We start from the raw sequence: 72,089 nt of genomic DNA, 5'->3' as shown, positions 1-72,089 counted from the left end.
AGTAGGGGCTGGAACACGGTGTCCTTAAAATGATAAGCCTTCCAGGCTCGCCCCTCAAACTGTAGGTGAACGGGACGCCCAGTCACTTGCTTTTGCCCCCTTTTTTTATGGGGAGCTTTGTTTTGTCAGAAACCAAATTTTTGTTCTCCTCTTAGTCTTACTAGAATTTTGTCTAGTTAATTACTAACTGTGAGACTGTGTTCAGTGAATGATATGCCTACCGGGCCTGCCCCTCAAACTGTAGATGAACGACACCCCCAGTCAGATTTTGTTTAAGTAGGGCTTTGTTCTGTAAGAAACTTTTTTTTCTCTCTCTTTAAGTTTAATTAGAACTAAATGGGGTTAAGTAGTTGCTGGAACACGGTGTCGTAAAAATGATGAGCCTACCGGGCCCGCCCTTTTAAATGTAAGTGAACGGGACGCCCAGTCACTTGCTTTCGCCCCCTTTTTTTATGTAGAGCTTTGTTTTGTCAGAAACCGATTTTTTTATACTCTTAGTCTTACTAGATTGTTGTCTAGTTAAATACTGGCTGAGAGACGGTTTTCTGTGAATGATGAGCCTACCGTGCCCGCTCCTTAAAATGTAGGTGAATGGTACCCCCAGTCCGATTTTGTTTATGTAGGGCTTTGTTCTGTAAGAAACTTTATTTAATTTGTTCCTCTTAGTCGAACTAGATTTTTGTCTAGTTAATTAATGGCTGACAGACGGTGTTCTGTGAATGATGAGCCTACCGGGCCCGCACCTTAAAATGTAGGTAAACGGTACCCCATGTCAGATTTTGTTTATGTATGGCTTTGTTCTGTAAGAAACTTTATTAATTAAGTCTCCTCTTAGTCCCATTAGAATTGAGTCTAGTTAATTACTAGCTTAGAGACGGTGTTCTGTTAATGATGAACATACCGGGCCCGACCCTGATACTGTAGGTAAACGGGACGTCCAGTCATCGCTCTTTTCCCCTTTTTTGGTATGTAGAGCTTTGTTTTGACAGAAACCGATTTTTTTTTCTTCTCCTTTTAGTCTTAATAGAATTTCGTCTAGTTAATTATTGGCTGACAGACAGTGTTCTGTGAATGATAAGCCTACCGGGCCCGCACCTTAAAATGTAGGTAAACGGTACCCCATGTCAGATTTTGTTTATGTAGGGCTTTGTTCTGTAAGAAACTTTATTTATTAAGTCTCCTCTTAGTCCCATTAGAATTGAGTCCAGTAAATTACTGGCCGGGAGACGGTGTCCTCAATATGATGAGCCTATTAGGCCCGCCCCTTAAACTGTAGGTAAACGGGACGCCCAGTTACTTGCCCTTTTCCCCTTTTTTGTAAGTAGAGCTTTGTTTTGACAGAAACCGATTTTTTTCTCCTTTTAGTCTTAATAGAATTTCGTCTAGTTAATTATTGGCTGACAGACGGTGTTCTGTGAATGATGAGCCTATGGGGCCCGCCCTAAAACTATAGGTGAACGATACCCCCAGTCAGATTTTGTTTATGTAGGGCTTTGTTCTGTAAGAAACTTTAGTTATTTTTTCTCCTCTTAATCTAACTAGAATTTAGTGTAGTAAATTACTGGCTGGGAGATGGTGTCCTAAAAATGATGAGCCTACCAGGCCCGCCCCTTAAAATGTAAGTGAACGGGACGCCCAGTCACTTGCTTTCGCCCCTTTTTATGTAGAGCTTTGTTTTGTCAGAAACCGTTTTTTTTTTCCTCTCTATGTCTATATAAAATTAAATTAAGTTAATTATTGGCTGACAGACGGTGTTCTGTGAATGATGAACCCTACCGGGCCCGCCCCTTAAACTGTAGGTGAACGACACCCCCAATCAGATTTTGTTTATGTAGGGCTTTGTTCTGTAAGAAACTTTATTAAATTTTTTCCTCTTAGTCCAACTAGAATTTTGTCTCATTATGTACTGGCTGAGAGACGGTGTTCTGTGAATGATGAGCCTACCGGGCCCGCACCTTAAACTGTAGGTAAACGGGACGCCCAGTTACTTGCCCTTTTCCCCTTTTTTGTAAGTAGAGCTTTGTTTTGACGGAAACCGTTTTTTTTTCTTCTCCTTTTAGTCTTACTAGAATTTCGTCTAGTTAATTATTGGCTGACAGACGGTGTTCTGTGAATTTATGAGCCTATCGGGCCCGCCCCTTAAACTATAGGTGAACGATACCCCAGTCAGATTTTGTTTTTGTAGGGCTTTGTTCTGTAAGAAACTTTATTTAATTGTTTCCTCTTAGTCGAACTAGAATTTTTTCTAGTTAATTACTGGCTGACAGACGGTGTTCTGTGATTGATGAGCCTACCGGGCCCGCACCTTAAAATGTAGGTGAACGGTACCCCATGTCAGATTTTGTTTATGTAGGGCTTTGTTCTGTAAGAAACTTTATTTATTAAGTCTCCTCTTTATATAGTCCCATTTGAATTGAGTCTAGTAAATTACTGGCCGGGAGACGCTGTCCTAAAAATGATGAGCCTATTAGGGCCGCCCCTTATACTGTAGGTAAACGGGACACCCAGTCACTTGCCCTTTTCCCCTTTTTTGTAAGTAGAGCTTTGTTTTGACAGAAAACGAATTTTTGTTCTCCTTTTAGTCTTACTAGAATTTCGTCTAGTTAATTATTGGCTGACAGACGGTGTTTTGTGAATTTATGAGCCTATCGGGCCCGCCCCTTAAACTATAGGTGAACGATACCCCCAGTCAGATTTTGTTTATGTATGGCTTTGTTCTGTAAGAAACTTTTTTTTCTCTCTATGTCTATTTCGAATTAAATGAAGTTAATTAGTGGCTGGAACACAGTGTAGTAAAAGTGATGAGCCTTCCGGGCTCGCCCCTTAAACTGTAGGTGAACGGTAACTCCAGTCACGATTTTGTTTTTGTATGGCTTTGTTCTGTAAGAAACTTTATTTAATTTTTTCCTCTTAGTCCAACTAGAATTTTGTCTAGTTAATTACTGGCTGACAGACGGTGTTCTGTGAATGATGAGCCTACCGGGCTGCTAATTTTTTTTTCCCAACAGGTTTGCCAATGCTAATATTTCCGGTCATCTGATTGGCTGATATGTTACGTCATTAGCAATGACGTAATCGTTAGGGTGAGTGATAGCGTTATATAAATCATGCAGAATCACTTTTCATCAAACCATCGTTGGCTCAATCGGTAAGGTGAGCGTAATACAATCTTAGAGTCATGGGTTCAAGTCACAGTTTATTTCGTATTTTTGCCTTTATAAATAGTGAGGCAAAGCAATAAAAAATCAAAGTCTAATTGCTTGTGACCTCTTTCCAAGCTGCTAATGACGTATCAGCCATTGAGAAGAACGGAAATATAAGAAATTGCAAACCTGTTTGGGAATAAAAATTTCGCTACCGGGCCCGCACCTTAAAATGAAGGTGAACCGTACCCCCAGTCAGATTTTGTTCATGAAGGGCTTTGTTCTGTAAGAAACTTTATTTATTATGTCTCCTCTTAGTTCCATTAGAATTTAGTCTAGTTAATTACTAGCTTAGAGACGGTGTTCTGTGAATGATGAACATACCGGGCCAGACCCTGATACTGTAGGTAAACGGGACGTCCAGTCATCGCTCTTTTCCCCTTTTTTAGTATGTAGAGCTTTGTTTTGACAGAAACCGATTTTTTTTTTTCTCCTTTAAGTCTTAATAGAATTTCGTCTAGTTAATTATTGGCTGAGAGACTGTGCTCAGTGAATGATGAGCCTACCGGGCCCACCCCTTAAACTGTAGGTGAACGGCAACCCCGGTCAGATTTTGTTTATGTATGGCTTTGTTCTGTAAGAAACTTTTTTTTATTTCTCTCTATGTCTATTTAGAATTAAATGAAGTTAATTAGTGACTGGAACACGGTGTAGTAAAAATGATGAGCCTTTCGGGCTCGCCCCTTAAACTGTAGGTGAACGGTAACTCCAGTCACGATTTTGTTTTTGTAGGGCTTTGTTCTGTAAGAAACTTTATTTTTTTTTTCTCCTTTTAGTCTCAATAGAATTTCGTCTAGTTAATTATTGGCTGACAGACGGTGTTCTGTGAATGATGAGCCTATTAGGCCCGCCCCTTAAACTGTAGGTAAACGGGACGCCCAGTCACTTGCCCTTTTCCCCTTTTTTGTAAGTAGAGCTTTGTTTTGACAAAAACCGATTTTTTTTTCTCCTTTTAGTCTTTATAGAATTTCGTCTAGTTAATTATTGGCTGACAGACGGTGTATGTGAATGATGAGCCTATAGGGCCCGCCCTTAAACTATAGGTGAACGAAACCCTTAGTCAGATTTTGTTTATGTAGGGCTTTGTTCCTTAAGAAACTTTAGTTATTTTTTCTCCTCTTAATCTAACTAGAATTTAGTGTAGTAAATTACTGGCTGGGAGATGGTGTCCTAAAAATGATGAGCCTACCAGGCCCGCCCCTTAAAATGTAAGTGAACGGGACGCCCAGTCACTTGCTTTCGCCCCTTTTTATGTAGAGCTTTGTTTTGTCAGAAACCGATTTTTTTTCTCTCTATGTCTATTTAGAATTAAATGAAGTTAATTATTGGCTGACAGACGGTGTTCTGTGAATGATGAGCCTACCGGGTCTGCCCCTTAAACTGTAGGTGAACGACACCCCCAGTCAGATTTTGTTTATCTAGGGCTTTGTTCTGTAAGAAACTTTATTTATTTTTTCCTCTTAGTCCAACTAGAATTTTGTCTCATTAATTACTGGCTGAGAGACGGTGTTCTGTGAATGATGAGCCTACCGGGCCCGCACCTTAAAATGTAGGTGACCGGGACGCCCAGTCACTTGCCCTTTTCCCCTTTTTTGTATGTAGAGCTTTGTTTTGTCAGAAACCAAATTTTTGTTCTCCTCTTAGTCTAACTAGAATTAAATGAAGTTAAGTAGGGGCTGGAACACGGTGTCCTTAAAATGATAAGCTTTCCAGGCTCGCCCCTTAAACTGTAGGTGAACTGGACGCCCAGTCACTTCCTTGAGCCCCCTTTTTTATGTGGAGCTTTGTTTTGTCAGAAGCCAAATTTTTGTTCTCCTCTTAGTCTTACTAGAATTTTGTCTTGTTAATTACTAAATGTAAGACCTTGTTCAGTGAAAGATGTGCCTACCGGGCCTGCCCCTTAAACTGTCGGTGAACGGTACCCCAAGTCAGATTTTGTTTATGTAGGGCTTTGTTCTGTAAGAAACTTTATTTAATGTTGTCCTCTTAGTCCAACTAGAATTTTGTCTAGTTAATTACTGGCTGACAGACGGTGTTCTGTTAATGATGAGCCTACCGGGCCCGCACCTTAAAATGTAGGTGAACGGTACCCCAAGTCAGATTTTGTTTATGTAGGGCTTTGTTCTGTAAGAAACTTTATTTAATTTTTTCCTCTTAGTCCAACTAGAATTTTGTCTCATTAATTACTGGCTGAGAGACGGTGTTCTGTGAATGATGAGCCTACCGGGCCCGCACCTTAAAATGTAGGTGAACGGGACGCCCAGTTACTTGCCCTTTTCCCCCTTTTTTGTATGTAGAGCTTTGTTTTGTCAGAAACCAAAGTTTTTCCTCTTTAAGTCTAATTAGAATTAAATGAAGTTAAGTAGGGGCTGGAACATGGTGTCCTTAAAATGATAAGCTTTCCAGGCTCGCCCCTTAAACTGTAGGTGAACTGGACGCCCAGTCACTTTCTTGAGCCCCCCTTTTTTATGTGGAGCTTTGTTTTGTCAGAAACCAAATTTTTGTTCTCCTCTTAGTCTTACTAGAATTTTGTCTTGTTAATTACTAAATGTAAGACCTTGTTCAGTGAAAGATGTGCCTACCGGGCCTCCCCCTTAAACTGTCGGTGAACGGTACCCCAAGTCAGATTTTGTTTATGTAGGGCTTTGTTCTGTAAGAAACTTTATTTAATGTTGTCCTCTTAGTCCAACTAGAATTTTGTCTAGTTAATTACTGGCTGACAGACGGTGTTCTGTTAATGATGAGCCTACCGGGCCCGCACCTTAAAATGTAGGTGAACGGTACCCCAAGTCAGATTTTGTTTATGTAGGGCTTTGTTCTGTAAGAAACTTTATTTAATTTTTTCCTCTTAGTCCAACTAGAATTTTGTCTCATTAATTACTGGCTGAGAGACGGTGTTCTGTGAATGATGAGCCTACCGGGCCCGGACCTTAAAATGTAGGTGAACGGGACGCCCAGTTACTTGCCCTTTTCCCCCTTTTTTGTATGTAGAGCTTTGTTTTGTCAGAAACCAAAGTTTTTCCTCTTTAAGTCTAATTAGAATTAAATGAAGTTAAGTAGGGGCTGGAACATGGTGTCCTTAAAATGATAAGCTTTCCAGGCTCGCCCCTTAAACTGTAGGTGAACTGGACGCCCAGTCACTTTCTTGAGCCCCCCTTTTTTATGTGGAGCTTTGTTTTGTCAGAAACCAAATTTTTGTTCTCCTCTTAGTCTTACTACAATTTTGTCTTGTTAATTACCAAATGTGAGACCTTGTTCAGTGAAAAATGTGCCTACCGGGCCTGCCCCTTAAACTGTAGATGAACGACAACCCCACTCAGATTTTCTTTAAGTAGGGCTTTGTTCTGTAAGAAACTTTATTTATTATGTCTCCTCTTAGTCACATTAGAATTTTGTTAAGTTAATTACTGGATGAGAGACGGTGTCCTAAAAATGATGAGCCTATTAGGGCCGCCCCTTATACTGTAGGTAAACGGGACACCCAGTCACTTGCCCTTTTCCCCTTTTTTGTAAGTAGAGCTTTGTTTTGACAGAAAACGAATTTTTGTTCTCCTTTTAGTCTTACTAGAATTTCGTCTAGTTAATTATTGGCTGACAGACGGTGTTCTGTGAATTTATGAGCCTATCGGGCCCGCCCCTTAAACTATAGGTGAACGATACCCCCAGTCAGATTTTGTTTATGTATGGCTTTGTTCTGTAAGAAACTTTTTTTTTCTCTCTATGTCTATTTCGAATTAAATGAAGTTAATTAGTGGCTGGAACACAGTGTAGTAAAAATGATGAGCCTTCCGGGCTCGCCCCTTAAACTGTAGGTGAACGGTAACTCCAGTCACGATTTTGTTTTTGTATGGCTTTGTTCTGTAAGAAACTTTATTTATTTTTTTCCTCTTAGTCCAACTAGACTTTTGTCTAGTTAATTACTGGCTGACAGACGGTTTTCTGTGAATGATGAGCCTACCGGGCCCGCACCTTAAAATGAAGGTGAACCGTACCCCCAGTCAGATTTTGTTCATGAAGGGCTTTGTTCTGTAAGAAACTTTATTTATTATGTCTCCTCTTAGTTCCATTAGAATTTAGTCTAGTTAATTACTAGCTTAGAGACGGTGTTCTGTGAATGATGAACATACCGGGCCAGACCCTGATACTGTAGGTAAACGGGACGTCCAGTCATCGCTCTTTTCCCCCTTTTTAGTATGTAGAGCTTTGTTTTGACAGAAACCGATTTTTTTTTCTCCTTTAAGTCTTAATAGAATTTCGTCTAGTTAATTATTGGCTGAGAGACTGTGCTCAGTGAATGATGAGCCTACCGGGCCCACCCCTTAAACTGTAGGTGAACGGCAACCCCGGTCAGATTTTGTTTATGTATGGCTTTGTTCTGTAAGAAACTTTTTTTTATTTCTCTCTATGTCTATTTAGAATTAAATGAAGTTAATAAGTGACTGGAACACGGTGTAGTAAAAATGATGAGCCTTTCGGGCTCGCCCCTTAAACTGTAGGTGAACGGTAACTCCAGTCACGATTTTGTTTTTGTAGGGCTTTGTTCTGTAAGAAACTTTTTTTTTTCCTCCTTTTAGTCTTAATAGAATTTCGTCTAGTTAATTATTGGCTGACAGACGGTGTTCTGTGAATGATGAGCCTATTAGGCCCGCCCCTTAAACTTTAGGTAAACGGGACGCCCAGTCACTTGCCCTTTTCCCCTTTTTTGTAAGTAGAGCTTTGTTTTGACAGAAACCAATTTTTTTTTCTCCTTTTAGTCTTAATAGAATTTCGTCTAGTTAATTATTGGCTGACAGACAGTGTTCTGTGAATGATGAGCCTATGGGGCCCGCCCTTAAACTATAGGTGAACGAAACCCTTAGTCAGATTTTGTTTATGTAGGGCTTTGTTCCTTAAGAAACTTTAGTTATATTTTCTCCTCTTAATCTAACTAGAATTTAGTGTAGTAAATTACTGGCTGGGAGATGGTGTCCTAAAAATGATGAGCCTACCAGGCCCGCCCCTTAAAATGTAAGTGAACGGGACGCCCAGTCACTTGCTTTCGCCCCTTTTTATGTAGAGCTTTGTTTTGTCAGAAACCGAATTTTTTTCTCTCTATGTCTATTTAGAATTAAATGAAGTTAATTATTGGCTGACAGACGGTGTTCTGTGAATGATGAGCCTACCGGGTCTGCACTTAAACTGTAGGTGAACGACACCCCCAGTCAGATTTTGTTTATCTAGGGCTTTGTTCTGTAAGAAACTTTATTTAATTTTTCCTCTTAGTCCAACTAGAATTTTGTCTCATTAATTACTGGCTGAGAGACGGTGTTCTGTGAATGATGAGCCTACCGGGCCCGCACCTTAAAATCTAGGTGACCGGGACGCCCAGTCACTTGCCCTTTTCCCCTTTTTTGTATGTAGAGCTTTGTTTTGTCAGAAACCAAATTTTTGTTCTCCTCTTAGTCTAACTAGAATTTTGTCTAGTTAATTACTAACTGAGAGACTGTGCTCAGTGAAAAATGAGCCTACCGGGCCCACCCCTTAAACTGTAGGTGAACGGCAACCCCGGTCAGATTTTGTTTATGTATGGCTTTGTTCTGTAAGAAACTTTTTTTTTCTCTCTATGTCTATTTAGAATTAAATGAAGTTAATTAGTAGCTGGAACACGGTGTAGTAAAAATGATGAGCCTTCCGGGCTAGCCCCTTAAACTGTAGGTGAACGGTAACTCCAGTCGCGATTTTGTTTATGTAGGGCTTTGTTCTGTAAGAAACTTTATTTAATTTTTTCCTCTTAGTCCAACTAGAGTTTTGTTTAGTTAATTACTGGCTGACAGACGGTGTTCTGTAAATGATGAGCCTACCGGGTCCGCACCTTAAAATGTAGGTGAACGGTACCCCAAGTCAGATTTTGTTTATGTAGGGCTTTGTTCTGTAAGAAACTTTATTTATTATGTCTCCTCTTAGTCCCATTAGAATTTAGTCTAGTTAATTACTAGCTTAGAGACGGTGTTCTGTGAATGATGAACAAACCGGGCCCGACCCTGAAACTGTAGGTAAACGGGACGCCCAGTCATTGCTCTTTTCCCCATTTTGGTATGTAGAGCTTTGTTTTTATCAGAAACTTTTTTTTTCTCCTCTTAGTCTAACTAGACTTTAGTGTAGTAATTTACGGGCTGGGAAACGGTGTCCTAAATATGATGAGCCTACCAGGCCCGCCCCTTAAACTGTAGGTAAACGGGACGCCCAGTCACTTGCCCTTTTCCCCTTTTTTGTAAGTAGAGCTTTGTTTTGACAGAAACCGATTTTTTTTTCCTCCTTTTAGTCTTAATAGAATTTCGTCTAGTTAATTATTGGCTGACAGACGGTGTTCTGTGAATGATGAGCCTATGGGGCCCGCCCCTTAAACTATAGGTGAACGATACCCCCAGTCAGATTTTGTTTATGTAGGGCTTTGTTCTGTAAGAAACTTTATTTAACTTTTTTCTCTTAGTCCAACTAGAATTTTGTCTCATTAATTACTGGCTGAGAGAGGGTGTTCTGTGAATAATGAGCCTACCGGGCCCGCACCTTAAAATGTAGGTGACCGGGACGCCCAGTCACTTGCCCTTTTCCCCTTTTTTGTATGTAGAGCTTTGTTTTGTCAGAAACCAAATTTTTGTTCTCCTCTTAGTCTAACTAGAATTTTGTCTAGTTTATTACTAACTGAGAGACTGTGCTCAGTGAATAATGAGCCTACCGGGCCCAACCCTTAAACTGTAGGTGAACGGCAACCCCGGTCAGATTTTGTTTATGTATGGCTTTGTTCTGTAAGAACCTTTTTTTTTTCTCTCCATGTCTATTTAGAATTAAATGAAGTTAATTAGTAGCTGGAACACGGTGTAGTAAAAATGATGAGCCTTCCGGGCTAGCCCCTTAAACTGTAGGTGAACGGTAACTCCAGTCGCGATTTTGTTTATGTAGGGCTTTGTTCTGTAAGAAACTTTATTTAATTTTTTCCTCTTAGTCCAACTAGAATTTTGTCTAGTTAATTACTGGCTGACAGACGGTGTTCTGTAAATGATGAGCCTACCGGGCCCGCACCTTAAAATGTAGGTGAACGGTACCCCAAGTCAGATTTTGTTTATGTAGGGCTTTGTTCTGTAAGAAACTTTATTTATTATGTCTCCTCTTAGTCCCATTAGAATTTAGTCTAGTTAAATACTAGCTTAGAGACGGTGTTCTGTGAATGATAAACAAACCGGGCCCGACCCTGAAACTGCAGGTAAACGGGACGCCCAGTCATCGCTCTTTTCCCCTTTTTTGGTATGTAGAGCTTTGTTTTTATCAGAAACTTTTTTTTTCTCCTCTTAGTCTTACTAGACTTTAGTGTAGTAAATTACGGGCTGGAAAACGGTGTCCTAAATATGATGAGCCTACCAGGCCCGCCCCTTAAACTGTAGGTAAACGGGACGCCCAGTCACTTGCCCCTTTCCCCTTTTTTGTAAGTAGAGCTTTGTTTTGACAGAAACCGATTTTTTTTCTTCCTCCTTTTAGTCTTAATAGAATTTCGTCTAGTTAATTATTGGCTGACAGACGGTGTTCTGTAAATGATAAGCCTATGGGGCCCGCCCTTAAATTATAGGTGAACGATACCCCCAGTCAGATTTTGTTTATGTAGGGCTTTGTTCTGTAAGAAACTTTAGTTCTTTTTTCTCCTCTTAGTCTAACTAGAATTTAGTGTAGTAAATTACTGGCTGGGAGATGGTGTCCTAAAAATGATGAGCCTACCAGGCCCGCCCCTTAAAATGTAAGTGAACGGGACGCCCAGTCACTTGCTTTCGCCCCTTTTTATGTAGAGCTTTGTTTTGTCAGAAACCGATTTTTTTTTCTCTCTATGTCTATTTAGAATTAAATGAAGTTAATTATTGGCTGACAGACGGTGTTCTGTGAATGATGAACCTACCGGGCCCGCCCCTTAAACTGTAGGTGAACGACACCCCTAGTCAGATTTTGTTTATGTAGGGCTTTGTTCTGTAAGAAACTTTATTTAACTTTTTTCTCTTAGTCCAACTAGAATTTTGTCTCATTAATTACTGGCTGAGAGAGGGTGTTCTGTGAATAATGAGCCTACCGGGCCCGCACCTTAAAATGTAGGTGACCGGGACGCCCAGTCACTTGCCCTTTTCCCCTTTTTTGTATGTAGAGCTTTGTTTTGTCAGAAACCAAATTTTTGTTCTCCTCTTAGTCTAACTAGAATTTTGTCTAGTTTATTACTAACTGAGAGACTGTGCTCAGTGAATAATGAGCCTACCGGGCCCAACCCTTAAACTGTAGGTGAACGGCAACCCCGGTCAGATTTTGTTTATGTATGGCTTTGTTCTGTAAGAACCTTTTTTTTTTCTCTCCATGTCTATTTAGAATTAAATGAAGTTAATTAGTAGCTGGAACACGGTGTAGTAAAAATGATGAGCCTTCCGGGCTAGCCCCTTAAACTGTAGGTGAACGGTAACTCCAGTCGCGATTTTGTTTATGTAGGGCTTTGTTCTGTAAGAAACTTTATATAATTTTTCCCTCTTAGTCCAACTAGAATTTTGTCTAGTTAATTACTGGCTGACAGACGGTGTTCTGTAAATGATGAGCCTACCGGGCCCGCACCTTAAAATGTAGGTGAACGGTACCCCAAGTCAGATTTTGTTTATGTAGGGCTTTGTTCTGTAAGAAACTTTATTTATTATGTCTCCTCTTAGTCCCATTAGAATTTAGTCTAGTTAAATACTAGCTTAGAGACGGTGTTCTGTGAATGATAAACAAACCGGGCCCGACCCTGAAACTGCAGGTAAACGGGACGCCCAGTCATCGCTCTTTTCCCCTTTTTTGGTATGTAGAGCTTTGTTTTTATCAGAAACTTTTTTTTTCTCCTCTTAGTCTTACTAGACTTTAGTGTAGTAAATTACGGGCTGGAAAACGGTGTCCTAAATATGATGAGCCTACCAGGCCCGCCCCTTAAACTGTAGGTAAACGGGACGCCCAGTCACTTGCCCCTTTCCCCTTTTTTGTAAGTAGAGCTTTGTTTTGACAGAAACCGATTTTTTTTCTTCCTCCTTTTAGTCTTAATAGAATTTCGTCTAGTTTATTATTGGCTGACAGACGGTGTTCTGTAAATGATAAGCCTATGGGGCCCGCCCTTAAATTATAGGTGAACGATACCCCCAGTCAGATTTTGTTTATGTAGGGCTTTGTTCTGTAAGAAACTTTAGTTCTTTTTTCTCCTCTTAGTCTAACTAGAATTTAGTGTAGTAAATTACTGGCTGGGAGATGGTGTCCTAAAAATGATGAGCCTACCAGGCCCGCCCCTTAAAATGTAAGTGAACGGGACGCCCAGTCACTTGCTTTCGCCCCTTTTTATGTAGAGCTTTGTTTTGTCAGAAACCGATTTTTTTTTCTCTCTATGTCTATTTAGAATTAAATGAAGTTAATTATTGGCTGACAGACGGTGTTCTGTGAATGATGAACCTACCGGGCCCGCCCCTTAAACTGTAGGTGAACGACACCCCTAGTCAGATTTTGTTTATGTAGGGCTTTGTTCTGTAAGAAACTTTATTTAACTTTTTTCTCTTAGTCCAACTAGAATTTTGTCTCATTAATTACTGGCTGAGAGAGGGTGTTCTGTGAATAATGAGCCTACCGGGCCCGCACCTTAAAATGTAGGTGACAGGGACGCCCAGTCACTTGCCCTTTTCCCCTTTTTTGTATGTAGAGCTTTGTTTTGTCAGAAACCAAATTTTTGTTCTCCTCTTAGTCTAACTAGAATTTTGTCTAGTTTATTACTAACTGAGAGACTGTGCTCAGTGAATAATGAGCCTACCGGGCCCACCCCTTAAACTGTAGGTGAACGGCAACCCCGGTCAGATTTTGTTTATGTATGGCTTTGTTCTGTAAGAAACTTTTTTTTTTCTCTCCATGTCTATTTAGAATTAAATGAAGTTAATTAGTAGCTGGAACACGGTGTAGTAAAAATGATGAGCCTTCCGGGCTAGCCCCTTAAACTGTAGATGAACGGTTACTCCAGTCGCGATTTTGTTTATGTAGGGCTTTGTTCTGTAAGAAACTTTATTTAATGTTGTCCTCTTAGTCCAACTAGAATTTTGTCTAGTTAATTACTGGCTGACAGACGGTGTTCTGTAAATGATGAGCCTACCAGGCCCGCCCCTTAAAATGTAAGTGAACGGGACGCCCAGTCACTTGCTTTCGCCCCTTTTTATGTAGAGCTTTGTTTTGTCAGAAACCGATTTTTTTTTCTCTCTATGTCTATTTAGAATTAAATGAAGTTAATTATTGGCTGACAGACGGTGTTCTGTGAATGATGAACCTACCGGGCCCGCCCCTTAAACTGTAGGTGAACGACACCCCTAGTCAGATTTTGTTTATGTAGGGCTTTGTTCTGTAAGAAACTTTATTTAACTTTTTTCTCTTAGTCCAACTAGAATTTTGTCTCATTAATTACTGGCTGAGAGAGGGTGTTCTGTGAATAATGAGCCTACCGGGCCCGCACCTTAAAATGTAGGTGACCGGGACGCCCAGTCACTTGCCCTTTTCCCCTTTTTTGTATGTAGAGCTTTGTTTTGTCAGAAACCAAATTTTTGTTCTCCTCTTAGTCTAACTAGAATTTTGTCTAGTTTATTACTAACTGAGAGACTGTGCTCAGTGAATAATGAGCCTACCGGGCCCAACCCTTAAACTGTAGGTGAACGGCAACCCCGGTCAGATTTTGTTTATGTATGGCTTTGTTCTGTAAGAAACTTTTTTTTTTCTCTCCATGTCTATTTAGAATTAAATGAAGTTAATTAGTAGCTGGAACACGGTGTAGTAAAAATGATGAGCCTTCCGGGCTAGCCCCTTAAACTGTAGATGAACGGTTACTCCAGTCGCGATTTTGTTTATGTAGGGCTTTGTTCTGTAAGAAACTTTATTTAATGTTGTCCTCTTAGTCCAACTAGAATTTTGTCTAGTTAATTACTGGCTGACAGACGGTGTTCTGTAAATGATGAGCCTACCGGGCCCGCACCTTAAAATGTAGGTGAACGGTACCCCAAGTCAGATTTTGTTTATGTAGGGCTTTGTTCTGTAAGAAACTTTATTTATTATGTCTCCTCTTAGTCCCATTAGAATTTAGTCTAGTTAATTACTAGCTTAGAGACGGTGTTCTGTGAATGATGAACAAACCGGGCCCGACCCTGAAACTGCAGGTAAACGGGACGCCCAGTCATCGCTCTTTTCCCCTTTTTTGGTATGTAGAGCTTTGTTTTTATCAGAAACTTTTTTTTTCTCCTCTTAGTCTTACTAGACTTTAGTGTAGTAAATTACGGGCTGGAAAACGGTGTCCTAAATATGATGAGCCTACCAGGCCCGCCCCTTAAACTGTAGGTAAACGGGACGCCCAGTCACTTGCCCTTTTCCCCTTTTTTGTAAGTAGAGCTTTGTTTTAACAGAAACCGATTTTTTTTCTTCCTCCTTTTAGTCTTAATAGAATTTCGTCTAGTTAATTATTGGCTGACAGACGGTGTTCTGTAAATGATAAGCCTATGGGGCCCGCCCTTAAACTATAGGTGAACGATACCCCCAGTCAGATTTTGTTTATGTAGGGCTTTGTTCTGTAAGAAACTTTAGTTCTTTTTTCTCCTCTTAGTCTAACTAGAATTTAGTGTAGTAAATTACTGGCTGGGAGATGGTGTCCTAAAAATGATGAGCCTACCAGGCCCGCCCCTTAAAATGTAAGTGAACGGGACGCCCAGTCACTTGCTTTCGCCCCTTTTTATGTAGAGCTTTGTTTTGTCAGAAACCGAATTTTTTTCTCTCTATGTCTATTTAGAATTAAATGAAGTTAATTATTGGCTGACAGACGGTGTTCTGTGAATGATGAGCCTACCGGGTCTGCTCCTTAAACTGTAGGTGAACGACACCCCCAGTCAGATTTTGTTTATGTAGGGCTTTGTTCTGTAAGAAACTTTATTTAATTTTTTCCTCTTAGTCCAACTAGAATTTTGTCTCATTAATTACTGGCTGAGAGACGGTGTTCTGTGAATGATGAGCCTACCGGGCCCGCACCTTAAAATGTAGGTGAACGGTACCCCAAGTCAGATTTTGTTTATGTAGGGCTTTGTTCTGTAAGAAACTTTATTTATTATGTCTCCTCTTAGTCCCATTAGAATTTAGTCTAGTTAATTACTAGCTTAGAGACGGTGTTCTGTGAATGATGAACAAACCGGGCCCGACCCTGAAACTGTAGGTAAACGGGACGCCCAGTCATTGCTCTTTTCCCCTTTTTTGGTATGTAGAGCTTTGTTTTTATAAGAAACTTTTTTTTTCTCCTCTTAGTCTAACTAGACTTTAGTGTAGTAATTTACGGGCTGGGAAACGGTGTCCTAAATATGATGAGCCTACCAGGCCCGCCCCTTAAACTGTAGGTAAACGGGACGCCCAGTCACTTGCCCTTTTCCCCTTTTTTGTAAGTAGAGCTTTGTTTTGACAGAAACCGATTTTTTTTCTCCTCCTTTTAGTCTTAATAGAATTTCGTCTAGTTAATTATTGGCTGACAGACGGTGTTCTGTGAATGATGAGCCTATGGGGCCCGCCCTCAAACTATAGGTGAACGATACCCCCAGTCAGATTTTGTTTATGTAGGGCTTTGCTCTGTAAGAAACTTTAGTTCTTTTTTCTCCTCTTAGTCTAACTAGAATTTAGTGTAGTAAATTACTGGCTGGGAGATGGTGTCCTAAAAATGATGAGCCTACCAGGCCCGCCCCTTAAAATGTAAGTGAACGGGACGCCCAGTCACTTGCTTTCGCCCCTTTTTATGTAGAGCTTTGTTTTGTCAGAAACCGAATTTTTTTCTCTCTATGTCTATTTAGAATTAAATGAAGTTAATTATTGGCTGACAGACGGTGTTCTGTGATTGATGAACCTACCGGGCCCGCCCCTTAAACTGTAGGTGAACGACACCCCTAGTCAGATTTTGTTTATGTAGAGCTTTGTTCTGTAAGAAACTTTATTTAATTTTTTCCTCTTAGTCCAACTAGAATTTTGTCTCATTAATTACTGACTGAGAGACGGTGTTCTGCGAATGATGAGCCTACCGGGCCCGCACCTTAAAATGTAGGTGACCGGGACGCCCAGTCACTTGCCCTTTTACCCTTTTTTGTATGTAGAGCTTTGTTTTGTCAGAAACCAAATTTTTGTTCTCCTCTTAGTCTAACTAGAATTTTGTCTAGTTTATTACTAACTGAGAGACTGTGCTCAGTGAATAATGAGCCTACCGGGCCCAACCCTTAAACTGTAGGTGAACGGCAACCCCGGTCAGATTTTGTTTATGTATGGCTTTGTTCTGTAAGAAACTTTTTTTTTTCTCTCCATGTCTATTTAGAATTAAATGAAGTTAATTAGTAGCTGGAACACGGTGTAGTAAAAATGATGAGCCTTCCGGGCTAGCCCCTTAAACTGTAGATGAACGGTTACTCCAGTCGCGATTTTGTTTATGTAGGGCTTTGTTCTGTAAGAAACTTTATTTAATGTTGTCCTCTTAGTCCAACTAGAATTTTGTCTAGTTAATTACTGGCTGACAGACGGTGTTCTGTAAATGATGAGCCTACCGGGCCCGCACCTTAAAATGTAGGTGAACGGTACCCCAAGTCAGATTTTGTTTATGTAGGGCTTTGTTCTGTAAGAAACTTTATTTATTATGTCTCCTCTTAGTCCCATTAGAATTTAGTCTAGTTAATTACTAGCTTAGAGACGGTGTTCTGTGAATGATGAACAAACCGGGCCCGACCCTGAAACTGCAGGTAAACGGGACGCCCAGTCATCGCTCTTTTCCCCTTTTTTGGTATGTAGAGCTTTGTTTTTATCAGAAACTTTTTTTTTCTCCTCTTAGTCTTACTAGACTTTAGTGTAGTAAATTACGGGCTGGAAAACGGTGTCCTAAATATGATGAGCCTACCAGGCCCGCCCCTTAAACTGTAGGTAAACGGGACGCCCAGTCACTTGCCCTTTTCCCCTTTTTTGTAAGTAGAGCTTTGTTTTAACAGAAACCGATTTTTTTTCTTCCTCCTTTTAGTCTTAATAGAATTTCGTCTAGTTAATTATTGGCTGACAGACGGTGTTCTGTAAATGATAAGCCTATGGGGCCCGCCCTTAAACTATAGGTGAACGATACCCCCAGTCAGATTTTGTTTATGTAGGGCTTTGTTCTGTAAGAAACTTTAGTTCTTTTTTCTCCTCTTAGTCTAACTAGAATTTAGTGTAGTAAATTACTGGCTGGGAGATGGTGTCCTAAAAATGATGAGCCTACCAGGCCCGCCCCTTAAAATGTAAGTGAACGGGACGCCCAGTCACTTGCTTTCGCCCCTTTTTATGTAGAGCTTTGTTTTGTCAGAAACCGAATTTTTTTCTCTCTATGTCTATTTAGAATTAAATGAAGTTAATTATTGGCTGACAGACGGTGTTCTGTGAATGATGAGCCTACCGGGTCTGCCCCTTAAACTGTAGGTGAACGACACCCCCAGTCAGATTTTGTTTATGTAGGGCTTTGTTCTGTAAGAAACTTTATTTAATTTTTTCCTCTTAGTCCAACTAGAATTTTGTCTCATTAATTACTGGCTGAGAGACGGTGTTCTGTGAATGATGAGCCTACCGGGCCCGCACCTTAAAATGTAGGTGAACGGTACCCCAAGTCAGATTTTGTTTATGTAGGGCTTTGTTCTGTAAGAAACTTTATTTATTATGTCTCCTCTTAGTCCCATTAGAATTTAGTCTAGTTAATTACTAGCTTAGAGACGGTGTTCTGTGAATGATGAACAAACCGGGCCCGACCCTGAAACTGTAGGTAAACGGGACGCCCAGTCATTGCTCTTTTCCCCTTTTTTGGTATGTAGAGCTTTGTTTTTATAAGAAACTTTTTTTTTCTCCTCTTAGTCTAACTAGACTTTAGTGTAGTAATTTACGGGCTGGGAAACGGTGTCCTAAATATGATGAGCCTATCAGGCCCGCCCCTTAAACTGTAGGTAAACGGGACGCCCAGTCACTTGCCCTTTTCCCCTTTTTTGTAAGTAGAGCTTTGTTTTGACAGAAACCGATTTTTTTTCTCCTCCTTTTAGTCTTAATAGAATTTCGTCTAGTTAATTATTGGCTGACAGACGGTGTTCTGTGAATGATGAGCCTATGGGGCCCGCCCTCAAACTATAGGTGAACGATACCCCCAGTCAGATTTTGTTTATGTAGGGCTTTGCTCTGTAAGAAACTTTAGTTCTTTTTTCTCCTCTTAGTCTAACTAGAATTTAGTGTAGTAAATTACTGGCTGGGAGATGGTGTCCTAAAAATGATGAGCCTACCAGGCCCGCCCCTTAAAATGTAAGTGAACGGGACGCCCAGTCACTTGCTTTCGCCCCTTTTTATGTAGAGCTTTGTTTTGTCAGAAACCGAATTTTTTTCTCTCTATGTCTATTTAGAATTAAATGAAGTTAATTATTGGCTGACAGACGGTGTTCTGTGATTGATGAACCTACCGGGCCCGCCCCTTAAACTGTAGGTGAACGACACCCCTAGTCAGATTTTGTTTATGTAGAGCTTTGTTCTGTAAGAAACTTTATTTAATTTTTTCCTCTTAGTCCAACTAGAATTTTGTCTCATTAATTACTGACTGAGAGACGGTGTTCTGTGAATGATGAGCCTACCGGGCCCGCACCTTAAAATGTAGGTGACCGGGACGCCCAGTCACTTGCCCTTTTCCCCTTTTTTGTATGTAGAGCTTTGTTTTGTCAGAAACCAAATTTTTGTTCTCCTCTTAGTCTAACTAGAATTTTGTCTAGTTAATTACTAACTGAGAGACTGTGCTCAGTGAATAATGAGCCTACCGGGCCCACCCCTTAAACTGTAGGTGAACGGCAACCCCGGTCAGATTTTGTTTATGTATGGCTTTGTTCTGTAAGAAACTTTTTTTTTTCTCTCCATGTCTATTTAGAATTAAATGAAGTTAATTAGAAGCTTGAACACGGTGTAGTAAAAATGATGAGCCTTCCGGGCTAGCCCCTTAAACTGTAGGTGAACGGTAACTCCAGTCGCGATTTTGTTTATGTAGGGCTTTGTTCTGTAAGAAACTTTATTTAATTTTTTCCTCTTAGTCCAACTAGAATTTTGTCTAGTTAATTACTGGCTGACAGACGGTGTTCTGTAAATGATGAGCCTACCGGGCCCGCACCTTAAAATGAAGGTGAACGGTACCCCCAGTCAGATTTTGTTTATGAAGGGCTTTGTTCTGTAAGAAACTTTATTTATTATGTCCCCTCTTAATTCCATTAGAATTTAGTCTAGTTAATTACTGGCTTAGAGACGGTGTTCTGTGAATGATGAACATACCGGGCCTGACCCTGAATCTGTAGGTAAACGGGACGTCCAGTCATCGCTCTTTTCCCCTTTTTTGGTATGTAGAGCTTTGTTTTTATCAGAAACTTTTTTTTCTCCTCTTAGTCTAACTAGACTTTAGTGTAGTAAATTACTGGCTGGGAAACGGTGTCCTAAAAATGTTGAGCCTACCAGGCCCGCCCCTTAAACTGTAGGTAAACGGGACGCCCAGTCACTTGCCCTTTTTCCCTTTTTAGTATGTAGAGCTTTATTTTGTCAGAAACCAAATTTTTGTTCTCCTTTTAGTCTTACTAGAATTTTGTCTTGTTAATTATTAACTGAGAGACTGTGCTCAGTGAATGATGAGCCTACCGGGCCCACCCCTTAAACTGTAGGTGAACGGCAACCCTTTTCAGATTTTGTTTATGTATGGCTTTGTTCTGTAAGAAACTTTATTTTATTTCTCTCTATGTGTATTTAGAATTAAATGAAGTTAATTAGTGGCTGGAACACGGTGTAGTAAAAATGATGAGTCTTCCGGGCTCGCCCCTTAAACTGTAGGTGAACGGTAACTCCAGTCACGATTTTGTTTATGTAGGGCTTTGTTCTGTAAGAAACTTTATTTAATTTTTTCCTCTTAGTCGAACTAGAATTTTGTCTCATTAATTACTGGCTGACAGACGGTGTTCTGTAAATGATGAGCCTACTCTTACAAAAAAATGGTCAATGGTATACCAATGGTATACCATTCGGAAGTACCACTGAAAATACCACACGGATACCATTCGGATACCATTGAGATTACGCTCGCAACGTACCATTAGGCACCATTCATCTACCAGTCAAATACCATTCAACCTAATAATAATTTTTTGACGCTCATTTGCATAATCACCAATGGTAGTTGAATGGTACTATTTACACCATTGAAATTTGAATATGAAATATGCAAATTTTGTACCATTAATCTACCATTCACCATTGGCATACCATTCACCAACGGCCTTTCATCGACTTAACATTCACCACCCACCATTGGCCTACCATTCACTATCCACCATTTGCCTACCATTCACAATCCACCATTGGCCTACCATTCACTATCCACCATTTGCCTACCATTCACCATCCACCATTGGCCTACCATTCACTATCCACCATTGGCCTACCATTCACCACCCACCATTGGCCTACCATTCACCATCCACCATTGGCCTACCATTCACCATCCACCATTGGCCTACCATTCACCATTCACCATTGGCCTACCATTCAACATCCACCATTTGCCTACCATTCACCACCCACCATTGGCCTACCATTCACCATCCACCATTGGCTTACCATTCAACATCCACCATTGGCCTACCATTCATCATTGGCCTACCATGCCAATGGTGAATGGTAGTTTAATGTTACAAAATTTGCATATTTCATATTCAAATTTCAATAGTGTAAATAGTACCATTTATCTACCATTGGTGATTATGCAAATGAGCGTCCAAAAAAATGTTGTTAGGTTGAATGGTATTTCAGTTAGAGATGGTCAATACGCATTAGCATTGACTCTCTATAGCTTAAAAGTATAGTTAGAATTAAAAGAAGATAATTACTGGCTGGGACACAGTGTCCTAAAAATGATGAGCCTACCGGGCTCATCATTTTAAACTGTAGGTAAACAAGACGCCCAGTCACTTGCCCTTTCCCCCTTTTTTTGTAGGTAGAGCTTTGTTTTGTAAGAAACTGATTTTTTTTCCTCCTCTTTGTCTAACTAGAAGTTTGTCTAGTTAATTACTAGCTGAGAGAAGGTGAACGGCACCCCCAGTCAGATTTTGTTTATGTGGGGCTTTGTTCGTAAAAAACTTTATGTATTTTTTTCTCCTCTTAGTCTAATTAGAATTAAATGAAGTTAAGTACTAGCTGGGACACGGTGTCCTAAAAATGATGAGCATACCGGGCCCGCTCCTTAAACTATAGCTGAACGGGACTCCCAGTCAGTTGCTTATTTTTTGTAGAGCTTTATTCTATAAGAAACTTTTTTTTCTCCTCTTAGTCCCACTAGAATTTTGTCTAGTTAATTACTGGATGAGAGAGGTTTTTCTGTGAATGATGAGCATACCGGGACTGCCCCTTAAACTGTAGGTAAACGGTACCCCCAGTCAGGTTTTTTTTTATTTAGGGCTTTGTTCTGTCAGAAACTGAATTTTGTTCTCCTCTTAGTCTTACTAGAATTTTGTCTAGTTAATTACTAGCTGAAAGAAGGTGTTTTGTTCATGATGAACCTACCGGGCCCGACCCTTAAACTGTAGGTTAAAGGGACGCCCATTCACTTGCTTTTTCCTCCCCTTTTTAATGAAGAGCTTTTTTCCTCCTCTTACTTCAACTAGAAATTTGTCTAGTTAATTACTGGCTGAGAGACGTTGTTCTGTGAATGATGAGCCTACCGGGCCCTCCCCTTAAACTGTAGATGAACGGTACCCCCAGTCACATTTTGTTTATTAAGGGTTTTGTTCTGTCAGAAACTGAATTTGTTTCTCCTTTTAGTCCAACTAGAATTTTTTCTGGTTAATTACTGGCTGAGAGACGGTGTTCTGTGAATGATGAACCTCCCGGGCCCGACCCTTAAACTGTAGGTGAACTCCTTTTTTATGAAGAGCTTTTTTTCTCCTGTTAGTCCAGCTAGAATTTTGTCTAGTTAATTATTGGCTGACAGACGGTGTTCTGTGAATGATGAGCCTACCGGGCCCGCCCCTTAAACTGTACGTGAACGGCACCCCCTGTCAGATTTTGTTCATGTAGGGCTTTGTTCTGTAAGAAACTTTTTTAATTTGTTCCTCTTAGTCGAACTAGAATTTTGTCTAGTTAATTACTAGTTGAGAGACGGTGTTCTGTGAATAATGAAACTACCGGGTCCGCCCCTTAAACTGTAGGTGAAGGGGACGCCCAATCACTTGCTTTTTCATCCCCTTGTTTACGTAGCGCTTTGTGTTGTCAGAAACCAATTTGTTGTTATTCTCCTCTGAGTCTTACTAGAATTTTGTTTAGTAAATTACTAGCTGGGAGACGGTGTCCTGTGAATGATGAGCTTACCGGGCCCGCCCCTTAAACTGTAGATGGACGGCACCCCCAGTCAGATTTTGTTTATGTAGGGCTTTGTTCTGTCAGAAACTGAATTTGTTTCTCCTCTTAGTCCAACTAGAATTTTGTCTAGTTAATTATTGGCTGACAGACGGTGTTCTGTGAATGATGAGCCTACCGGGCCCGCCCCTTAAACTGTACGTGAACGGCACCCCCTGTCAGATTTTGTTCATGTAGGGCTTTGTTCTGGTGCTTTGTAGGGCTTTGTTTTTTGTTTACCTTTCTTTGTCTAACTAGAATTTTGTCTAGTTAATTACTGGCCGAGAGAAGGTGTTTTGTGAATGATGAACTTACCAGGCCCGCACCTGTAGGTGAACTGGACGCCCAGTCAGTTTTGTTTAAAGATAGGGCTTTGTTCTGTTAGAAAGAGCACTTTCTTGTGGTCAAATTTTTGAAGAAACATTTAGCGGCGACTGAGCCAGCCGTTGAATAAGCGGGTGAAGGGGGGGGGGGGAGAGAGAGGAGGGCGCGGGGGTAATTTAATTTTTAAGGTCCACACATATAATTGACTGCCTAGTTAGCCTCTTCCATTCTGTTTGTATAGGCATGCATTTCATGTTTGCGTGCGTCCATTTTCTTTCTCCCTGTCTGTTTTACTCAAGTTCCGTACTTTACGATGGCTTGGTATTAGTTTATCTAACGTTTTGAAGTAATTAATTCTTTAATTCTATATTGGGGCGGGAATGGAAGAGGCGAGAGAGTGGTGGAGGGGGGGGGGGCGAGAGAATGGCAAGAGAGGGAGTGTTGGGGAGAGGGGATGGGGAAGGAGGGGAAAGAGGGACGGAGGTATTTCCGGGCGGCTATTGTACGGATGAGAAAGGTGAGCCCGTAATATTTTTAGGTTTTAGGGTAATATTTTCACAGCAGTAAACTCGGGACTAAAACAGGAAAAGGGTGCAAATGTTGTTACACATGACTTGCTTATCTCATTGGTTCATTGAAATTTGCACCATCCATGCCGTGCCTAACCTTTTGTTTGAGTCTGATCAGTTAAGGAGACAAGCATGATTCTGGAGTGCCGCTGGTGACTTCAAAAGCAGGTTCCCCTCTCTACCACTGGATCATGAAATGGCAGAGACACCCCTAGAGCCGGAGAACAAGCAGAGAACGATGTCAAATCCCGCTGCTGATGGTCATGTTTGTGAGCGTATGATCTATTGAAATAAAGATTTGTGAGGCAAGTGCTTGCTTAGTATGTGCACTGTTTACAGTGCTGATATTCGACAGGCATACGCTTCACAGGTCCTTGTTTCAGTGGTAGTCAATGTAGTCACTGTGGTGGTCTTAGATCTAACATGGACCTATTACGGATGGACATTCAACGTGATTCTTTCTTTGATCCAATGAGAGTCACCGCCTTCCGATTATGTGCATCTTAATGAGAACATTCAGCTGTTTTAAAGTACAAGTCCACTCAATCAAAAAAAGGTTTGAGCAAAATTGGATAACTAATAAGAAAGTTATGAATTTTTGAAAAAGAATGTAAAACTATGGAACAATGAAAATCACTAGACAAATTGCCAATTTGGTTATCAGTTTGTGACGCCATGTTCTCACTATTTATCAATTGCTTTATATAGTTTAATCCCATTAGTTTCCCTTTTTATTCCCCAAAACTTGATTTCCACATGCCTTTGCCCAGATTATATGATTTGTATCATATTGCGTGCATGACATTTCACAAAATCTTTTATGAACTTTGAAGAAGTGATACTATTTTCTGAATATTGTATATTCATAATTATTGATTTTTAAACAAATAATTTATCAAAATTTACATTTTTCATGATTTAACTGAAGAAAAGAAAAAACACTCTATATTAGTGCTTCCACACAAAAACATATTACTATCAATCTAACTTGGATGCTGGTGTGAAGAAATAAGATTCTTAGAGGAAAAATAGGAAATTTATATTATCAATATAAAGAAAATAATTAGTGGATAGTGAGGACATGATATTCTAAAAAAATTGGAAGGCCATGATCTTTATAAGCCCTGTGCGTTGTAACTTTAGAATGTTATGAGGAAATTTAATATAACCTCTATCTAGTGATTTCAACATGTTTTTCAAAATAAAATACAGTACACGGAACAATAATTTCCGATAATAAACCAGAACTGCACATCGATTTCCCATAATTTAAGCGATTTATTATCTTTTGCGCATGTAGTTTAACATGTGTAAAATCACTATCTTGATTCTGTCCCGGCTTATCGGCGGTGACCCTCATGAGATCAAAGTGAAGAAAATTGTACGGAATGTTATTGAGACGACATTGACGAAGACAATCACAATGAATTCGTTAACTGAACGACGAATGTCCATCCGTAATAGGTTCATGGATCTAATAACCTAGGTGGAGGATTGCTGGCCTGATCACATGGGAATGATTAGGATTGTTGGTTATTGTTGGAGGGGCCCAAGCCTTCTCTTTCCCAAATACTATAGCGTCACCATTAGGAACAAAAGTCTGTTGCACCGACAGGGGAGGTGTGGTAGATCAATGAGAGTAATCAAAAATTGAGCGCATCTCCTCAATAAAACCAAACTAAACCATTAAACAAAAATGGATACCCCTCCCCCCCCCCCCCTATCAGCTGCATAATACGTTCAAATGTAGAGGACAGGTTGTGGCTTCATGAATACTTGCATTTTATTCAGACAAAGATTCAACCTGTTAATTTCAGTGGATTTCCAATTTTTCATTTTGTGAAAATGAGAATATAATTATAGGCTATGTACTTTAGGATTGTTTCAATTGGTCATTTCATAAGGTATTCATTTTTATTATGATTATATTAGCCAAATTGAATATTATTTATTTCAGGATCATAAAGAAATAGTTCATGAAAGTTTGGACATGAATTATCAGCATTCTGTATGGACAAAAAAAAAATTATTTGGATTTATATTCTTAACATGCGTTACATACCCCCTTTTTTCATCAAAAAAAATAATTAAAAAGTACCTAATTAATAGGACTACGAAATTTATAAACATAAATTATCATAAATAATTTTTAGGACATCTTTTTTTCTCTCTTAAAACCTCTGATATTTTTTATACAAGATGTTAAAATTCTTTATCGATTAATAATGGACCTAATAATTGATAGGACTACGAAACTTATAAACACAAATTATCATAAATAATTTTTAGTACATCTTTTTTTCTCTCTTAAAACCTTTGATATATTTTTTAAGACAAGATGCTAGAATTCTTCATCGATTAATAATGGACGCAACATTCGGCAGTTCAACTTCGCGCTGCGCAGCAAAGGTCCTACGCGAATGCATTTAGCTCTGTCTAATATTAGATACAGAACTGTGAATCGTTTTGCACTTTACGTCGCATAAAAGAACTGCCGCGGTTTATCATGTTTACCGCGTTGCATCTGAACAAGGTTTGTATAGTGCATGGCGTTTTTGGCTCCTTCTGGCTAGAGAGAGGGGGAAGAGTCCTTGGTAGAATACTCCTGAAACTCATAATTCCCAGTCTAGTGAGAGTTTACAGGGAATGACACATATAGTCTTGTTTTCACACTTTGGTATCAAGTAGTTACCCCTCCTCCTCAATCTCTATTAAAGATTAAAGGTCAAACATCTCTAAACATGGTTTCGCAAGGGTCCTCATTGGCATGGATAAGTTCATGCCTTTTACTTGCACCACGCAGAAAGAAGGACCCGATCGAACGATTTAGAATTAAGGAAATCTGGGAAGCAAAACAAAAAAACTGCATTATATTGTTATCAAGTCACCCCGTTGCAATAGCTTATTTGAAGCTGAATAAAGGTTGCATGTAGATAAGAAAAACCTATCAGTCATTGGACTTCCATTATTCATGTTTATAATTACACACCTGTCGGGAATTTATAGAAGTCAGTGGGTTACTAAACGATGTTATTATATGCACAACTTTGCGCCAGTGCATATAACAACCCAGGATTACTTTGTAAGACTTCGAATGACTAAGGGTTCTCCCGGCAAAGGTACCTTATCTTTGCTGGAGATGGAAAGCATTGCCTTTCATATTCATACATTTTAGTTTAGATTCGTTTTTTTTTAGAACTCTCCTTTGACTGATAGGTAAAATATATATGATACATTTGGGACTTTGCAGCATCTTCAATGGTCACCATGATGACCGACAGTGGCGGATCCCGGGTTCAGTATGTCGAGGAGGCAATTTCTCCTTGCATGCAAGTGCGCAAAATGACATTCAGAGGTGTCGTGGTAAAGTAGTTCGTTCACTTGACTCAGAGTTGAGGGTTCGAATCTCAGCCATTCACTATTAAACGTCTTTTTACAAAACACCAAGCCGCATTTGCCAGTCTTCACTCAGTGGGTACCTAGCAATTGCTAGAATATTAATAATTGCAGTGCCCTCAGGAGGGAGGCATTTAAGCTTATGAGGCTTCCCTTGGTCAAAAATATTATTATGTAGATGCCTGAGCACATGACAGTTGGCTTAAAAACAATGGACCAGCTATAGGATAAAGAAGGACAAGACTACTCTGGATCCGCAACTGAAAATGTAATGATAATGGAGGCTCGTTTTCTTTGCAGGGGTGGTATCATTGGTGGCGCAATATTAGTGTGCACAAATGACTGTAGGAGGCAACCCGATGACGATCTATTAACATCAGGTTTCTCTGCCTCCCTCACTTTCTTTATCTGAGCTTCGCTGGTCCCCCCCCCCCCTGGCTCAACCCTCTTGGCTGTCACCCCCTTATTTACACTACATATCGCTCTCATACACCCATAGGTTAGTAGGCTAAAAATCTTTCTCTTCTTGTTCCCTACCTCCAGGGGCGTCTCCTGCCATTTCATGTGAAGATGGTACAGAAGGGAATCTGTGTTTGGAGCCATCAACTGTTCTTCTGGATCCTGCTTGTCACCTGAACTGTGATGACCCAAACATCAGGTTTCGACACTGGATGGATGAGAAGCAGATTTCATTGGATCAAGGTGGTAAGAAAGTCACGTGTAAAAGCATTTGCCATTCATTTTATGGGTTTTTAAAGGGTTGGGCCAAAACATGTAGAATACATCCTTTCTGTCATTAAGATGACAATTTTCGGCATGGCTGTACTTTATCAAATTTCCCAAATGGTATTCTACATACGTTATTTAGGATTTGGGGCTTTGTGGACTGATGTAAGATGGGGAGGGGGGGGGGAGGTATTCATACTTTGAAGGGGTGGCTTTTTGCGGGGGTAAACTTAATATGTCAATTAGATTTTTTTTGCCTCTTTCCTTGCGATGACATCCTACATAGAGCCGACTGAGTGAGGGACTAGCTAGGAACCGACAACCAAATCATTTTTGCCTCTTTCCTTGCGATGACATCCTACATAGAGCCGACTGAGTGAGGGACTAGCTAGGAACCGACAACCAAATCATTTTGGCCTCTTTCCTTGCGATGACATCCTACATAGAGCCGACTGAGTGAGGAACTAGCTAGGAACCGACAACCAAACCAGTTTGGCCTCTTTCCTTGTGATGACATCCTACATAGAGCCGACTGAGTGAGGGACTAGCTAGGAACCGACAACCAAATCATTTTGGCCTCTTTCCTTGCAATGACATCCTACATAGAGCCGACTTAGTGAGGGACTAGCTAGGAACCGACAACCAAACCAGTTTGGCCTCTTTCCTTGTGATGACATCAAACATTGAGCCGAATGAATGAGGGACTATAAACCGACAACCAAACCAGTTTGGCCTCTTTCCTTGTGATGGCATCCTACATAGCGCCGACTGAGTGAGGGACTTTAAACCGACAACCAAACCAGTTTGGTCTCTTTCCTTGTGATGGCATCCTACATAACGCCGACTGAGTGAGGGACTATAAACCGACAACCACCCCGGTTTCGACTCTTTCCTTGCGATGACATCCTAAATAGAGCCGACTGAGTGAGGGACTTGCTAGGAACCGACAACCAAACCAGTTTGGCCTCTTTCCTAATGATGGCATCCTACATAGAGACGACAGAATGAGGGACTATAAACCGACAACCACCCCGGTTTCGACCCTTTCCTGGCGATGACATCCTAAATAGAGCCGACTGAGTGAGGGACTAGCTAGGAACCGACAACCAAACCAGTTTGGCCTCTTTCCTTGTGATGGCATCCTAAATAGAGCCGACTGAGTGAGCGACTTGCTAGGAACCGACAACCAAACCAGTTTGGCCTCTTTCCTTGTGATGGCATCCTAAATAGAGCCGACTGAGTGAGGGACTAGCTAGGAACCGACAACCAAACCAGTTTGGCCTCTTTCCTTGTGATGGCATCCTACATAGAGCCGACTGAGTGAGCGACTTGCTAGGAACCGACAACCACCCCGGTTTCGACTCTTCCTTGCGATGACATCCTACATTGAGCCGACTGAATGAGGGACTAGGCACCGTCAACCAAACCAAATTATTTTCTGTCTCGTGGTTGTGGAAAATATCGCGACATTTTCAGGTGGAGGGAAAGGGTGAGGGAAAGGAGAAAGTGTGAGAGGAGAGTTTGGAGGGAAAGGTGATCGGGGGAGAAAGAGAGAGGAGATGGGGAGGGAAGGAATCTGGGGACAGAGAGGGAGAAGAGAGCAGGGGGGGTCGGGGTGGGGGACTGAGACGGAGAAAAGAGGGGAAGATAGGGGATTGGGGGATGGGGGACGGAGAGGGAGAAGACAGTTTTTTTCTCTCTTCATGTCTGGGTGGGGGTGGGTACTGTGTAATTTTTTTTATATTATTATTTTTTTTTAGTTTAGTTTAGAGCCACATACTTTAGGGAACCAAATGTTGGGCAAAAAAAGGCAAATGCGTTTTTACATGACTCTTTTACTATGTTGGTTCATTGAAATCTGCATCATCCATACAGTGCCTAACCTTTTGTTTGAGTCTGATCAGTTTTAGGTGACAAGCAGGATACAGGAGAGCTGTCGATGACTTCAAATGCAGATTACCTTCTGTATCATCGGCTCATGAATGGCATTGAGACAACCCAAGAGGAGCGGAAGAAGAAGAGGGAGATGTGGCGCACTGTTAACCTGGAAGATGTGTGAGTTTTGAGGCCCAGCGCATACTACATGATCTCACCACGACCTGGTCTCGGGAGAAAAGGCAAAGGGTTTGGTCTTAATTCTTGTTCATGCTAATCTTCCTCATTAAGCTTCCACCTTTATCATCAGAAGTTGGAACCTTGATGAAGAAGATTTGACATTGTTAGATATTGCACACCGGGACCCTTTGCATATTCTTCCAAAATCAGGCCGTTGTTGGATCATGTATTGTGGGCTGGGGTAGTGTGAATGCAAGGTTAGAGGTACAGACGATGAGGGAGAGTCATCGGAGGAGGATACCCGATTACGGACTCCAAACATTTCCTCGATCGTATTTATATGCTTGCAAAGTCTCAGATATGTATCTCTTGGCAGCAACATAACTATCACGGGGTGACATAGTGGCAGTTTCTTCCCTAGAATTAAACAAGGGGCAACCCTCTCTCCGTAGATTTTCTGTTTGACCGTACTTTAATAGGGATTCAAGGTAATGCACAGTGTCATTGATATTAAACTTGGGGTCGAGTGGTGAATTATTTAGTGATCTCCTTATTATCTTATCTGAAGTGAGCAGCTTGAGCTCAAAGTTAGAGAGCTCAGCTAAGCAAATGCACCATCTCATACAACAGTTAAGTGGTGCCTCATTGAAACCCTGCTGGCACACAATCTACAACATGCTATAAAGTATGGACTGTGCTACAGCAATGGAAGCTGCATGTTCATTTCTAGACATTGTAGGTAGTCATGTCATGTAGAGTGTTGAACCACCGCATCTCCTTTAAAGGCCGTCTACTAGTTTGGCTAGGAGAGATTGGCAAAGACAGGTGGCTATCTCATCAACTCAGCTCTCAATTAACATTTGTTTAAAGAGGATCATGGGGGACCAATGATTACGGCCGATTAGGCATTTTAGGGAGCAAGTAGCTACAAGTAGTACAGTGGGGCTTTAAGATTGTAGTAGGTGGTGAGGTATTCAACAAGCCTCGATGATAGTCGCTCACTTAGCTGACTCCCCCGCCCCAGCCAGGAGCGGAGGGAGTGAGGGGTGTAATTTTATTTGCCCGTCAAATTAGTGGGTGATATTGACACTGTGCATTACCTTTAGCTGAGTGGGATGAAACTTTTATCAACTAATAATGTTTTATGACGATGATGATGATGGTTTTATTTGTATTAAGATTATTATAATTACTATTAGTTATCATTAGTATTTACATAATTATTGTTGTTGCTTTTATTATTAGTATTTTCCATTATCCTTAAAATAATTTGTATTATTGTTAAGATTATAATAGTTAATATTTTAATATAATTATGATTATTGTTAAGATTAATATACTTAATATTTTAATATAATAATTCCATTATCCTTTAAATCATTTTTATTATTGTTAAGAGTATTATAATTAATATTTTAATATAATTATTCCATTATCCTTTAAATAATTATTATTATTGTTAAGATTATTATAATTAATATTAGTTATTATTAGTAGTAGCATTATTATCATCATCATCATCATCATCATCATAAACATTGATATTATTATTGATATTAACTATGTTGGGTTGCATTCTCATTTGAACCAAACAGCTTTAAGATCAAATCATGTTCTCCGATATCTCTGGGACAGGCTTCTCCTTCAGAATGGCGGAAGAACAAACTCTGCGTTTAATCACAACTATATAAATCTTTGTTGATGCGTCTGGTTGTGACCAAACGCAGAGCTGTTTACTTCTTCTTTTCTGAAGATGCCTGTGCTAGTGACATCGAATTCCATGATTTGGTAAGAGGGGTCTGTTGGGTTGAGATAAGGAGAACTCTAACATATGTAGGGTATTAAGCCCTTGTCATTATAGTGTCTATTGTCTCTCATAGCTTTATTTTGTTTATTGTATTAATAATGATAATAATAATAATAATAATAATAATAAGAATAATAATACTCAGTTCTTCTATAGCGCATAACACATTACAGGATAGCATGTCCCTTTGCGTATTAATTAATGTTATTATTATCATTATTATTTCGTGACATTGGTACCACTCCCGTCTGATTGCGTGTGTGTAGAGCAGTCATGGTGTGATTTATCTCCTAGCAATCGATGACGTAGGATACATGGGAGGCGCTCGGTTTGGGAAACTTTCAGCTTCTTTCATTCGTCAGTTATCTTGCACTTGTTCGGTTTGTTAGAGAGAGAGATGACAGTGTGAGTGAGTGTGTGGTGGTGCTTTGTTCCTGACATAGCACCAACACACACTCATACACACTCCTCTTTCTCCTCAACAAGCCGAATTTGTGCATTTTAACCGACGGGTGGTAGAGGCTGATCGTGACTTGGATCGGGCGTTCCTGCGTCATCTTTTGTTTGGGGATACAATCACACTATGGCTTGTCTATAGACATGCAATCAGATGGGAATGGTAGCAGTGTGACAAACCGATCCTTCATCTCAACCTGTTCGCTCATGATGTTATATGTCTTGTAAATATGTTTTTTGTTTGTTATTGTAACTGACTAAAAAGAAAAAACCATGAGAAGCAAGCAGAAAATTGAATAGTCACTGTAACTAAAAAAGATAAAACCACGAGAAGCAAAAGCATAAACAGTGACTGAAACCGTGTCTTGTGTCTTTATTTACCATGTTGATGTTGACGTGCCTGACTGCTGGTGACAAGAACGAGTAAGACATTGAGAGAACGAGAGAGGATGATACCGATTACGATGTAAAACAATAGGAGTGAGAGCGAGAAATGGAAAGAGTGGAAATGCTGATGAGAATAGACCGACATGGTAGAGAAAATGGAGAGTGAGATAGAAAGGCACAGAGAAAAGACTTAACAGATGAATGGTTTAAAAGATATACAGCGAGGGGAAATGATCTTGTGCTGCTAATTAAGTGGCTGGTCCCAACAAACGTATGTTAAAAACAATTGATCATATAGCATATCATAACTTTTCGAATCATTACATGGGCATTCTCTTATTCTACAAAAACGTAATTTGTCAAAATCATACGATAATTTATCCATTTCTATGGCAGGTTTCAGTATCTCAATTTACATTTCGGAGATATTCCCTTAGTTCGGAGGGGGGGGGGGGGCTGTTCTAAAATAACCAGGCCGCGTCTTTTTTTTCCTAACCATGCCATTCTAGCGCAGCATTTTAATATTTGTATATATGAATATTTGCGCTGGTACGGTGTGGTGGAGATCACAAAATAAATCGGCCAGATTCTAGACAAACCAGTTAAGTCGCAATGATTATAGACAAGTTACGACCTGGGTACAGGCACGTAGCCAGAGTTTGATGTTTTTAGGGGGCACGTGCCCCCCCCCCCCCCCCCCCATGGCTACGTGCCTGCCTGGGTAGTCATTCGTTTACGGTAAGCCTCCCGTTTTTCTCGCATTGGCACTTTATTTTAAGTAAACATAGCTTCGCATTTGTAATTTTTGTATGAAATCTCATTATTTGATAATATCGCATCATATTCTGTGTGCGTGCGTAGCATGAACATGTTTGACTAGCGCATGACGTAAGTATTAAGAATGTGTCATGTGTCATTTCATGTGTGCCTGTCTGCAATTATTGTACTGATTAACACCTATGACTATATTTCTGGGAATGATATAACTACTAATAACAATCAGGAACAATATTTCTTAAACCGAGCTTTAACTGCCGATACACAATTACGAACAGAAAGCCTTTTAACTTTTTACAATACCCCTCTACCTTCCACAGATGACTTAAACAAGGGCCTACACTCCAATACATGAAGAATGGTGCGAATAACCTGCATAATTCACAGACAGATTGCGTTTTTTAGGCAACTGCATTTTATCCACAGACGAGGCTGTAATGCAATATGACTTAATTCAGCACTGTCATTTGTTTACCACTCGGAAATTTGAGGTGAACCTACAAGAGAAAGAGGGAGAGAGAGAGAAAGAGAGAGAGAGAGATGGATAGGAGCACAAAAAACACGATCCTTCCGTCCAGGAGCGGATCCAGTATTTCTTAGGGGGGGGGGCCAAATTTATAATTATGCGAGCCAAATATTGGTACGTAATGGTGACCAGCAATGGCGTAATGAGCAAAAATGTTTGGGGTAGGGGCAGAAAAAAAATCCTCATCACCTCACTCTTACATGTAGGCCCCGCTGAACGTTTTTCAAAGTGGGCGGGGGAGGCTAAATTATTTACGATCAGATAGAACGTACCATGAATTGGCGTCGGATCTTGGAGCAAAGCCCCGGCGGGGGTCAAGGGGCGGAGCCCCTGGAAGCTCAGGGGGTAAGGGTATTTAATTACGTTCAGATGAGCATATTTGTATACGTTATTCATGATATCCAGGGGTTTTAGGCAAAAAATTACGGTCAATTGAGCATCAAGGGGCCCGCCTTAGGGCCCTAGGTGGAATCCCGGGGGTAGCGCCCCTGGAAGCCTAGGAGTTTTAGGCATTCAATCACGGTCAGATGATCATATTTTGATACCTCATTATTTTTGTGACACTGACAGGTCATTATGCTTTCTTGCTCTCTTTCTTTCTATGGGAGGCTCTGACATTTAGGCCTCTAAATAAGCATATTTCTTGCCTGACTGTAAATTTAGGAATTTGTCATTTTCCAACGAACGCATAAAAAAGTATAATTTACTAAAAAGTGACGAAAAATCTCGGAAAATTTCAGCAACATCTGTAAATCACTGGACTATCGAATATTATTTGGGGATTCTTTATTCTCTCTTTTTCGTTGACGGGTGCAGAGGGGGGGGGGGGGGGAAGTGCCTTTTGCCCCCCCCCCCCCCCCCGATCCACAACTTGTTGGCGGGAAAATTTCAAGTGATATCCCCCTTCTTTTCTTTTCTTCTTCCTCTTCTTCTTCTTCCTTTGTGTATGGTGTTGGGGGGAGGCAAGGCCCTTTCGGCCCCGATCTCCTTCTTCCTCCTTTTTCTTTTCTTCTTCCTCTTTTTTGTTCCCTTTTAGCTCTCCTCTTTCCCTTTCCCTTCATTCTCTCTAGTTATGTTGGTGCGGGCGGGGCGGGGGCAACGCCCTTTTTGCCCCCCCCCCCCCGAATTTCCTTCATCCCTCTTTCCTTTTCTTCTTCATCTTCTTTCTTTCCAGTTGGCTTTCTCTTCTTTTTCTTCTCTCTCTCCCTTTTTTTGCGGGGGGGGGGGGCAAGGGCCGCTCGCCCTTGATCTGCGGCTGCACTGATTCCGTCTGCACCCAGCCTACCACTTGGCCCAAAAGAATATAACACGCCGTGTTAAAACGATTGATACGTTAATGGATAATCTGGACAAAGCCTTCTGTACAGATCTTCGTAAGAGGCTGAATGGCCTTTAATTTGAAGCTAATTAACAGAAGAGAAGAAGAAGTTAAAACGGATAGAGAAGAGCAGTTATAGCACAAAGATGCACTTGTTTGCTTATTTCTGTTTCTAAAGTAAAAAAAACAGCAGCAGCAACAATAATATATCAGCAACAAACAGTTCGTTATGTGAGTCCACACATATTTTAGTAGGCAGCACTGGAATTGAGAGAGGGACAGGGGCACCGATCCAGGCGCGGATCCAGGATTTCCTAGGGGTGGGGGCCCAAATTTGAAATCATTTTGAAATTTAGTGTGCTGAAATTTCAAAAATCGTGCCGGTCAATATTTCGCTCAGTTGGAGAGGGGGGGGGGGGGGGGGGAATGAGCACTATTTTTTTTCGGAATTGGGTTGATACTACAGTACATGTACATGTGTACCGTATGTAAATTCTAAGTTCATGCAGAAACATTTTTGTTACTTTTTATCAGTAAGATTTTTTTTCCTTTCATTTGTCAATTGGTTGTTTAATGATCATGAGACTCCATGATGTGCTTCTATACTGTAATGACTATATATTTGGCCCCTCATTGCATGTAAGTTACAGCCAAATGTGTTTATACTCATATCTCACAAAGGAAACAACATCTGTATGCAATCTGTTCAGAAAGTAACGTTAAACAGTTACGGTTCAGAAAATAATAGATATGTGGATTTAGAGAACACCTTGAGACTTGAGTATATTTGAATGTAATGGAGATGTATCTGTTTCATGTTCCAGGCTGAACCACTGCGTGTGCTTGTAACCGGTGCTGCAGGACAGATAGCCTATTCTCTCCTCTACTCCATTGGCAAGGGAGATGTCTTCGGACCCAAACAGGTAGGCCTAGCTTCCTCCAGCCTGAAAAATAAAGTAAAACCAAGATGTTGATTTGTGATACATAGTGAAGGGAACGTTTTATGTATTAAAGTATTGTGTGCCACAATGTCAGGTTAAAAAGTAATCCCATATTGATAACACTACTATCAGGATTGGGAACTCAAAAGGACCCTCTAAAATTTACAGTGACCCCTAAATTGAAGTTTTCCTTTATAGTTTATACCCTTAATCTAGTAATCTTGAAAATTAATGTAAATCCAGGCTGCTGCCATTGAGAACATTATGTGATACATTCAAGGTAAGCGCATATTCAGAGGATAACATCTTACACTTATACAACTCAATTTCTATTTTAAGTTGTTTGACAAAAAAGCTGTCACAAACTCCTTAACATTTAGATACACGCGTGATAAACAAACATTGCTTTCTGTAACATGCCCCTTCTTGATATGCATATGATTTTATTGAATAGGAAAAAGAAAATTCAGAAATTCATTGGGTTTTTATTGTTGATTCTATCTGTGTTTTGACTTGCACTTTACAATTGATCAAAATCAACTAAGCTAAGCATAATGATACATGTTAGTAAACTGTGCTGCTGTTTTTGTGTTGACAGTCTTTGGTCCTAATCCTGTTGGATATCGCTCCAATGATGGGAGTCTTAGAGGGTGTTGTCATGGAGCTCCAAAATTGCTCTCTTCCTCTTGTCAGCAGTAAGTTCCATCAGTGCTTATTAATTATGACTTGCTTTATGATTTGACTATAATTTGTATTGAAAGAATTTGCAATAGCTTCTTATGTGAACATTCAAACATGTAAAATCTTAATGACCAATTTTTAATAAGATCTCAATTTTAAGGTATTTCACACTTCTTTGAAGAAAAATAGCTACCGGTAAATGAGCTCAGTCTTTGTAGTGTCCTCAGACCAGTAGATCAATTGTCTACAATTTTGAAGCCAACTTGTTTTTTATTCTGTCTAGAAGAGTTCAAGATAAAAGTTGAGTTCTGGTTATTCGATAGCATTGTGAAAGAAATGGTAGAGGCGATTGAAAAAGTGTTATCGCCGGCACCTAAGTATTGGTGTGCTTGCATATGTGTTGTTTTTGTCTCCCCTGCGTAGCAAAAAGCGAGACATAGGCGCCGCTTTTCCTGTGACGGCGATGGCGGCGACGGCGGCGTCAACATCAAAAACTTAACCTTAGGTTAAGTTTTTGAATTTTTAATATAATTTTGAAAGTATAAGTTTTTATTCAATGAAAATTGGACTATAGGGGTATCAAGTATCCCCAATTATTTAATAAGAATTTCAGGTCGCAAATTCAAGGTCAAAGGTCATTTCAGGTCAACAAACTTAGACTATGTTGTGGCATCATTATCAAAAACTTTACCTGAGGTTAAGTTTTTGAATTTTTAATATAATTTTGAAAATGTAAGTTCTTATACAATGAAACTTGGACTATAGGGTAATCAAGTATCCCCAATCATGTGAGTAGAATTTCAGGTCACTAAGTCAAGGTCAAATGTAATTTCAGGTCTGCAAACTTTGACTTTGATGTGGCATCAACATCAAGATTTTGAAATTTAAGCATAATTTCAAAAGTGTTTGAATGTTCAAATTCCATGAAACTTGTACCCAAGGGTTATCAAGTATCATAAATCACATGACACCAATTCTAGATCACAAAGTCAAAGTCTAAGGTCACTTTAGATCAGTAGACTTGGATTTAAATCAATTTTTGTTATTTATTCATCCATGTATTTCATGAAAGTTATTTATCTTGGTAGAAATAATAGTAAATAATTTGTCTGTTGATTCTTCGTAAATATTCACTTCAAAAAGCTGATTATGTAGAGGATTTCAATTTTGGGGGCCTGCTGATGGGCCACCCTGCCTATAAATTATGTCCCAACCTCTGGCGAGAGATCTGACCTTAGATCTTTAATTTTCACAATGCAAGGTGCTTGTGTTGCCCGGAGCGGTGTGCTACCTACCTGGTGACTCACTGTTAGTAGGTCATGGGCTAGACTTTTTCAAAGGTGTGATAAATATTTGATCACTTGAAGGACTTTGTTAAACCCAGGGAAGTACCTGGTCCAATCCAATAGTGAACGCATCAGTTATATATAAAGATCTTGTAGGTGTCATAATTGTGATCCAAATTGAGCTTAATACTTCCCATTTAACTTAATTAGTTCGGATAACTCCCTATTATACCCAGTTTCTGTGTCCGTCACTATTTGTAGCTGCTTGCGCCCTCTATATAGCAATAATGCAATGCCCGTTGGTCCCTCATGATCCCCTTTTTGTTTTTGTTAATTGAGAGCTGATTTGACGAGATAACTATTGTGTTCTTATAAAAGACCAGTTAGAGAGCTTTGATTGAACTTGATTGAATAAGTTGTAAAGCTTTATTGAGGCTCTGTCAGTCAGACATCTTTGTAGTCATGAACTCATTGTTTCATAACATGACCTAGTCTAGTTCTGGACCCTATATCGATTTTTGTCATTCGCCGACTATAAACGTTAAGCCGAGTGATGGCGCGATCCTTAGATTGCGTTATCCCAACGAACTCAAACTTGGATTTCGATGCGTTATCGCGCGATGAGTGAGGATAACGCAATATAAGGATCGCGCCATCACTCGGCTTAAAGATAAACTTGAGTTCTGGTAAAAAAAAAATAAAATGAATTCTCACAGAATCTAACGAAACTTACACTGAATGTTCAAGATTACAAATAAATGTCATGTGCCAAACAATTTTGGAAGAAAATGTATACTGGCTGAACTAGACTAAACTAGAACTAGAACTAGACTAAACATGACCTGGCATGAGTCATGGGTTGCACGTCGTTCTATATTTAATTATACATGCTAGTCTGTATTTGCAGACTCTGTTAAACTACATGTAGCTATCACTACACATCCCTTCTTTAAAAGAGGTTTACACATATACATATATAAAACTTCTTAAACTCTACAGAGTGACAGGGTGGACTACCTGTACACTCGCGACTGTACCAGAGCATTATTCTGTCCCTTAAAGATGGAGTACTGTCGCTTTCAAGTATCACTTATTACGCGACAGTCCATATTTTTGCAGGTTGCGATTCGCTATACTGTAATTCTCCGTTGAGGTTGGGTGATAAATGTTGATTTTTGTAATCAAAGTGACTGATTAAAACCGGTTATATTGATAAACTATAACATGCCAATATATATGTCATGCTCATGCAATCCTGCAGTTATGTGTTAAAGTCCAAGTTGAACTCTGTAAATATAACCTATTTACAAAACGCGAAAGTCTTTCTCTGTGGTTCGCTTTCATTTATTTACAAGTTCAAGCGATCTGGCGGTTTAACAACTCGTCCGCTTCTGGTTCTGGTTATTGGCATAGTTGAGCTTTCTTACACTTCTCGATGCCTAAGTGTCCTTCATGGATTTTGTTTATCATGAACCTTCTCATATTAGTGGGAACCACTAGTTTGCTGCCTTTGAAGATAATACCATCTGCTTCAGAGAGTTCACTCCTGATGTTCCAGTATTCCCTGACTCGAACTAGACATTGCTGCTTCGTTGATTTCTCGAAAGGCTTTGTGATCATGTTTCAGTAACAACTAATTTATTACTAAGTTTTGTAACGTGAATAACTGATTAAAGCATACATCGTAAAGCACATATTATAATAATTCAAGCGAGCAAGCATAAAAAAGACACCTACAATAATAGCATGCTAAAAATAACTTGTTGTAATTAAAACTAGATAAGATACGAAATATAATGTATGCAGGCATCCCTCCACCAAATATACATGGATATTCGGGCATCTCATTGCCCGGAATAATTCCTTTTCTACATGTTGCGAGCGAGTGAAGCGATATAAAGGATATAAAATAGTATTCGGGCACGTCGGGCATGTTTGTAAATAATGCGAGCAAGTGAAGCGAGCGAGGGAGAAATAAAATTGTTATCTTATAATGCTATTCCCTCACCAAATAACATATTTAAGCTGTTTCTAATACTTTTTAATTCACGAAATCGACGTTATTCCAAAATATTTTTTGATGCAACTAAATTTCTCTCGCGGCACCCCTAGTATAGATATTTTGCGGCACCCCGGTTGAAAAACGCTGATCTAATGTACTCAGCTTAACTCCAATCACTGAAGGAGCATTGGCATTTTGGGTGGGGGCGCTTTCAAGAGAGAATAAAATACAAATATACAAGGACAGCAGTATTGGGGGGAGCCTGGGAGGGAGCACTTTTATCTATTTCTCACATTCCCTTCCCTTCGCCTTTTTTTCCCACTACCTTTATTTTTAAACTATTGTTCTACTTCATTACTATTTTTAAAGTCTTGTGATTCCTATGGCTTTGGTGCTTGTACTCAATGACGTTGTACAGCCTTGAGAGTGTAGCTGCTTTTCTTCGACAGGAGCGAAGTGTTTCCGACATCTGGTGGGATCTGAAGAAAAAAACCCACACAAATGGCATTTCAAGTGGAAAAAATATCAGGGCTAGTTTGCAGGCACAGTGTCGTTGTGAGTAACGATGTCTGCCCTGTTAGACATATCCAGGAATTGTAGTGAAGTGTCAAATTATAATCTGTGCTTATAGACTACACCAGGGCGAGGGCGAACACAGAAAGCCGATTTTCTTAGGCCCTAAAGAGGGCGACAAGCATCATTCACAACATCCATCCGGGTCTCTGGCACATGTGCAGCTCAAACAAATTGATGGCAATAAGCCAGTTTTTAAATAGCTTTGGAACGCATGACTCCAAAATATTCACAGATCTTTTACACGATGGATACGTCCCACCTGTGCATATTATAATAATCACTGCCGAAATGATGGATGGGCTTCATGAATACCTTTTGTTTGCCTCTTGAGAAGATGACTTCCAGTTGTGTATCAGACAAATGTAGTGTCGGTGCATAAATGAATACTGATTACATAACTTCCATGAGCACGATATCAGTAATTCGTATCGATGAGTTTTTACAATTTGGGAACAAATTACCTTTATCTGCCCATGCGCAGATAGTATTTACGAACTGGCACATCAAGGTACCTTACACCTGAACAAACAATTTAAGAGGCACATATTGTGTATTTAAGCTTTGTATTTAGGGTATTTATGGTATTGAAGAGGGAATATACCAGATGTGCTCTGGCCAAACCTCCCAAAGTGATAATCTATCTATGATTCAAAACATAATCCACCTTGGTTAAAGGCGAAATCTCGAAGCGGACTACTTGCAAGGATCGGACTAGCGCCATCTTGGCTTCCATAAGAGCGAACCTCATACCGATACAGATACGTGGTCCCGCACCGAAAGGCAACCAGGTGAACGGGTTACAACCCTCGCGATTCGCCTTCGTGAATCTGGGCAGGGGTCGGGAGGGATGGAGGCAAGGAGGGAGGGGAGAGAGGGAGAGGAGAGGGAAGAAGGGGGAGGAGGGAGGGGGAAGGGAGGGGGAGAGGAGGGTTGGGGAAGGGAGGGGAATGGGAAAGTGGTTGGGGAGGTGGGGGAGAGGAAAGGGGGAATGGGAGAGTAATTATGGACAGAGAGAGAGATATTGCATGAGAAAAGTATCAAAGAGTAATGTAGAGTGAGGGTTTATAAAATGGAAAGTAAAGAAAAAAAAGATGGACATACATATTTATAGAAAGAGAGAGTTCCAAAAAAAATACAAGTTTAGAACTTCGATTAAATTTTACTGTGAATTACTAGCATCAATGACTAAAATGCATTTTTTTCAGGATTTATGAATGTGGTTCCTTTTTCTTTACAGAAAAGTTATTATAATGAGCTGTCCAAAATATATATTTAGTAGTGACCCATGGGAGAAGGCATTTAGAAGAAAAACAGAAATTATTATTTTACACACACAACAGACAAACGACAAACGGGAGAGTTGTCCGTGCCTATTCGTCATGGTCCACTGACCAATTTGCCAATTTGAGATTCCATATGGTTTTGAAAATCTTTAATTTTAGATGCTGCTTATAAGGATCGGCTTGCGTGGCGATGTAGATAAGGACTACACACACTCAAGAAATAAAAATTACCGAGAGTCCTTTCCAGGTCTCCCCAATCCACCCCGTTTCTCAAATGGTGCAACCGCAAACCTACTGTATATCTTTAACTTTATTTTTGGACCAATTTATACTAAACTTTCGCTAGTCCGTGTCTCTTATTTTTTTTCGCTTACACATACATGAAATAATTACAAATGCTGGACTGCCCTCTACAGGCACGTAGCCAGAGTTTGATTTTTTTTTTTTTTTTTTTTTTTTTTTTTGGGGGGGGGGGGGGGGGGCACATACATGTAATCGATCGACGTCATAAAAAGTTCAACCGATTCTGGACATTTTTTTTTTGGGGGGGGGGGGAACACGTGCCTTGCCCTCTACGTTCCACCTACCTGTCAGGATCAAACTTGAGGGGATCGGGCCAGTAGATCGGATCACGTTGAATGGTGTAGGTTGGTATCCAGATCTGCAGACCCTTCTCAATCTTATAACCCTTGTAAGTACAAGTCTCCCCGCATTCTCGATCAGTTCTGCGGTGTGAAGAAAAACGGGAGGCAAAGAAAGACCGTATTAACAAACAGAGAGAGCAAGAAGGTCAAAGAGAAGAAAGAGATTGTAAGATTGTTTACTTTCTGAGTCGGAAAAGGAAATAACACAGGTTTGGTCTCAAATATGATCAAATGCACTGCAAATATTAGCCAAAATTAAAGTTTATAGGTAGTTTGTCCTATTTGTAAGCCGACAAAATGAAAAGTTAAATTCCAATGGCGTTTGAAAGATAAAACTAATTTAATGTTCTCTAAAAACAGAAAGGCTCGAAAATGTCTTTTTTGTGGGGAAAATAACGACCGTTAATTGTATAGATTTGTTTATATATATTTTTTTTTTAATCCTTTTCCTTTTTTATCATATATCTTCTTTCATTTTATCATTACGCTTTTTTTCTCTCTGAAGTAAATTTTGAAAAATTATTGTGGAAAAGAAAAAAAATATTTTAAAATTTATATGCAAGGACTGTGGTCGAGGAAATTGTAAAAACTTTATGTGCGATTTGTTTAAAATATGAAACTATAATTTTTTTATGTGAAAAATATTCTTCTGTAAATGTGTAACTTCATTTACAAATATGTCTCATATGATCTAATGACTTACACAACCGCGGGTGGATATATCCTGAGCCAGGCGCGTACGCAGGGGGGGGGGTGTTTGGGGGGTTAAACCCCCCCCCCCTTTTGTATTTTTATGTGTGTAAACCCCCCTAAAATATATATATATTTTTTATTTATTTTAAAAAAAAAAAAAAAAAAAAAAAATTACCCCCATGGCTGACCTAAGAAAGGTGACCTTACCCCCCCCCCCCCCCCCCAACGGAGCAAAATGTCAAATTTTCAAATTTCGAGACCAAAAAAAAAAAAGTGTCCTCTTACCCTCTTATCAGTTTTCCCAATTGTTATCGTTTTCACTCAAACTTTCAGATTATCTTTAATTGTACATCTAGCATTGAACTTAGTACATTAGCACCATTTTCTCTCATCTTTACAATGTTACCAAGTCCCTTTAACGAATTCAATGACTATTCAAAGCACATGTACTACTACTACTACTAATAATAATAATAATAATATCAACAAGATGATGATAATGTAGATGAAGGAAAAGAAGATTGAACAAGAAGAAGGAGAAGACTAAAGAAGCAGAAGAAGAAGGAGAAGAAGCAGAAAAGGAAAAAAAAAGACGACGAAGAAGCTGGGGGAAAAAAGAAGGAGGAGGGGTAGAAGACGACGAAAAAGTTAACATAGAAGAAGACGAAGAAATAGACAAAGAAGAAGAAGCTTTTCTTACCTGAGCAAGTAGTTCCTCCCTTGTCAAGTATTTTTGAGTTTTGGTCGAAATGTTCTCATCAGCTCCTGCGTCTTTGAAGTATTTGTTATGGATGTCGTCTTCGTCGTTTTCACTCGCCATTTTGCTCTTACCATTCTTGGCATCAATCAGGAGCTGTAGAAAGTCCACTCTCTGTGTGACCAAGACAAATGAGAAACAAACTTGTTTAAACTATTGAAATAAGAGTAATATCTGTAGATGCATTCTTAATGTGGTTAGTCTGTAACCGGGGTGCGAAAAAAAATCTCACAACTTAATCTTTGCTCCCTGATTCAAACTGGGCGCCGGGGCCATTAGAAGCCAATTCTCATTTTCTGTGCCCCATAACGCATACGAAGCGGTATTATGATTACAATAGCAGAAATAATATTGTCATAACAAAATCTGACGTACCTGTCTGGAAGGATGACTTTCTCTCAGAGCGACTGCCTTCTCTGTGACGTCAGTGAAGAAATGAATGACGTCTTTCGGGAAGAGTGAGAAATTGAAGAACTTGACGACAGGCCTCAGGAAAGGCATGAAAGCTTGAAGGTCAATACAAAGTCATATTTGGAAACATTTTTGTCAAACGATTACATTTCAGTTTAAGTTTTAGTTTTTTTTTTCCATTTCCAACAGAACTGTGAATTTGACAGAAATCCGGTATACAATAATATAATACATATATTAGTCCTGTATGGTTTAAAGTTATAAAATAGAAAGTATACACAAAATATATCCAGTATAATAGTTCTTTTTCATTTGTTAGGTTAAACCTGTGGAAATGGAGGGATTCACTGAAGTAAAATATGGATCCCTCAAACTAATGACAATCATTATAAATATATTGACTTGAACAAAAATATTTATGTATACATAGATTACCAAAAAGTGGCAGAATAATAATACAATGATAAATCCGTAATTTGAAAACTTGTTACAACACATTCAAGCCTGGAGTAGAAGTAGTAGTAGAAGTAGTAAAGGTAGTTTTATATCATTGGGAGAGAGAAGGACATTATAAATCAACTCATTCGTTTTAGACATAGTTATTGCCCTTCTGGCTCCAAATTTTTGTCTGATGACTCTAAAATTACAAAAATTATCATCATACTGTATTTACTTTTTGTTCAAGTTAAGCTTCCGTACACATATAATGCTATATAATCTTAATCTAATAAAAAGGACGCGGTAAAATACGATCCTCTAAACGAATGGCAAATGGTGTGAGAACAACCACTTTCTGAGCGAATCAAAGGCCGCTATTGCGTATTAAAATTGCTAACAAATAAAGGTATAAAATGGCCTTACAGCATTCTTATTTTGGGCCAATTCACAAAAAGTACCCTTCTCAAAATACGCAAGCGAACTAAACGTTTGTGAACACGTTTGCACACTCAAACAATGTGTCTCCCCCCCCCCCTTCCGTTCACTCTCATAAATCATGCGTTCACACAATTTATACGAAGCGATACCACATTCAGACATGACGCGTACCGCTGCAGTGTTTTTAGGATGATGTAAAGTTCGACACGCTTCAATGAATACGCGCAAATCCTTTGTTGCGCGCACTCGCCATTAATTTACACGGGTTACCGCGTCAAGAAGAGGGGTTAATACTTACACACAGCCATGAAAACCGGAGAGTTAAAAATAAATTCGAAGAATCTCTTGCCGTTTTTAATGAAGAGGTGATCTTTGTCTTTCTGCGAGTTGACCTTCAGACCGAACCCACAGCTTGCCACAGAGTCCATTACAAAGCTTCCAAACAATCTGAGGTAGAAGAGGAAGAGGAGTAACAGGGTATAGAGGGGTGAACATTGTGACAATAATAAGAGGAGAGAGGGAAGAGAAAAGGGAAATAGAGAGAGGAGCGAAGAAGAGGGAGAGAGAGAAAAAGAAAGAGAGATAGAGAGAGAGAGAAGGGAGAGAAGAGGGAGGGGAGGAATAAAGAGAGGGAGGGGGAGGAAAAACAGCGAAAAAGGAAAGATAAATAAATAATAGGGAAGGGAAAAAATAAATAAGCAGACACACACTCACACACACACAAAAGTTGGACATACGATTTGCAATGCGTCTTTCACCTAGCAAAATGTCGAGTACATCTCATCATCTATGGTTTCATACATTATTAAACATATTGAAGTTTATATACCTCTCTTTAGTATGTTGAATAAATCTAGTCATCTGATTGGTCAAAATAGGAGTCGTGATTTTAGCCATGCCCGCAAAGAAACGAACTATGCCCGTTGCCCCGGGTAACGGGAAATAGTTAATGACAAAGATGCCCGTTGCCCCAGGTAACGGGCCGCATAGTTAATTTTTGCCGAGATCCACATTGGTTTGCGTGTAACAAGTTTCTTTGTGCGAGCGCAGATACCAAACAGTGTGTGTGTGCGATTCCCGAACGAGCGTAACATTCAGGCAATCTTACAGCGAAAATTTACAGACAGTGTTTTAGATTTGCTGTCACGTTTTAACAAATATTTACTCAAGAAAAGGATAAGGCAAGAATTCTTTGTAGATTTTTGTGTAAATTCGGTATATAAAATATATGTGGAATGCTTTAAAGCTTATCTGCCGTAGTTTACAAGAGAGAGATTAGAGTGCCCTGCAAGGTTACTGGACAGGTGGTTATCTCATCAACTCAGCTCTCAGTTAACATAAGAAAAAGTGGATTATGGGGGACCAATGGTCACCGATTAGGCATTGTTTGTTATATAGAGGGCGCAAGTAGCTACAAGTAGTGCAGTGGGTCTTTAAAATTCGAGGCATAGCTGTTTCTATACTGGCTCTCGGGGATGTTACACCCTGCTATGACTCCTGAGCCTATATAGTATACAAATATACAATGACACTCGAGGATCTAGCTGAAACTATTCGCATCGAAGGAACATCAACTAGTATTATATATCTCACTTAAGAAATCCAGCCATCTGATTGGTCGAAATTGCATTCATAAACTTTAACTATTTCTGTAAAATTCCCAGTAACCATGGTTAACACAGTTCTAAAATCCCAGTAATCATAGTTACCGGGAAAATAGTTGAGTCTCCATGGTTACCCCATAGGTTTAAATGTTAAAAAATGTTTTGAGCGATCGAGGATACCGTACGTGTGCGAAGAATTGGTCGGTATTTTCATACAAGACAAGACAATTCCAAACAAGACAAAAATGGCTAAAGAAACTGTCCCAGGATTTCAACTTATCAAATGCAAGACTCGCTGACAGCAAGAACAACAAAATAGGTACGTGAAATTATCCATAAATATGTTCGTTTAGTTGCTGAAAAATGGAGTACCAGCATAGACGTAGACGAAAATAGATCTAGTTGTCAGGGTGTCTGATCGCGCACCCGATGTTGTGTGCTATATTCTTCCCATAGAGATTACACGCAATGCAGTCTCTATGCAGTCTACGTGCATTGCGTCAAGTTTTTTTTTCAATTTGAGATTCAAACCTTTATCTGTTGTGATGCTGAAGGTGATACTCAATAAGTGAGGTGTGATATGAAAGCGCAGGTTCTTCTCTCTATTCCCCACAGGGCCGGCCCAACCCCAAAATTGTAAAAATATCTTGCTTAGACTAGAATCTAGATTTAGTCTACTCTCAAAGATACACTCATAAAAACAACCGTGCAGAGAAACTAGAGAAAGGCCAAAGTGGTGTCATTAGTTGACTCTTTTGTTTTCGGCAAATAAAAGTATTAATGACTGCTTTAATATTCGAGAAATAGTTGTTTTTATACGCTCTCGGGAAGGTTACAATTGGGCTATTGCCCTCGGCACGCCTTGGGGCAATAGCACAATACACCAGTTTACAGTTGTATCAGTGCGCATGCGCAGACAGTTGACCTCGGGTCATTGGCCCCAAAATTGGGGCCAATAACCTCTGACCTCTGGTATTTATGCGTAAATTAAAATTGCGCCCATGCAAATGATGATGTGCGCGCACAACGCAGCGCGCAGGCAGTGATGTCATCATTATTTGCATGGGCGCAATCTTAATTTACGCATAAATACATGACTCCTAGGTCATTAGCTTTGTTTAAAATGGCGCACACAACTGTAAACTGGTGTATTTGAACCTTCCCTTGAGCGTATAAAAACAACTATTTCTCTCAAAGCAGTCATTAATACTATACTATTCTCCCGAGGGCCATCGGCCCGAGGGAGAAAAGTACTAATGATGTTCCTGAGTGCTAATAGTTTTAGCTTGTTCCGAGAATGAGTCATTTTATATTTGTTTTATATCCCTTCCATCTGTATTATTCCTACACTTCTGTAATAACATGAACCTTATACTCACATTCACATCTTACATTCAGATCTAAAAGAAATCAAAGAAAATTGCACGGCTCAAAAACAGGGTTTAGCTGGCGCTGCGTATAGTGTAGTGCAATTATCGCGCGCACAGCGCAAATTGCATGTGCGCATGCTTGAGCGCAGTGAGCTGAGGCATTGAAATCCTGTACGCTCGCTGACGTCACGCATAGTACTTTTTTCCCTAGGGAAAAAAGGTACTATGCGTGACGTCAGCAATAAAAAATGTACTATTCCGATGTAGGCGGCAGGAAACGTCTTTTATAGTAAAACTATTCATTTTCTTGTTGTATACACTCCTAATGCAACAATCTTACGATAAGGGATTTAAAAACAGCTATCCTCTCATTGCAGTCAATATATCTGTAATATGAAACAGTCATTACAAGATTTTAACATGTAAAAGGCGAGAAATGTCTCTTTTCCTGTTTCTCTGTCTCTGTCCGCTCCTTTCTCTTCTATTCTCTTTCTTAATATTTTTTCTCTTTCCTCTTTCCTGCAATCTTCGTAACAGATACTTACTCAAGTGAATCGATGTTCCCATCCTCATCACATGATTGTAGTAGCTTCTCAACCATTGTGTCTGCACCTTCATTGAGGATACCTGACATCTGGTAAAGACAAAGAACGGATACCAATCTAAAACATCAAACTCTGCAGTAAGCCAATAGTATGCAAATGATGACTGCGCTTGCGTTCATCGCACCATCTATCTGCTCTTGAGTCATTATACTAAGGCCGACGGGCAAATTATGATGGCTGCCAAATTTCATGCTTTGAAAGTGAAAAAAAATATACAGTTCCTCCATATTCAGCACCTTTCTGCCGTACGTATATAGATGTTATGATTATATATGAGAGAGCTTAGCGACTGAGCCGTAACAATGTCCATTTGGGAAAAGGTCACAACCTAATCAATGTGAAGTGAATTGAAATTTGTAATACGAAATCCTTCACACCTTAGGGGCACCCCTGATTAAATTAATTAGGAAGATTTTCATTTTTTTGAATTACTCAACTATGAATTCTAGAGCACCCTGGATTTAGTGCAGATTCTGTCTGTTTTTATATATATTTTAATTCTTCAATCATCTATGTCCTCCTTCCTCACATGCATCCCACATACATCACGTGACCCCCAGAAATACAATAGTTGCGAGGGTAAGAATTAAAGGCAAGGACTGTCCCTGTTTAAAGGCCAAGTCCACTCCAAAAAAAAATTGATTTTAATAGATGCAGAAAAATAAGAGAAACAGAGTTATAACAAAATGAGTAAAATTGGATAACTAATAAGGAAGTTATGAATTTTTGAAAAACTATGAAAAACTACGGAACAATGGAAATCTCTACATAAATTGCCAATTTGATTATCAGTTTGTGACGTCATTGCCTCACTATTTATCAATTGCTTTATATATTTTTATCCAATTAATTTCCCTTTTTACCCCCAAAAACTTGATTTCCCCATGCCTTTGCCCAGATTTTATGATTTGTATCATATTGACTGCATGACATTTCACAAAATATTTTATGAACTTTGAGGAATTGATACTATATTTCCGAAAAAAGGTATATTTACAACTATTGAATTTTACATGAATAGTTTATCAAAATTTACATTTTTCATGATTTAACTGAACAAAATTACTCGATATTAATGCATCCACCCCAACAAATATTACTATCTATATAACTTGGATGTTGGTGTGAGGAAATAAGATTCTTAGGGGGGAATAGGAAACTTATATTATCAATATAAAGAAATCAATTACTGCATAGTCAGGCCATGACGTCACTGACTCATGAGTGAGTTGCCAATTTCTCTCGTGATTTTCAAAGTTTTTAATGTCATTACAAATTCATAATTTTTTTATTAGTTATCCGATTTTGCTCAACCTTTTTTTGATTAGTTTGTCTGATTTTTCTGCTTCTATTGAAAGTAAGTTATTTTTAGACTGGACTTGCCCTTAAAGTGTTCTTATTTTCTCAGCTAATTTGGTGCGCGACAAGGAAACAGACCAGGCAGTGGACTACCTGCATTGGAATAGCCCTCAAGTATATTTTGTTTGATATGCTTTGCTTACACTCGAGATTTAGTCAATGACTAAATCTTGAGTGTAAGCAAAGCTTTTCATTGAATACCATTTTCATTTTCTTTCCTGTGAAGGTTGGTGTCGTGATATCACGAACTCTCTTCCACTGTGCGTCTCTCAAGAGGAAGAGGGCGTTGTCGAAATTTCCTGAGCTCATTGGAAACGGCTAGAAAAGAATAAAACATGGTATATGATGAACTCAATTGCATAGTACTAGTAGCATTGATAAAGCAGCCAATTATATATCAATATTATGAGAATGAAAGATATATTTATAATTTACCTCGTATGTATATGAAATTTATTTTTAGGTGGCAGTCACTTAAATTTGTATTTTAATGAATACAAATGAAAGAATCACCTTGTAACCAAGTGAATCAAACATAATGTAATTTCATGATTTGTTTTCTTTGTTATTTCGACCTTATCCTATAAAGTAGCCTGTGGAGGGCTAAATATATTATTCTTTTTAAATATGAAGACAGGAATAGCAACTTTAGATAAAGCTTGACTGCTTTTGTGTCAGCACACTCATTCAAAATCATTTCATTTCAATTCAGTTCATTCAATATTTTACAGGGACAGAATCGAACTGCCGATTGATTCATTATAAACAGAACTGGATTTCTTTTGCATGACCATCAAAATCATCATAACCTCCACCACAAACATTGTCATAATAACCACCCTCATTATCAGGACCATCATCGCCATCAGCAGCACCATCATCATCATCACCCATCATCATCAGCACCATCATCATCATCATCAGCACCACCATCATCTTCATGACCATCACAGCCATCGTCATTTTAATCGCCATCATCATCCCTGGCCAATATTATTACTTACAGTATCATTTATTATTATATTCATTATTAATATAATCATAACTATCATTTTTTGTTATTATTATTGTTATTATTTGTATTATTATTATTATCATTATTATCATTATTACTATTATTATTATTATTGTAATGATTATTACGAGTATCAGTATTAGTATTATTATCATCATCAATGCATTCACTTTTAGTTTCTTTTTTCAAGATTGCATTATCAGTCAATCAAGCACAATTGCTTCATTCACAAGACAAAAATATCAACATTTCTTACAAATTTATTGTAGAATCTATGGTGGTCCTTGACCATGATATCACGTAGCATATCGAGGTCTCTGATCAGGAGCAGGGGTCGCCTCCACATGTAGATACCGACAACTGGACCGTATTTATTTGCGTACTCGTCGATCACGTCGAAAATGGGCTGCTATAAGGTGATAATTAGGATAAAATATGTTCTTATTTAAACTAAAGAAAACAAAAGAGATACGATGGCACTAATTAGCCTTACAACAAATCATAACCATGACCCTAACCCTGCCTAATGAACAAGGTTCTCTATGCATATTGTACAAAGTATAGCTACCTTAGATACATTACATGTTGGCTATTTTTATAAACATACCTCTACGAATGATTATATAATGCCTACCCGATCATCTAGAGAAACATATCTTCATCAGGGTTAAGGGTTATTCATGTCTCATATAGTCAAGACGATGACACAGTAATTGCTAATCCCGCCATGGACATTTAATTTTACCATTTTCTATGCCTCCCTTTCAGCTATTCCCACCCCCCCCCCCCGCCCCGCCCGATAAAAACTATGAAATAATATTCTAATTGAGTTTAATATACTTCATTTGTACTGCTATTGCACTAACACCACGTAACCTGAAAGAACATAATGCTCTGAACTTTAGCTGACACGGTCTGAGACTGACATATCTAGGCTCTACTGAAGGCTTCATGAATTATGGTAAAGTGTCAAATTAAAGTCCGTGCCAGCAGACTAGCTAATGATATCAATCTTCTTATTTTGAAACTGGTTATCTCACCTTGCTAAAGTCCAACGCATTGCCAAAGATGGGTTTGGGAGGGGGTCCTGGAATACCAAGCCTCTTGAAATACGTATGAGTCCAATAATCATAGCTAGAAAAAAAAATAGAGAAAGGAAAATTCGCAGGTTGCTAAAAATATCGTTTGCAGCCTCATGAACATATAATAATATTAATAATACATAAGATTTGTAAGGCGCCAAATCCACTTGACAATAATGCTCAAGGCGCAGCTTGTGCAAAAGATGAAATACATGATAAATAGACAAAGTACAACTACAAGGTAAGGACATGAAAGGTAGAGGTAATAAATATTATAGGCTAAATAAAACATATATTTCTTAAGATTATATTTTAACACTTCACCAGAACTGCTTTTGTTGGTATCCATTGAGGGAGAGTATTCCATGATGACGGCCCAGCATGAGGGAAGGTTCTCCCCCCCCCCCCCACACTTTGTGTTAACCCCAGGAATAACGAGACACGAGTAAGCCAGAGTTTTGAGAATGTAGCTGTCTAGAGGGATTAGGGACTTTTAGATTCGCACGAAGACAATGGGGATTGCTACGATCGACGTCACACGTATCAGTCAACGCAAACCTAAAAGTCCCTATTAGTAGGAGACCAGCCTGTAGGTCCCGTGACCAATCTCTGGGAACAAAGGTTTGAAAGTGTTTTTGTGTTCCCTGATGAATACCGAACAATTTTGACTTGGGCTGCCCCCTTGAAAATCCCGGGCATTTTCGTGAGGGGTCAACAAAGGTCACACAGGGATAAAAATTAAAATAGTTCCAATCGTGTCATTATGCATATCAAATTACTCGTCTGGTCATAAGGATTCCAAAAATATATAGTTTGATGTACCTCCGACCTTAAATGAGGGCGCTATGGTCAAAAAGGTCAATGCACTTTAGAAATTCACCAACACAGTTAACATTGTCCGATTCTAATGATTTTAGGGTCTAATAATATGTTTTCTGACATGGCAAATTCAACTATACAACTTTCAAAAGTAAAAGTGTTTACCTTGACCATGACAAACATGACAAACATCTAACAACTTCTTATCCATGGGTTTGGGGGAAATTTCAAGGTTATGGCAACTACTTTTGATTTTAAAAGTTGCTTAGTTAAATTTGTTATGTCAAAAAACATATTATTAGACACTAAAATCATTAGAATCGGACGATGTTAACTGTGTTGGTGAATTTCTAAAGTGCATTGACTTTTTCGACCATAGCGCCCTCATTTAAGGTCGAAGGTATAAAAACCTATACATTTTTGGAATTCTTATGACGAGACGAGTAATTTGATATGTGATTTAATAAGGTTTACTGTGTTGGTGAATTTGACCACCAGTCAAAAGTGTGTTGTCCTTTCAACGTTTTTGACCATAGCGCCCTCATTTAAGGTCGGAGGTATAGCAAACTATACATTTTTGGAATCCTCCTGACCAGACGAGTAATTTGATATGCATATTGACACGATTGGAACTATTTTAGTTTTTATCCCTGTGTGACCTTTGTTGACCCCTCACGAAAATGCCCGGGATTTTCAAGGGGGCAGCCCAAGTAAAAATTGTTCAGTATTCATCAGGGAACAAAAAAACACTTTCAAACCTTTGTTCCCAGAGATTGGTCACGGGACCTACAGGCTGATCTCCTACTATATTGTAATGTTTGATGATATGACGCCGTAAACCGCGGTGGTTTTTTTCACGTGTAAAATGAATGGCAGTTGCACGCAACAAAGGTCCAGCGAGTATACTTAGTTCCAGCGCTCAAAATACACGGGGGCGGTGGGCGATTCGCCCCCGTAAGCTACAAAATCGCCCCCGTCAGGTTGCTCACAGGGGCGATTGCAATATTAAAAATCGCCCCGGTGGAATTATAAAATAAAGATAATCTTTTTTGTTATAACTTTAACACAATATTGAGTTTCAATTTTCAAACCTTAAACCAATGAAATGGAACTAAGATTAGTGTGCATGATTTCTCGTTTTATGAGTAGGCCTATTATTACCGATTCAGCTCGCAGTGCAGTGCCGCCGTCAGCAGTGGTTATAGGCCTACTGCGCCGTGAGTAGCGGTGCGTGTGCACGCTGCCGCGCCATGTCTGCTGGAGCTGGAGGCGATCGGGCAAGGGCAGAAACATGGTCATGGCCTGGAGAAGTTTTTCGTTGTCAGCAAATAATGAACCTCGACCAGTAAATCAATATCAGGGACTTTTAGATTTGCACGATGAGAACGTGGACTGCAACGTGTGACCTCCTTTTAAGGCACTGCCAGTGCTTAAAAGGATGTCACATGTGATTGCCAGCTAGTGCCTTAAAAGGACGTAACACGTCCACGTCCACGTCCACGTCCACGCAAATATAAAAGTCCCTTTTGTGGAGAAGAGGAAGACCAAAATGTCGTGAAATCAGGGGCGGCGATTTCTGTTAATGACCGGGGGGGGACGAAATGCGATTTTTTTTTACGAGGATGTTATGCGAGGGAGCGTAGCGACCGAGCGAGATTTTCTTTGCAATTTTATTAGTCTAAACGCTGCACTCTTGGGCCTTCCAGAGCCTAAAAGTGTGTTGCAGTCATTATTCAGTATATGCTATACAATTTGTTTTGCACTTTTTCATATTTCCAGGGGGGACGATCCCCCCTAAAAAATTGAGGGGGGGGGGACGTGTCCCCCCCCCCCCCGTCCCCCCGGGATCGCCGTCCCTGCGTGGAATGATAAGGTTACATGGGCAGATCTACGGCGGGGGGGGGGGGTAGGGGTTTAACCCCCTCCTCCCACCCCCCCCCCCCCCCGGCCCCCTTGGGCTGCCAAGTGAAAATGTGATATTAAAGCGGGGGGGGGGAGGGGGATTCTGGAGAGGAGGACTACTAATCTATTTTATTTTTTTCAGAAGGCGGGGGGAAGTGAAGCGCCGTTTTAGCATGACTTTTCTTTAACTCTTACTTTCACCTATCTCAGATAACCCTAAGTTTTTGGTTGCTGCTTTATATGTAGTTGATAATGCATGATTAAAATAAAGAGAGAGAGAGAGAGAGAGAGAACCACCATCATTTTGCAATGGTTCAGGGTTCGTTTAATGTACATTTGAAACCATTTCTTAGCGTCTCAACCCTAAAAAAATAGCAAAACTATTTTTGAGGAAAAGCATTATACTGAATTAAATAAAGAATAAAAGCTTTATATTGGATCATACTAATACTGATACGGGCTAAAGACAATGTGGTATTTGTATAGAGGTATTCCAAAATGACATTCTGATAATCAACATTTGTTCTGGTATCATATGTATATACGCATAATACAACTGATCTTTATGATTTCTTAACGTGACATAGCTTCTTCTCCCTCTGCAAACAAAACAGAAAACAAGGTTATTTAATAAAAGGACCATGCGAAAAATAATCATTGTGATTCAAATTGATGCAAGGATTTTTTTTGAATAAGCAATGCTTTTCACCAGAATCTTCTATGTAAAAACGACTTTTACAAATCTCAGCCATGCAATTCTGCCACTGTGCTGTAAGATCACTTTGAGATTAGGAGAAGTGTATTATGTAATGGGTATTTTAAATTGAATGGAACGTCTCAACTCAGTAAGCATGGCTGAGATTTGTAAAAGTTGTTTTTACAAAGAAGATTCGGGTGAATAGCAGTGCTCATTCAAACAAATATTCTCATCAATTTGAATCACAATCATTATTTGTCGCTTAATCCCTTTTAATGACCATGTTTTCTTTTTCGTTTGCAAGGGGAGAAGAAGATATGTCACGTTAAAGACATCATAAAGATCAGTGTTGTATGCGTATATATTATATACACAGGCCAGTAACAGCTATGTAGCTTGTAAATTTGTAAGAGGGAAAATGCTGATTGAAATGATAATGATGAAATAGCAAATAATTGAGGAGTATCATAGGTACCAATTCAATGGATATTGGTATAAAAAAGAGCCCCCGTCAGTAATAAAAGCCCCCGTGAAAAGGCTCACGGGGGCTCTTTTTTCGGGGGAAGAGCCCCCGTGGACAAAAAATTAATTTGAGCCCTGCTTAGCTCTGTGTTATAAGATACAGAACTGTGACGCGTATTGCACTTTTAATAGTGCTTTACGTCAGCATTTTAAAAAAAGGTTCAGTTTTTCCGCGTCATATCTGGACGAGACCTGTCTTCTTTCAGTTGCGTCTCGATCGTTTATTTACCTTCATTTCATCCAGTTAATACAAACAATAGAGAGCACTCAACTTTGTGAGAAACAAACGAAATATTCAAACACAATCGAAAACTGAATAACAGGGCTATCTGTTTTGGCAACAGATGATATTAATATTATGTTTGGCTTATGTTAAGGCTACTTGTTAATTTTCTGAAGGTTCGTTTAAATATTTATTTATCCTTATTAGGTTCGGAAGATTGTTACCCTTGAGGCTCGCAATCCCCAAAATGACATAGGGTGGAAATAGAACGCTATATCATTAACGGAATAATACTCCCCCCCCCCCCCCCCGGTTCCGGAACTTTTTGTTCCGTAATTATAAACTTTCAAAAAAGTGACTGCCCCCGCGCATTTGCCCTACATTAAGAAGGCCCTTTTCTTTAACTCTTACTTTCACCTATCTCAGATAACCCTAAGTTTTTGGTTGCTGCTTTATATGTAGTTGATAATGCATGATTAAAATAAAGAGAGAGAGAGAGAGAGAGAGAGAGAACCACCATCATTTTGCAATGGTTCAGGGTTCGTTTAATGTACATTTGAAACCATTTCTTAGCGTCTCAACCCTAAAAAAATAGCAAAACTATTTTTGAGGAAAAGCATTATACTGAATTAAATAAAGAATAAAAGCTTTATATTGGATCATACTAATACTGATACGGGCTAAAGACAATGTGGTATTTGTATAGAGGTATTCCAAAATGACATTCTGATAATCAACATTTGTTCTGGTATCATATGTATATACGCATAATACAACTGATCTTTATGATTTCTTAACGTGACATAGCTTCTTCTCCCTCTGCAAACAAAACAGAAAACAAGGTTATTTAATAAAAGGACCATGCGAAAAATAATCATTGTGATTCAAATTGATGCAAGGATTTTTTTTGAATAAGCAATGCTTTTCACCAGAATCTTCTATGTAAAAACGACTTTTACAAATCTCAGCCATGCAATTCTGCCACTGTGCTGTAAGATCACTTTGAGATTAGGAGAAGTGTATTATGTAATGGGTATTTTAAATTGAATGGAACGTCTCAACTCAGTAAGCATGGCTGAGATTTGTAAAAGTTGTTTTTACAAAGAAGATTCGGGTGAATAGCAGTGCTCATTCAAACAAATATTCGCATCAATTTGAATCACAATCATTATTTGTCGCTTAATCCCTTTTAATGACCATGTTTTCTTTTTCGTTTGCAAGGGGAGAAGAAGATATGTCACGTTAAAGACATCATAAAGATCAGTGTTGTATGCGTATATATTATATACACAGGCCAGTAACAGCTATGTAGCTTGTAAATTTGTAAGAGGGAAAATGCTGATTGAAATGATAATGATGAAATAGCAAATAATTGAGGAGTATCATAGGTACCAATTCAATGGATATTGGTATAAAAAAGAGCCCCCGTCAGTAATAAAAGAGCCCCCGTGAAAAGGCTCACGGGGGCTCTTTTTTCGGGGGAAGAGCCCCCGTGGACAAAAAATTAATTTGAGCCCTGCTTAGCTCTGTGTTATAAGATACAGAACTGTGACGCGTATTGCACTTTTAATAGTGCTTTACGTCAGCATTTTAAAAACAGGTTCAGTTTTTCCGCGTCATATCTGGACGAGACCTGTCTTCTTTCAGTTGCGTCTCGATCGTTTATTTACCTTCATTTCATCCAGTTAATACAAACAATAGAGAGCACTCAACTTTGTGAGAAACAAACGAAATATTCAAACACAATCGAAAACTGAATAACAGGGCTATCTGTTTTGGCAACAGATGATATTAATATTATGTTTGGCTTATGTTAAGGCTACTTGTTAATTTTCTGAAGGTTCGTTTAAATATTTATTTATCCTTATTAGGTTCGGAAGATTGTTACCCTTGAGGCTCGCAATCCCCAAAATGACATAGGGTGGAAATAGAACGCTATATCATTAACGGAATAATACTCCCCCCCCCCCCCCCGGTTCCGGAACTTTTTGTTCCGTAATTATAAACTTTCAAAAAAGTGACTGCCCCCGCGCATTTGCCCTACATTAAGAAGGCCCTTTTCTTTAACTCTTACTTTCACCTATCTCAGATAACCCTAAGTTTTTGGTTGCTGCTTTATATGTAGTTGATAATGCATGATTAAAATAAAGAGAGAGAGAGAGAGAGAGAGAGAACCACCATCATTTTGCAATGGTTCAGGGTTCGTTTAATGTACATTTGAAACCATTTCTTAGCGTCTCAACCCTAAAAAAATAGCAAAACTATTTTTGAGGAAAAGCATTATACTGAATTAAATAAAGAATAAAAGCTTTATATTGGATCATACTAATACTGATACGGGCTAAAGACAATGTGGTATTTGTATAGAGGTATTCCAAAATGACATTCTGATAATCAACATTTGTTCTGGTATCATATGTATATACGCATAATACAACTGATCTTTATGATTTCTTAACGTGACATAGCTTCTTCTCCCTCTGCAAACAAAACAGAAAACAAGGTTATTTAATAAAAGGACCATGCGAAAAATAATCATTGTGATTCAAATTGATGCAAGGATTTTTTTTGAATAAGCAATGCTTTTCACCAGAATCTTCTATGTAAAAACGACTTTTACAAATCTCAGCCATGCAATTCTGCCACTGTGCTGTAAGATCACTTTGAGATTAGGAGAAGTGTATTATGTAATGGGTATTTTAAATTGAATGGAACGTCTCAACTCAGTAAGCATGGCTGAGATTTGTAAAAGTTGTTTTTACAAAGAAGATTCGGGTGAATAGCAGTGCTCATTCAAACAAATATTCGCATCAATTTGAATCACAATCATTATTTGTCGCTTAATCCCTTTTAATGACCATGTTTTCTTTTTCGTTTGCAAGGGGAGAAGAAGATATGTCACGTTAAAGACATCATAAAGATCAGTGTTGTATGCGTATATATTATATACACAGGCCAGTAACAGCTATGTAGCTTGTAAATTTGTAAGAGGGAAAATGCTGATTGAAATGATAATGATGAAATAGCAAATAATTGAGGAGTATCATAGGTACCAATTCAATGGATATTGGTATAAAAAAGAGCCCCCGTCAGTAATAAAAGAGCCCCCGTGAAAAGGCTCACGGGGGCTCTTTTTTCGGGGGAAGAGCCCCCGTGGACAAAAAATTAATTTGAGCCCTGCTTAGCTCTGTGTTATAAGATACAGAACTGTGACGCGTATTGCACTTTTAATAGTGCTTTACGTCAGCATTTTAAAAACAGGTTCAGTTTTTCCGCGTCATATCTGGACGAGACCTGTCTTCTTTCAGTTGCGTCTCGATCGTTTATTTACCTTCATTTCATCCAGTTAATACAAACAATAGAGAGCACTCAACTTTGTGAGAAACAAACGAAATATTCAAACACAATCGAAAACTGAATAACAGGGCTATCTGTTTTGGCAACAGATGATATTAATATTATGTTTGGCTTATGTTAAGGCTACTTGTTAATTTTCTGAAGGTTCGTTTAAATATTTATTTATCCTTATTAGGTTCGGAAGATTGTTACCCTTGAGGCTCGCAATCCCCAAAATGACATAGGGTGGAAATAGAACGCTATATCATTAACGGAATAATACTCCCCCCCCCCCCCGGTTCCGGAACTTTTTGTTCCGTAATTATAAACTTTCAAAAAAGTGACTGCCCCCGCGCATTTGCCCTACATTAAGAAGGCCCTATTCTATCTTCAATTTTTATCAGACAGATAATATTAATAATAATGATAATGAACATAATACAAATAAGTATAATAATAACGGTTTCTTTATCGCGCTTTACCGTTAACTGACTTCAGCGCCTACAGAATTATCATTAGTCCGGTCACTGGATTCGTTTGTTATTCTACACATAATAGTACACATTCTCCTCTCTCTTGGGAGCGTTCCAGCTAATTGCCTTCTTACATGCAAGCACATGTTAATCCAGACACAATGACATGCTATAGGTTACCGATTAACACCATGGTGGAGAGGAGCATAAACTCCTTTGCTCAAGGACATACATGTATATACATTATATGCCTAATATATTATATACCTAATATATTACAATGTATATGCCTAATCTTGAAGAAATGGGACATTTCTGTCATTTCTCACAGAACATTATTGATCACTTTATTCTGCTGGAAAGGTTTGAGTTTCCGCTCATAGTTCCAACAGTTAGCAAAGGTCGACTATTGCAGGTCATCATTCACACTGGAGATGTTTATTCTTAAGCCAGACAAATATGAAAAGCAAATACATGTACTTATACGACATATAAGACTGTTAGCTCCGGCCATCGTGACTTTGTTGCCAAGGAGATCCTTCCTAACTCGAATGATCCATTCCCCTATTTATCTAAAGGAGACAGTGCCCCGCACACCGTCCCCACATGTACCCATGGCCAGTGCCTGCTCCCCCCCCCCCCCCAACTCTCCACCCCGGCCCCTTCTCCCTAGGTCACTCTACGCGCTACTAAACAACATATTAATTTGAACAACTAAGGATCTCCTTTGCCTAAGGATAATTAATACTAAGTTTGGTTAAAATCCGACTATGCGTTTCGAGTAGAAGTTGAAAATATTAAAAGTGCTCCTGAGGCAGTTTGGGGCGCCGCCACCAGGCCCCCTTGAGGTTCGCACCCCCATTACACTTTCCTATCTAGTTTGATTACACTCGGGCCATGCGTTTTGAGAATAATTCGAAAATGTAAAAAGTGCCTCGGAGAAACTACGGGGGCGCTGCCACAGGCCCCCCTTAGGATACGTACCCCATTGAAGAAATTCAGAACTCTCTTACCTAAGGATGATTCCTACCAAGTTTGGTTAATAACGTTTTGAGTAGCTAAATTTATTTTCGTTCATAATATCTTAATTACTGTTCCTTGTTTAATTGCTATGATGTGTATAGTTATTTTCTGTTGTATAGCGCTCTGATCAGTTCGTCTGTAGTAGCGCTCAATAAGAATCAATTATTATTATTATTATTATTAAAACCCGAAGTCATGCGTTTTCGAGAAGAGTATTATGTCGAAAAAGATAAAAAAAATAAAAAAATAATAATAAAAAATAAAAAAAAGTTTATACAGACGACGTACGACGGACCAATTAAAGCGATCGCAATATAATAAATAGCTCGTCACTCGAGCATTTTGCGCAGGTGAGCATAAAAATATATATATATATATATACCATAATGTGATATACTTACATGAAGAAAATAACGACCACGGCTACCATGAGATACACGGTGGTCATCAAGAAAAGACCGCTTATCGTTCCGAGAACGGCCATGATGTTGCGTCCGACGTTAGTTCGGTATTCGAGTATGATTTCTTCACTAAACACTGCTAGATTAACGAACTTCGATCGAACCTCTCTCTGACTATATCTTGTAAGATATGAATTCAACACTCGCACGTAAAATATGTTCGCGTTTTCCTAGGGGCTATAATACGTTGCAACCGTTGTGTGTTATGCCGCAGAGCGCGCGGGGGGGGGGGTGTGCTACATACCTGGTGACTCACTGTTAGTAGGTCATGGGCTAGATCGATGCTGTACAAACTGTTTAGAAGGTGTGATAAATATATGATGATTTAAAGGACTTTGTTAAAACCAGGGAGGTCCTTGGTCCAATTCAAAAGGGAGTGCGTCAGTAAATATATGAAAATCTTTTAGGCTTCATCTGTGTGGTCAAAATTGAGCTCATAAATACTTCCCATTTAACTCAATTAATTCGGATAAACCCCTACAATACACAGTTTCTGTGTTCGTCACTATGTAGAATTCAAAAGAATATTTAAAAAAATTACAAACCATTTTCTTCTGTCATTTATTCCCATTAAGATTAAGTTGAAACCCGTTTCCGTTTGAACTGTTCTGAACGGCTGGAAGCCAGGTGTGATTTATTTGTTTCCAGTTTGAGAACTATAGATAATAAGCAACAGTTTCTGATCAGAAATCCATTATGATTGGCGACGTTGGAATTCATTTGGAAAACAGTTATAAACCAGTTAACCAACATATGTAAGTTCTATATCATTTACTGATATCTTGAATAATAATGTAAAGAGAATACAATAGGAGGTTGGGGTTGCATGGAGCTTATTTATTCAATACTCAGTTATAAACGAATTCCTAACTTTTCATATCATAATGCTGAATCTTTATGGGTGAAAGTTTGAATTTAAAATGTAAACATTAAAGTTGGTGTAATATATTTTAAAACGGATAGTTATTTTGAAGAATATAGGTGTGACTTAAATAGCATATTGCAAAATATGAATCTCGGGGTCGAAACCGGCCACTGTGTGATTTTGGGGAATTTTTATATCAATTTTTTAGCTCGAAATAATAAAAGTTGTGACTTCATACATAATATGACAGATTTTTAAAGTCTACTTCAACTCATTACAAAAACCCAATAATAAACTTCCAGCACTAGCTCAACTCTTATTCATTTTCATATTCATTATCATATTCAGACAGGATGTATTGAGATTGAGATTTCTTTCCGTTTTCCAGTATAGGATATTTTTTAGGAATGTCACATTTAGAACACCAACAAAGAGAACAGCAACACGCAGAAACTTTGGATTTTTTTCACTGCATTTATTACTTGTACGATCTATGTATGTTTCCGAATGCACATAATGCAAGTGGAGCTTACAATAATTTGAAAGACAGGTTTATATGTATGTGATAAACATGCACTCAGTATGACTCAATATGTTAAAACCAAAGAATAGAAATAAGCATTGAATTACACCAGGTAATAAACGATCAATAGCGACAGAGCACAGGCTTCATTGTCAAGTGATCCAATTAAAGTATAATAAAATTATTTGGTCAAATATATACAGGATGAAACCAATTAACTAAATAACGGAAGATTAACACCCGTTACAACAAAAAGTGAATTTCTCCTTTACTATAAATATTAATAAAATCAAGCAGTGACTTTCTCCTTTATATAAAAACATTTGTCAGGAGTTTGACTTTCTTCTTTTAAAGGAGAAAGTAACTCCTCACTAATGTTTATCTTAAAGGAAAAAGTCACTCCTGACAAATGTTTATCTTAAAAGAGAAAGTCACTCCTCACATTTGTTTATCTTAAAGGAGAAAGTCACTCCTAGTTTTAATAAATGTTTATCTTAAAGGAGAAAGTCACTCCTGACAAATGTCGATCTTAAAGGAGAAAGTCACTCCTTGTTTTAAGAAATATTTGTGAGGAGTTACTTTCTCCTTTAAGATAAACATTAGTGAGGAGTTACTTTCTCCTTTAAGATAAACATTTGTCAAGATGACTTCCTCCTTTAAGAAAAACATTTGTTAAAACTAGGAGTGAGTTTCTCCTTGCAGATAAACTTTTGTTACAGCAAGTAGTGACCTTCTCCTTTAAGATAAACATTTGTTAAAACTAGGAGTGAGTTTCTCCTTGCAGATAAACTTTTGTTAAAACAAGTAGTGACCTTCTCCTTTAAGATAAACATTTGTTAAAACTAAGAGTAAGTTTCTCCTTGCAGATAAACTTTTGTTAAAACAAGTAGTGACCTTCTCCTTTAAGATAAACATTTGTTAAAACTAGGAGTGAATTTCTCCTTACAGATAAACATTTGTTAAAACAAGGAATGACTTTCCCCTGGAAAATGAAATTCGTTAAAAAACAAGGAGTCACTTTCTCTTTTAAAATAAACATTTGGCAAAACAAGGTGTGACTTTCTTTTTCAATATACCTGTCAAGATCTTCTAAAGGTTAACATGTTTATATGTAAACAATTTAAAAGGATGACTCTGACTTTCCTTTTTAGTGAGAGACCATTTTCAAATAGAAATGGTTAGTTATTCCTTTCTACTGATTGTCTAAAACATACAAACAACAAAGTAACAAATATTAATTGACTCATTTCTGTCATATTGTTTCATTAACAATAAAATGTTTTGGGCAGTTTAATTTGATTTAAATGGTATAACCATTCACAATGAATGACTTAAAAAAAAATTATCAAGTAATATGGTGTCACCGATCGCTAGATAAGAGCATCCCTCCTGATGAAAGAAAGTTGTGACATTGTTACAAGGATTAATTAATTTCGTTTTTCCGAGGACTGGTTTCAGTTTAAAGGTTAATTCCAAAAAATTATACTACGACGGCTTGTTATTCAAAAGTTTCGTAATTCCAAAAACGACAATGGGGTTCAATGTCAAAGATGAAATAATGTTAATTTTCGGAATCATGAACCTCGTGGTATGGGAAATTTCCGATTGGGAATTATGAATCTTCGGCAAAAACGAATGCCTCACCCCTTACAAGATTGGTATGTACCTTGTATAACCTGAACAGTCTACGTCTCTGGTAGAGTCCATGAAGAAAATTCAAAACAATTTAACAAAAAATGCTAGTTCTTACATATTGAACAGAAACCAAAATGTGAACAAAAAAATCACCCCTAAGTGTATTATACAATGGATGATCATACAATAGTGTATGATTAGATTATTTGTATCATATCCTCAAACGATTTGCAACATTGCATTCTGAATAACAAGTATAGTATTTCATTTGTATTTTTTATATTTATTGGCGTTTTTTTTTACAGGGTAGCATTGTCAGTGACAAAACTGCTTTCCACAACGACCGGATGGCCTAGATCAAGTATATACATGTATACACTATGATTAAAGATTAAAATTAAATATACAAATTAATGGCTGAGCTTTTGTATATATATATATAAATAATGATTTGAGACAAACTAAGAATAATCTATCAGTAATGAATGCAAATCCGAAGACTTTCATAGCAAATTGTAATACAAAAAAAATACAACTACAACTATAAGCGATATTGTAGAACTTTGAATCATTTTATAGTTCTTCGGTCATAAAGGCTATCCAGGGAAGAGTTGACCAATATGGCAATGACCTAAATGATTTCTACCCCCCCCCCCCCCCTACATCTCACCCCGTACCATAGTTTATACTGATACAAAGATATAACTGTGGAATAGGCATACACAGACCTGAACACGGTCCTTCTGTGTCTCAGCTTTCAAAATGACTCACTGACGTACCACATGATTAAACGACCCATCCATACATTAACACATGGACCTGGCGCACACCCACCCACTCCCACACACACTCCATCCCAGACAATATATTCAGAGATATGTCATTTATTTACAGCTTCCTGTTGTATAGCTCAGAGACGTGAGAGAAACCAAACCTCCTCAACGAAAATTCGTCTGGCAAAGAAGCTGCCCCACTAATTGAGAAAAAGGAAGTATGAATTAGTTTATTAAATAATCAGCTTTGATTTATTCAATGAACTTTGCGGCTTCTGGGTACACAAACTTTCGTAAATAGGGGCTGCTTTTTTTGGACAAAATATCGTTTAATGCAACAACGTGACCACAATGGGAAGAAGTAAGCCAAAGTAGACGGGAATTCTTCACTGCTGACGGATTAGGTGATCTGCAACACATGTGAAGTTAATGATGTTGGTCCTTTAAAAAAAAACGCAAAGTGGAAAATAAAGATGTTTTTTATGAACATTTTTATGAATTTATAATTTATATTATTGTTTGTTATGCCAGTGGATGTAAATTTTCTATCCTCTCACCTCATACACATCTCTGTATAATGTCAGTCTGATAAGCGATTTGCTGTTTTCCTCCGGAGAAGACATGATGTGTTCAGTTTCGTTGTTTTGTGACACATATGATCTGAGCTCACCCGTTGAATCAATAGCACACGATATTCTGCAGTGAAGGCGAGAATTAGTTTTCGAAGTTTTCTTATTACACAAAATCAATAAAATCTTTGTCATCATCTTCTTACGTACATAAAGGTGCACTTGTAAATGGTGCTTGACTGGAGTACTACCCAGGGAGTGGAGCATGTGCACTATTTTGTGCAGAATAGCAAGTGAATCCAATGACTTTGGTAATAACAATTAGCGCCTAGAAACCTATGCAAAGGCTATTGTTAGTATCAATAATATTATTATCCTTAATGAAAATTATTACAATGATAGTAATACTAATAATAATCATAATAATAATTATTATCATTAATATAGTAATAACAACAACAACAATAATAACAATAGTACATTCTGGGTTTCCTCAAATGTATTGTAATCTGTAACATTACAATGTCGCAGAATGATCTTAAAGGAAACTTCACCTCAACAAATAAGTTTAGGTATGCTGAGAGACGAGTTTCATTCCTGCCTATTGATATTAATAATAATATTAATAATGATAATAATATGTTTTGTTTAACCAGGGTAGTCTCATCAGTATTGAAACTGTTCTCCCTGAGGGCCCTGCAATCACATTATTACCCCGGCTTTAGCCGAGATACTATGAAAGGGCGCTAAAGCATTCAAGGAATGTCTTCCTACCGGGTACCCATTTACCGCACCTGGGTGGAATGTGGCAAATGTAGATTAATGTCTTGCCAAAAGACAGTAGTTCCGCTCCGGGAACCGAACCGCGAACCATGCGATCCACAGTCTGACGTATCCACTAGACCTTTACTCATCTACATGATGTACAATATTTCTTAAAGGTAATACAAAGTTTTGGTATGGGGTCATGAATTTGGTTCAAATGAACATATTAGAAGCATATGCGATCCTACAATTAAATATTCAATGATCGTTGTCGCGGTTGAAATCGAGTCTTAAGTGATGAAAATGTGAACTTCAATAAACTCTTTATGTTGTATAGCTCCCTCTCAAGATTTATATTATTTTGGCTTCAAAACAATGTTTCTTGACTAAAATCGACCGATTTTCTTTCCCAGTTTGGAAATTATATATCAAAACTGCATATTCCGAGATTTTGTATGGTCTCAGCTACCATTGTATGGTCGTAGGCGCTATTTTAAATTCATGGGGAGCACATATTGCTCCGGTTGTCTCATTTTCGCCAGCACAAGCGTAGCTAGTTCGCCGTCTATAGAACGTATAGAGGGAAATCGGCGTATCAGACGACACTTGATAGTGATTTTGTATGTGAGATTGCTTTGCTAAATATAAAATACAAGAACCTTTTCCATATCTTTAAACTATCATTGATATCTGATAATTAAACAGTTAGTAAAATATACCTACCAAACTACATAATACAATGAAATACTTGACTGAAAGTAGGGGAGTTTGATGTGGTGCATAATTGCACCCCTCTGTTAATAATCGAATAGTCCATGGTGTGTCATGAATATTCATGTTTTTGCTTACCTCGGAAAATGTTTGCCTATACTAAATGGACAAATTACGGTGGGGGTTGACTGAAGTGGACATAATGAACCAAGAAGAACTTGTCTATGATAATTCATGCTTCTTATCCTTCGTGTGCTTGACCTATAATCTTACAATCGCGTGGTAAATTGCGTCCAAAGTTCGACTTGTTACACATGCGTTATATATGCAATGGCGAGCTTGCGACCTATTTTGATCAAATTACGGTGGGTGTACTTTCAAAAGTCAATGGGACATGAGGGTTCCAATGAAAGAGCTAGTGTAAACGTACGTCGGGGTGGATGTGCTTTTCGTTTAAACAAAAAATGAATTTGTAACGATTTTTTTTTGGTGTAAAAGTCCATAGGCTAACATGTTTATAGGCTGCTGGACTCTGAGATAGGGGGCGTTGTCAAATGAGACTAAACGGGGCTATATGCCGATAAATTTGATATTTACTTAAATTCTTAGCGTTTTTAGAGCCTGATTTGTTCAAAGATGCTTATCCCAACACTAAGTTTCACAATGACAATTAAATTTTAAATTTCATAGTCTAATCCTGTTGAAATATTACCAAAACTTTGTATCACCTTTAAGGAAATGTTCAAGACATGAATATTTCTTGGCATGATGTATAGCATGACATGTGTGCAGCCATTGTCTTGATAATGCAACGTACCAGGCGAACGTGTACATGTATCATGCACCAAGCTCTAGTTGGAAAGACTTTTTAATTCAATAAGAAAATCTTTACTTTTTAATGAGGGAAATCATAGAGAATGCAGGAAATAATATTTGAAGACATAGGTACATAACGGGAGAACAATTATAACTCATTTATTTAAAAATACTTAAATAAATCAGATGACAGATTTATTTAATTTATGCGAAACCTTCACCAAATTTTTTATGCGGTTATTGTTCTGACAATTGTAGTTCAAAATATAATAGCTGGTGAATGAAATATACCCACACACACGTTGAAAGGAAGCATCCATAAATTTGATTACATTTGATAACCGACTGCCCATATTACGTCACATTATCAAGAAAATGGAGATGCCCATGTCGTGCTGATATACTGCACATTATGCTAAGTTTATACCTCTCTAAAACACTTTGCTTAGGAATCTTGTAGATTGATGGGCAACAATACAATCATTCTCTCAGAATAATTAAATATTTTTCTTGGGATGTAATTTCCTCTAATAACGATACTGACTAATTAATTATAGCGTCTTATTTACCCAAGGTATTTACATCAGTACTCATACTGATCCTCCTGAGGGCCCTGCATTATTATCATTACCCCATTATTTGCCAGGTACCCATTTACATATCTTGCCAAATTTGACCCGTTTTCCCGTGACCTAGCTGCTTATCTTTACTTCTGAAAGGAGTACGGGTCAATGTTTCCCTTCAGAAATACGCGTGGGCACTTCACACAACTCCCTCTTTAATTTGAGAACAGGTGTGGGTGCGCTGAATTGTAACCCTTGGAATGACACAGAATACTTTTAAACTATAACCAATACGATCGCAAAGACTATCAGAAAATCAACCTTAAACAATTTCAATATTCTTGTCCATCATCACCTATTGAAATGTGCGGACATTACAAAGACGTATTACGTAATCCGAACATGATTTCTACGGCATATACAATATTTTATTAAATTTGTCCTCGAGTTGATTTCTCGCAAGTCTTTCTGATTCTGTTCAACGTTTCTTTCCAATTATTACATTTCTAAGGCAGCTCAAATTATTTGAAAAGGTACAATGCTCACCTTAAATGATGTAATGACGATATAGATGTCGCTGCTTTTACAATTTCTAGCAAATCTGATTCCTTGAACACGCATTCAAATTTATTTTTACAAGCAATATCCACGTTCTGCACTTTTGGGCTCGATTTCAACATGTTGATGAACTTCCTAACGGTGTCACAAGATATTGTTTGTCCTCGAAGGTAACTGAATAAGAAAGATACTGTAATACTCTTCAATCTTGTTTTTCTTTTCATCACACTATCTGTCAAAGTCGATAGGAAGGCATCAAGAAACTGTACGTCATTTTCGCTTTTGCCAATCGCTATCAATTCACGAACCGAGGGTAAACGATTAAGTATTCCTGACAACAAATACGGATCCAATTCTACTGTCACCTCAAAAGTTTTGATCGTCTTTAGCGTGTTGAGTCCATGTGGAATTTGTCTTGAAAGACAAAGCCTTAATGTTGTTAGATTATTTAAATAATGCAGAATTTCCCAAAACCTCCTGAAAACATCGTCTGTATCTTTCCCTCTAAAGAGCTGTGGATTAAAGAGAAATTGAACCGTGTGAACAGCAGTTCCAAAAGATTCTAAAATATACAAATGGCAGCAGCAGCAACAAATACAATCACAACTATAGCAACCGTATACCACTACTAGTACTACTACTCCTAATAGTAGTACTACTACTACTACTACTACTACTACTACTACTACCAATACTATTATATCTACTACTACTTATAATATTAATACTTATAGTGATTGAAGATGATGATGATGATGATGATGAATGTGAAAATGATTGCTGCCGCTGCTGCTGCTGATGATGAAAATTACAATGGTAATAATAATTATAATAATAATAATTGATGCGGCATGGGCTCATCTAGATAACATCTACGGGGACCCAAGACTTGTGAGCAGGGCCCGCTTTTAAATCAAGACCTGCGTGACTTTGAATGAAACTAATCTGTTATTAAAAGAAACCTGAATCAATGAGTAAATAAATAAATTAATTAATACTTACATCTGAATATATGATAAGTTCATGGATGTTTGGTAAGTTCTCGAATACATTTAAAAAGTGCTCTGAACATGGGAACCGGGAAGAAGTGTCCGTTTTGAACACCTTCACCGATTTGAGTGGGCTTAGTTCATATAGGAGGTGATGTGGCAAATACAGTTCTAGTCGATGGAGATGTGGTAAGATGGACAGACTGCTCCACAACTCACTAAAACTTGCAGGAGTGAGCTCATTTCCACAGGCCTTATAAATGAAAATTTAAAAAAGATTAAGCTTATTACTTTCAATATTCTTTGCTATATAACAGATAAATAAGCACAGGGGTTTTCCACAAATCGGTATAAAAATATCCCTGTATCAAGTTTCGTCAGATTCAACAAATAAGTTGTGGTGAAAAAAACCTATCACAATGTTTGAAACGCATACCTCTTGTTGATCTTGAAATATTGCAATATCAAAGCTGATACCCGCAATTTCAGATATTGACATCTATGAACTTTCTAATCAATTGGTCTTCCTATGGTGATACACACTTTGATCTACTTAACTCTAAATCTAATCAGATTGTCTTTTATGCCAAACGAAACAGATCTGACCTTGTAAGCGAAGGGCAAAATTTAGATATTATGCTTAGATTTTGAGTTGGTTTCCATATTAAACTAAACACACCTTCTTTATTCGAAAATGTTATCATGATATTTCAGATGTACTTTTTTGTATTTGTACCGGCAACCCCTAAATCGGAGGGGCGCCATCTTAGATGAAAGATAATATTTTGTTAATATCATTTTAAAGAAACTTTAAACCACCATGAGTTTGGTGTCAAATGAAAGAAAATGCCTAAATCAACAGTGTCATTATGACGAAGTGCCGGACGACTTTTCCATTTGTTTCAACACACAAAATGACTATAATGTCAATTTGTCATAATGTATCTTTTCTTTTTGGAGAACCTTTCAATTAATAATATGTTGGTTAGTGCCCCAAGGGATGTGCTAAGGAGAAAAACAGAAATGTATGATATTTTTTCACGCAACAAAGGAAAGAGTTGTCCGTTATTACATTGCAAATCCAGTGACCATACACTGTGAAAAGGTTGGGCAATATTTTTCCAACACTTTGTCCAACGTTGTGCCAATAGTCAACCCAACCATTTATTGGGCAATATTTTGCCCAGTGGTATTGGTAAACGTAAGTACCCTACTTCACACGGGCATAATTGTTTCGTATTTTGACCAACAGCTTGGTCAATATTTTCCCAACAAGTGGGCTACCGTATAGTCAGGCAATTGTGAAGGATCATATCTTTGCCCAAATTTTGGTTAAAAAACGAACAATTATGCTCGTGTGAAGTAGGGTACTTACGTTTACCAATACCACTGGGCAAAATATTGCCCAATAAATGGTTGGGTTGACTATTGACAAAATTATTCCAACTTTATGGGCAAGAGTGTATGTACATTATGAGCCCATCACTCCCCCCCCCCCCCCCCCCCCCCCCCCCCCCTCTGACCTACGTACGCGAATGATGGTGAGATTATTGATGTTGGGTAGCTTAGGGAGGATGCGGTCAAAAATTTCCAAGGAGGATCCTATACACATTTCAAACACTTTAACCGATGTGAGTGTTTTCAACTCCGAGGGCGCTGTTGAAGGTGTG

At 38.7% G+C, this 72,089-nt stretch overlaps 1 protein-coding gene and 1 long non-coding RNA gene across 6 annotated transcripts; one reads left to right on the top strand and one right to left on the bottom strand.

Annotated features, from left to right (window-relative positions):
- Window positions 1-35,436: 35,436 nt before the first annotated feature.
- On the bottom strand, window positions 35,437-61,858 carry LOC591011 (cytochrome P450 3A56). 5 transcript variants are annotated; one of them, XM_030978282.1, is made up of 11 exons: window positions 61,593-61,858; window positions 52,155-52,248; window positions 51,371-51,523; window positions 50,301-50,417; window positions 48,681-48,769; window positions 45,460-45,608; window positions 44,250-44,380; window positions 43,818-43,988; window positions 42,368-42,505; window positions 41,162-41,324; window positions 35,437-35,955 (listed from the first exon to the last, which is right to left on the bottom strand). In XM_030978282.1, exons 1-9 carry the CDS (start codon window positions 61,673-61,675, stop codon window positions 42,500-42,502), a joined length of 993 nt encoding a protein of 330 aa, XP_030834142.1. In that variant the 5' UTR covers window positions 61,676-61,858; the 3' UTR covers window positions 35,437-35,955; window positions 41,162-41,324; window positions 42,368-42,499. The 5 variants fall into 5 exon arrangements, with proteins under 5 accessions (XP_030834142.1, XP_030834141.1, XP_030834140.1 ...); XM_030978281.1 differs by lacking the exon at window positions 35,437-35,955 and adding an exon at window positions 39,817-40,400; XM_030978280.1 differs by lacking the exon at window positions 35,437-35,955 and having other exon boundaries at window positions 41,047-41,324.
- On the top strand, window positions 35,886-48,757 carry LOC115921146. Its single transcript, XR_004062774.1, has 3 exons — window positions 35,886-35,934; window positions 36,551-36,647; window positions 48,673-48,757. It is a non-coding gene; the product is annotated as an uncharacterized LOC115921146 (long non-coding RNA).
- Window positions 61,859-72,089: the final 10,231 nt, after the last annotated feature.

The sequence above is a fragment of the Strongylocentrotus purpuratus genome, unplaced genomic scaffold (assembly GCF_000002235.5).
Source record: "Strongylocentrotus purpuratus isolate Spur 01 unplaced genomic scaffold, Spur_5.0 spur5_scaffold_1, whole genome shotgun sequence".
NCBI lineage: Eukaryota > Metazoa > Echinodermata > Echinoidea > Camarodonta > Strongylocentrotidae > Strongylocentrotus > Strongylocentrotus purpuratus.
This window is presented reverse-complemented; position numbering and strand designations above follow the sequence as displayed.

Excerpts from the sequence above, each read along its gene's own strand:
- LOC591011 (XM_030978282.1), bottom strand. The coding sequence starts at position 61,675 with ATGGCCGTTCTCGGAACGATAAGCGGTCTTTTCTTGATGACCACCGTG. Across the intron at positions 44,381-45,459 it reads TCCGGTTTTCATGGCTGTGT|CTTTCATGCCTTTCCTGAGG; the intron begins GTAAGTATTAAC and ends TTGACCTTCAAG. Across the intron at positions 43,989-44,249 it reads AAAGTCATCCTTCCAGACAG|AGAGTGGACTTTCTACAGCT; the intron begins GTACGTCAGATT and ends TTGGTCACACAG.